This window comes from Glycine max, chromosome 11 (assembly GCF_000004515.6).
Source record: "Glycine max cultivar Williams 82 chromosome 11, Glycine_max_v4.0, whole genome shotgun sequence".
In the NCBI taxonomy this organism is placed as follows: domain Eukaryota; kingdom Viridiplantae; phylum Streptophyta; class Magnoliopsida; order Fabales; family Fabaceae; genus Glycine; species Glycine max.
The window spans coordinates 18,156,674-18,228,762 of record NC_038247.2 but is presented as its reverse complement, the minus strand read 5'-3'; the positions used below and the strand labels follow the sequence as shown (position 1 = coordinate 18,228,762).

At 33.3% G+C, this 72,089-nt stretch overlaps 3 protein-coding genes, 1 non-coding gene and 1 pseudogene across 4 annotated transcripts in view; 3 read left to right on the top strand and 2 right to left on the bottom strand.

Annotated features, from left to right (window-relative positions):
- The first annotated feature begins 20,385 nt into the window (after positions 1-20,385).
- LOC100801691 (xanthoxin dehydrogenase) lies at positions 20,386-23,898 on the top strand. Its single transcript, XM_003538180.4, has 2 exons — positions 20,386-20,538; positions 22,967-23,898. Exons 1-2 carry the CDS (start codon positions 20,495-20,497, stop codon positions 23,763-23,765), a joined length of 843 nt encoding a protein of 280 aa, XP_003538228.1. The 5' UTR covers positions 20,386-20,494; the 3' UTR covers positions 23,766-23,898.
- Positions 23,899-25,372: 1,474 nt separating this feature from the next.
- LOC100787743 (solanesyl diphosphate synthase 3, chloroplastic/mitochondrial-like) lies at positions 25,373-30,064 on the bottom strand (annotated as a pseudogene).
- A 15,574-nt stretch (positions 30,065-45,638) lies between these two features.
- Positions 45,639-45,710, top strand: TRNAW-CCA (transfer RNA tryptophan (anticodon CCA)). Its single transcript has one exon. It is a non-coding gene; the product is annotated as a tRNA-Trp (tRNA).
- A 14,403-nt stretch (positions 45,711-60,113) lies between these two features.
- LOC100786658 (xanthoxin dehydrogenase) lies at positions 60,114-63,548 on the top strand. Its single transcript, XM_006591097.3, has 2 exons — positions 60,114-60,222; positions 62,518-63,548. Exons 1-2 carry the CDS (start codon positions 60,179-60,181, stop codon positions 63,314-63,316), a joined length of 843 nt encoding a protein of 280 aa, XP_006591160.1. The 5' UTR covers positions 60,114-60,178; the 3' UTR covers positions 63,317-63,548.
- Positions 63,549-71,681: 8,133 nt separating this feature from the next.
- The window catches only part of LOC100801145 (50S ribosomal protein L27, chloroplastic), a 3,884-nt gene continuing 3,476 nt past the window's right edge, over positions 71,682-72,089 (bottom strand). The window contains exon 3 of the mRNA XM_003538179.3: positions 71,682-72,078. Within this exon, the coding sequence (XP_003538227.1) occupies positions 71,899-72,078 (180 nt within the window). The 3' untranslated portion in view covers positions 71,682-71,898. The remainder of the gene's footprint in view (positions 72,079-72,089) is intronic.

Here is a 72,089-nt window from a genome sequence, read left to right as displayed (position 1 = left end):
TAAATTAAAAAATATTCCTGAAAGTACAATCAATAACTTTAGTTCAAAATTAAAAAAATTAATCATATCACTTAAGTAATAATATTAACATACTAATTATCTCCAACAAGAAAATATATTAACATACTAAGAAACTAAAGTGAAAATAAATATTTAAGTGTAGAAATTGAAGTGACAAATAGGAATTTATTTTAAATTTTCTTACTTCTAGATTTTAGATACTAATGTGACAACGTTTTATACTTTTAAAAACTAAAATAGGGATTTACTCAAATAGTCAAATACATCTCTCTCATGCGGGTTAACAATATTCACAAAAACTCTCGCTTTATTTTACTTAAAAAAAAAAACATACACATGTAAACATCCAAGTCAATTATAGTTTATTTCATACAAGCAACTTTAGAAATTGATGCCAAGTTGCTAACTTTCTCCATGAAGCACCTTTTGCTAATTATACAACCATATGGAAATTAAAATCAAAGCAAATTGTAGATCATTTATTTATGAAACACCCTTTGCAACTTAAACCGCACACATCAGACACCACATCCAGCCCTTGCATAAATACAGGACACTTCCTGAAGGCATTCACGTAAACTTTATTCACGAACACCACACTCCAACTGAAACAAAGCATTTGGTTTGCAGTAGTTGTTACTATTGTATTTCATCCACTGCTTATTGCACTCATCGTATCCTGAAATTATTTATTTAAGAAAAAACAATTATTAGATATGATCATATAAAGGATAGAAACAATTTCAAATTGTAGAAAAATATAAATAATCTAAATCTTATTTATGCTTTTTCTCAAGAATTACTTTATGTAAAAAAGCATGTTTAAAAGAATTAAATAATTAGATAAATATTTTAAAAGAATTAAATAATTAGATAAATATTTTAAAAGAAGTGAAATAATATTTGAATGATATTCTTGAAAGTTAAAATAAAAAGTAGCTAGTGAAAAGTTTCTACAAAAAGTTATGTCCTAAGTTATCATGTACGATCATATTCATGCATCTTTGCACAAGATGGAAAAATAAATGCACACAAATGACTAAACCCACATTCAGGTTTCCTGCTCTGTTGCTGCTGGAAAATTTGCATTAGACAAGGGAATGATAACAAGCTTCTAGTTCTCCACCATATCCTGAAATAAATTATTAATAAAAGAGAGGTGATCAGAGAAGAACAAAACAATATCAGGTAGAACATATATTATTAAACTAACGTTTCCAATTTCTCATATATGAGGAGGACAGAAACAAAAAACAATTCTGAGTCTTCTGATCACTGAATTAATAGAGAAATTAACAAACTGAACAAACAAAACTAGCAGGTTTTTTCGGAAAACTTAATTTATTCTGGTGTGGACGGCAGACAGACTTATATTTCTTGGTTTCAATAGGACTTCTTTAGCATTTTTCTATCTACTATTATCTACAAATAATCAAGTTATTAATGACCGGACAAAATCAAGAAATAACCTCTTGCGTGCAAAATTATAGAAGTCGTTCGAATCTGTCATTACACTACTGGCATCATCAGATTGTTCTTTGATCACAGAATTTAAATCATGTCCTTTATCAAATCCGTCTTTTAACACCTCCAATTTCTCTGAAACGAAAACAAATGGAAATACATCTGATTCATCAAATCTCTGCAATTTGACCAAACCTAATTGGAGATCAATCTGAAGTTTTCCTTGCGTAATCATCATCGCTTCTTCCTTTCCCAGACACAAGTTCTCAAGTGGGGAGTAACCTAGTATTCAAAGTAAGTTAGAAGTATGAGTTGGCCAAAAAGGAGATTTAACTTCGAGTTTTTAAATTTTACACAACAAAATCCTTGATCAAATCCATTTTATGTTTTCACTTAATTATTAGCTCAACCTTCAGAGAATGAATAAGTATTTTGTGTATGTTGTTAAAATCCTCTTTAAAATATTTTAACTTTGCAACACTCTTTCTAGAAAATAATTGAGTGAGTATATCAGCATCTATTGTCACTAATAAACTCACTTATTCTTTAAATAAAAATATTTCACCAACTTTGAACTTATCACACAAATAGGACCCGTTTGCTTAAACTTATTTGATAAAATAAGCATTTTTTAAAGAATGAAATAAGCCACTATATTCAAATAATGAATGCATAAGCACAAAATAAAAAACTGCTGATTACCTTCCTAAGTGAGACAGATTCTTGCTGGTCAGTTGGAAAACTATTTCGATCCTCTAGATGTGAATCTGGGGAATTTTGAAATTCAGTGGCAAAAAACCTCAGCACTTCACAATGTAAAACATCTAATTTTTGTAACTTTGGCCATTTTAGAATGAGCATTCCAGGATAAATGCACCTCAATTTTGGCAAATTCCACAGCCTCAGCAAAGTCAGACTTTGGAATATAATACGCTCTGTATTTACTTCTTCTGTGGCTACTTCATCTTTTGCAACAATTTCTACTAAACTGACACAGTTTTCCACTTCAAGTATTCGTAGCTCATCATTGGCCATTGATGCTGGAAACAAACTTTCTATATTTTCACATCCATCAACTAACACTTCCTCCAGATGTGGAAGGTTGAGACTTCCTTGACTTCCTCCATTCCAAACATGCTTCAAATTTGGAAGTTGGTCCAAAATCAGTTTCCTCAGGGGGATGGAAACAAGATCAGTTGTATGATCAAGTACCGCCTGAACAGAATTACATTTCCGCACTTGCAACACTTTCAAATTATTTAGGAAACAAAGTAAATGAGAAGGTAGTACTACGCCTTTTGATAAAAATTCACATCCTTCCACGACCAAAGAATTTAAATTGCCAAAACACCGGTCTGGGACTACTGGCAAAGGAATAAAATTACTTAGTAATGTTGGGTTACAAGTGTGAGGTGAAGTCTCACATCAGGTAGAAGTGGAAAGGTTGAGCACCATATAAGTGAGGAGAAGACCCATAAACCTGATCCTTAAAGTTTTGGATTAGAGTGTGGTGGTGTCAGGTCTCTTTATGTGGTGACTCGTGGTCCACCCCTCGAATCTTAATGCATTGCATTTGGTGTCTGCATCACTTACCTCATTTCGCTTTATAGTTATTTTTTTTCCAAGGGAAGGGCAATTAATTCTAAACTAAAATATGTTTGTGGTCTCTAATAAATATTTAAATTTTGTATTTGCTTCCTAATAAAAAATTTCTTCGCTTTTGCTCCCCGATAAAACCAAAATTTTTATTTTTGATCCTTCACATTTTTTTTAGTCTATGATAAATTAGCAATTTTGTGTTTATTCATTGTTAATTTTTTTCATTTATTATTAGTCTTTTTTAAAGGAACAAATAATAAACGAAATAAATTTACTAGGGATTAAAAAAAATATCAAGGACAAAAAAAAATTATTATTTTATTGGGATTAAATGCAAAGAAATTTTTTATCAACAAACAAACACAAAATTTAAATATTTATTAAGGATCAAAAATATATTTTAGTTTTAATTCTATCACCACTGAAGATATTTTAGACCAATGCATATGTTGTGTATTTATCACAATTATTTTTGTTAAGGATATGATTTGATCTCTGAAAATAGGAAAATATGTATAGATGATAATTAGGGATCACACCTACCCACCCCATGCTTGGCACTTTTTATGTGGCTTCTCATGGCCTCTCTCCCGATTGTACTACTGTCGCGAGTTTTACTGTTAATTTTACTACTATTTTGCTGATCCCATGCGAAAATTAACCAGGAAAGCAAACTATAGAACTTGGGCTGTTGTTTAGTTGTGGTTCCAAGGCCAAGGTCGTGCTGCTCCCTTGACCACTTTGACTGACAATAATCCTACCATGGAGCAACCTCGTTGGAAGCAAATTGATACCTCATTATGCAGTGTCCTTCGGTTTTCTCTTCCCCCCAACCTTCAAGCACAATACCGGGATTTTACAAATTGCTATGATGTTTGGACCAAAGCCAAGAAAGTTTCCAATGATGTCCATCGCGTGTACTCACTGGCTTAATGAACATTAAGTTGGACAATATGGACATGTAGACATACCTTGGTAAGTTAGATCACTTGATTGAGGAATATTCAACTTTATGCTCTTTACTACTGATGTAGAGACCTTTTACAAATAATGCGAACAATTCTTCATGGTTTTTGCTCTTGCTGGACTCACATCGCAGTCTGCAATTATATTTTATTGGGTCCCACAGTTCCTACCTACGACGTAGTTCAAGAGCGGTTGTTGTGTCTCTCTACTCCGCATACTTTTGGACCCTCTTCCACGTCTACCAGGGATTCCTCTCCCCTTGTTTCGCACTCCTCTCATCCTGGTGGACATGGTGGTGGTCTTGGACATCCTCGTTGCAGCTACTACAAGAACTGGGGTCATGTTGAAGCAGAGAGTAGTCTCAGTCAACTAATGTGGCCCAAGTCACCACTCTTGCTTCAGATATTACTATCTCTGTCACCGAATATAATGAGCTTCTCTGGCTTCGAGAAGCCAACGAACCAACATCACCTTTTATAGTTATAGCTTAGTATGGTATTCCTATAGCTTTTATTTCTCTATCCTCTTCTCTTGTATCTTGGATATTTGATTCTAGTGCTTCTGATCATATAACTGGTAACTGATCTTTTTTCTCTTCCTTAGACTTTTTCGTCAACTTTCCTTACATTTTGTCATATTTGTCTGTTTAATTTAATATCTACTAGCAAACTCACCCGCACTCTTAATTTTTTTGTCTTGTATGTTAATAATTTCATTCTTGTACAGGATAGACGTACTAAATGGATGGTTGGAGCAGAACATGAGTCTAGAGGATTATATCAGTTTACACCTCTAGTTGCATGTGTATCCTCTGCCTCTCTAGGTCTCGCACATCAATGCCTTGGGCACCAAAGTCTGGAGAAATTGCACTTGTTAATTCCTAGTTTTTCTAATGTTAAATCCTTTTAATGTAAGTTGTTTGATAAACATACCAATTATGGTCCTTATGTCAATAAGTGTGTTGTGTCACCTTTTGCTTTAGTTCACTCTGATATTTGGGTCTTAGTCGAATGTGTTCAACATTAGGATGTTTTTATTGTCACATTTACTGTTGATTGTTATCGTTGTACTTGGGTTTTTCTAATGAAGAATCATTCTGATGATTTTTCTATTTTTCAAAGTTTATCTGTTGAAATTCAAAATCAGTTTGCCTCCTCAATTAAAATATTACGAACTAATAATGTAAAAGAATATTGTTGTCCCAATTTTAGTCCTTTCTAAACTTGCAGGAGATTCTTCATCAAATATCATGTGCCCACACACCACAACAAAATGGTGTTTTTGAACGTAAGAACCAATTCAAGTCTCACCTCCACAATCCCAAGGACTTGCGTCCACTCAGGTACTTCCTCGGCATCAAAGTTGTCCAATCCTCATTTGCCATTGTCATTTCCTAAAAAAATTCATCTTAGTCTCATCTTAGTCTTTTCAAAAAATCATTTCTATTCTTTCATTGCACATTTCACTCTCTATCTGCTTAGAGCCAATCCTAGGAGAATTTTTTCTATTCCAATATTTCACTCGCAAACACTCATCATCTTTGCCTCATCCTCATCCTCCCACATTCACCATGTGTTTGGCATGTCATTCTCCATTTTCTTCACTTCATTCATATTTGCATATCAAAGGCTATTTGAAAGGATGGTCATGGTACCTAAAGTTGTAGCAGAAAACAACGAAGTTGAATATGATGAATATTGAGGATTGAGCTCTTTCAAGAAAAACAATACACCTTCACAGAAAATACAATCTTGAAAGAGCGCAACATTAGTCAGAAACTATATACAAAATCTTTATTGCCATGGGGTGCGCTAATGGACATATAAGGAGAACTATGCTACATTCATGTTTGTTGTAGAAGCTTAACACTAGTGGAGGAACACTACTAGGCAATAATTGATTGTAGAGGAAAGGAAAATAAACTAGGAGGTATTTCACCAGAAGTTTTTGGAAAAGTATTTACCAAAAGATCTTAGAAGGAGAAAGGAGATTGAGTTTCTTCAGTTGAAACGAAGAACAATGTCTATAGGCAAATATGCTTCCAAGTTTAAGGAGCTATCAAAGTATTGTCCTTATTATAGGGACATGAATAAAAGATCCAAGTGCTCGAAGTTCGAGAATGGATTGAAGCCTAACATCAAGCAAGCTATGGGACACCTAGAAATTGCTCAATTTCAATATTAATGGATTGTTTCCATATTTATGAAAATGACACAAAGGCGAGACAAGCTCAATGGGAAAGGAAATCACATAAGGATAAGAAGATAAACTTATCAGAGATAGGAAGATCCTACCAAGTTCAATCTTAATCAACCAACAAACCCTTCAATCAAGGAAATGATGTTACTCTAATAGGTGGTTCCAAAGTACTGCATCTCTTAGCAAGTGTCCAAAGATTACTCTGCCAAAAAAAAGTCCAAGGAAGCCCACTAAGAAGAAGTCCACCAACCAAAAGCTGAGGGACTTAAGCAAAGTGTATGATCTTACAAAGATGGATGAAATGAACTTCAAAAATCATGTGATGCAAATCCATAAAGTGTAGAAGACTCAAAGAAAACAGTGGGAGGAAGCTTGTTGTGTTGAGATTGCTGCAAAATAAGTTGCAGAAAAATTTAAAATGGAGGCAAGGGCCACTAAACAAGCTGAGGACGATGTTGCCAAGATTACTAAGGTCTTAATTGATCTCAACATATCTAATGCATTGCAAGAGTTTGAAGAACAAGCAGTGTCCACTGCAAAGTCAAATGCTACCAAGGCTGGTGAGTTTGTTCAATCTAGTCAACCTATAACTGCTTCCAAGTAGGCTGACACCTAAAATGAAGTCACTTTAGTGCAAAAAGATGTTCCATGCAGTAGTTGTTTTCACAAGCAACTTTGATGCAAATCCAATCAACTTTGTTGCCCCTAGCTAGTGCTCTCATTGAAGACAACATCCAAGAGATGTTGAATCAAGCAATGCAAATACAAAGGGAGAAAACAAGGCAGGCACTTCAAGTTATAGTTGAACAATGGAGTTTGGAGAATGAGCAATATCGACTTTCCATGCAAAATGCCATTGCTACTCAGTTCACCAATTTGTCTTAGATGTTCATGCAAAACCTACAACAAGCCCAAATGAATATGATGGGTGTTGTTGCTAATCTTGTTGTCCAAACACAACCCACTATTCAACAACAACAAACACCAAGTATTCTTCCTGCATCTGCTAAACCAACACCACCACCATCTTCACCACTACTACCACCTAGTCAAGAGTGACAATGATGTCCAATAATCATTTCTTTCTTTGAACCTTAAGTATTTTTGTTAATGACAAAAGGGGAAGAAGGTTAAGGAATTTTGATATATGTAAATCACTTTTTCTTATATAATACAAATGTGATTTAGTGCTCATTTGTGAGTTATGATTATCCGTTGTCGTATATGTGTGTGTGTGTGTGTGTGTGTGTGTGTGTGTGTGTGTGTGTGTGTGTGCGTGTGTGCATGTGTTTGCATGTTTTTATTTTAAGTTCATTTATCTACAACATGCACAAAGGTTATTTAACTCAAGGGGAGATTTTACAAACCTTCATATATATGTTTTCTTTGATACATAACTCATAATCATGCATTATTTCTCTATCTTAACATGATTATGTTTTATCTTCATCAAAATTTATAAGGTTTGTCATCATAAAAAATGGAGAGATTGTTAATTCTGAACGGTCCATTATCACAAATGAACGATCCATTCTTGTCCATGATTTTGATGATTACAAAGATATAAATTGTTGATCAACTAATAAGTAATTCATATGTGAACAGGATTGGCTATATATCAGCACGCATGGTAATTATTTCATATACTACAACTCTAATTAGTGCGCGTCCATTCATAAGTGGAACTTGGTTTCTTAAAGAGTAATATCCAACGTCCAATGCACTATTACAAACTAGTGTCCATTCCTTGTGAAAACCAGTGTTTGTACGCTATGTTCTTTTTACTCACGTCCAATGGACTTATTCACGTACACAAGCTGTTTTATATTAAGTATAAGTGACATCCAAAATTGTACTAAATTCACGTTAGCTATCAAGGGAAGTGCACGAACTCAACTTTTGCAAATTCATTTTTGCCTCACATATTTTGAATTGCTAACATTTGAATTTCAAGTATGAAAGGAGAGAATAGAAGGGAATAGAAGAATTCACAAAGAATATTCCTCAAAGGTCATTTTCACCGAAGAAGAAGGAGCACATGTTGTATGTACTTTATTTTTTCTCTCTCCACAAGAATGTGACACATTTCACTGTCTTTAGTTGTGAGACAACATTCATATTAAGGCAAGCACAAATCCTATCACGGATCTCTTCTAAAAATTCTATAAAAGGCGACTTAAGCTCTGTTATTGAAAACAACAAAGATATGAAAAGAAAAATAAGCAAGAGCATTTGAAGTGAGAATTTGCCAAGTCATTGGACAATACATAATTGTGCTTAATTAGTTCATCCTTTGCTTAGCAAAGTTATTCATTGTATTCAAGCTTAAATGTTTATCCAGACCATTGAGTGATTTGAATTTTCGTAGTCAATCAAACATCTTTGTTTGTGAAAGCCAAAAGTGACTTAATATTAAACAATACTTAGGTGTCTTAAATTTAGGGGGAGTTGAAGGGTATGCCAGAAGTGGCCTAGAGAATATTGTGTTGCCAGGAGTGGCATGACATAATACTTGTTTGTAATCAAGCTTTGATTAGTGGAACCCTTCACATGTTTATGAAGGAGAATAAGACATAGCTTTATTTAAGTGAACCAATATTAACATTAAGTGTTTCTACTACTTTCATAAGCTATTTGACTAGTGATCGAGACTGATCATTAAGTATGAACGTAAATTAAGCACAGAGACAATTAATCAAGCACTAAGCATGCATGGATTAATAGCAACAAATACAGAGTAATTGGTGAAGAGGAAAAACTGATCATAATTCAATAGTAATAATAAAACCTCAAAGAGAGTTGTGCTTGATCCTCAAGAGAAAACAACGCTGGAGACTTAGCCTTCCATTAATCAGTAGAAAACGAAATTGCAGATTGAAGCATAAAACAAAATTGCAGATTGAAGCAGAAAACGAATTTTATTGCTACGTGAATAGTAAAAATTGGAATTGCAAAACCTAAAATTATTCTTTCTCCCCAAAACGAAAAAGCTCCCTAAACTAAAACCTTGGTGCTGTTATATAGGTTCTCAGCCCCCAAAACTTACAAATTTGTTTTAAGTCCAAGCCCATTAATAAAATAAAATCTAGACAAGATAAGATAAGATTTGATGAAATAAAATCTATATAAGATAAGATAAGATAAAATCTAGATGAAATAATATCTAGATGAGATAAAATCTGGATAAGATAAGATTTGGTAGAATAAAATTGTCTGCTCTCTTCTAGTCCAAGCCCAATTCCGAATTCAATCCCAATTGCTTACAATTCTCCTGAAATTAAATTTAAAACACAAAATTAGTCCAGTAGGCCCAAATGATAAAACTGCATAATTAATTTGACAATTAAGGGTAATTAGTAATTAAAATGGTGACAAAAAGGATTAAGAAATAGGAGAAAATGATGACACATCAACTAGTATTCTCTTAAACTTATTTTGACACACTTAGTCACACTAGATTTCTTTTGAAAACCTTTGTAGAAACTCTATTTTATCTAGCATTGGAGGATATTTTTTTGTTTGCATTAAAAATATTTTTAGCCATTGCATGATATACTCAGTATCTTGGTTTTCGTATACCCTCTTGTGAAAAACATCCCTTTGTGAAAAAGTTGCATATTTATCTAACATACTATTCAAGTCCCCCCTTCTAATGTGATATATGTTATTTCAATTTGCATCAAAGCTCGACCTCTCAAGTTGTGTATTTAATAGTATAGAGGAAAAGATATAAACAAAGAAAGAAATGCAAGAACGATATGCTACCAACAAACCACTATTGTTCAAAAGAATTAAATATGACTATTGGATGGAAATGATGATTGCACATTTCGATTCATTGCACATTGACATATGGGACATTGTGGAAAATGGAAATCATATTCCATATGATGTTTAGTTGAATGAGATCCCTAGAAGTGAATGGACAAAAGAGCAAAAGTATAGATTTATGCTTAACTTCAAGGCTCGTTATGCTTTATTGTGTGCCTTCTCTAAAGAAGAATACACAAAATTTCACTACTTTGTTAGTGTCAAATAGATGTAGGACACTTTAGCCATAACATATGAAGGGTCCACACAGGTAAAGAGAAACAAGCTAAGTCTCCTTACACATAAGTATGAGTTATTTACAATGGAGGAAGGCGAAGAGATACAATGCATGTTTGGATGTTTACAAACCATTTTAAATGAACTGAGATCTTTAGGCATAACTTTGGATAATTATGATCATATTGACAAAATTTTAGGAAGTCTATCTAAAAAGTGGAGTCCACAAGTTACACCACTGAGAGGCTAAAAACTCTTAACACCATGTCTCTTGAAGAACTTGTTGGAACATTAAATGTTCACAAACAAGAACTTCAACAAGATGGATGAGTCAAGAAAGGGAAGTATTCAGAACTCAGTGCCCAGAAGCCCAAAAAGATTCCATTATCCAATGAGTCATCTTCTAGATCAATGTCCAAATGCTCGTCCAAAGCTCTGAGCATGGAAAACTTCTCTGATGGAGAATCTGGCGAGGATGATGAGCTTGCATTCATCTTAAGGAACATCTGCAAAATGTGAAAGAACAAGAATGAGTCCAGATGGAAGAATTCATCCAAAAAGGTGTTCAAGGAGAGAGAAGATAGAGAAAAAAGCTCTATTATTTGTTATGAGTGCAAAAAGCCTAGATTTTTCAAGTTTGAATGTCCATAGTTAGAGAAGTCCTAGGACAATAAGTACTTCAAGTCGAAGAACACGAAGAGTCTCATGAGGACCTGGGAGGACTTGGATGACAACTCCTCTAATGAAGAAGGAAAAGAGGAAGCAAACTTGTGCCTGATGGATGACACAACAATAGAAGAGTGAAAATCAAAACAAGAAGAGGTAGACTTCAATGGCCTTGAATCAATTAAACATGCTTATCATGAACTACATTCAAATTCATTCATTTTTTATAAAGCTTACAGAAACTTGTGAAAAGATTTCAAGAAACTATCCAAAGATCATAAGGAACTTGAAAAAGCTCTTGATGCTAAAGCGGATAGTTCTTTGGACGAGTCCACTCAAATGTGTAATTCTTATGTAACTCTTAAAAATAAAAGAGACTAAGTTCTACCTTAAGAATGAAACATTATCCAAAGAAAAATTTTCTTTACTTGAAAAATATCATGAGTTAGACGACAAACTGGTAGCTCTTAAAAAAGAATCTAAAGAACGCAATGAGCTTCATGATCATGTGAAAGAAGAAATATATGATCTTTGGAGAAGTTGTGCACAATCAAACAAAGATTATGAGGACTTCAAAAGAGTAAACATTATCTTTGGGTTGAATGTGAATCTCACAAGGGAACTGTGTAAGTTTTAATCTTATAAAGAATGGTGCTTCAAAGGGTCAACCTCAAGATGTTGTAAAACTTCACGAGGAGATTGATACTTTAAAGTCAACCTTAGCCAAATTTGTTGGAGGCATTGAATATCTTAACAAATTGTTAAGATATAACAGATGTCCTACATACAAATTTGTTCATGGGTACGAAGGAGAAATATATATTCATGATGAGGATATTGTTGTTTGTTATTTTTGTGGCAAAGTAGGACATATGACGTCTATGTGCATGAACCTACCTAAGGATGGAGTGTCCAATGCATTCAGAACTAACAAGGAAGGACCCAAAAAGATTTGGGTACATAAGGACAAGATTATTGTTGTTGTAGATATCCTTGACAGCAGGAAGGAAACACCTATCATTGTGACACCCTCTACCCCTCACATATATACTAATAAAGAATAAAAAAAATTAAACTTAATTCAAGTTTTTAAAACATATTTAAATACAAGCCTTTCAAGAAGGTAGCATGCTCACATTCACCTTTCTAACATTATCATAAAACTTTTCTAAATAAATAATAAATTCACTTCGGCTCAAACAAGGCCGTCTATAAAACCCTATACCCCAATGCCACATCCTATCAAAGCGTTGTGTCCCGACGTCCTTCAGCACATGGTTCCTTAAAGCAATTCACCTAGTCATCTGCTCCCCCGAACACAAAGTTCAAGATCATCATAGGATCCAAACACAAACAACACATGGGAGTGAGTTATTACATTCCTAACTAATAGAGAAACAAGACAACTAGATATACATATCATATAAACCAAATAAAACTTAGTTACACGAAATTCATGTAATTCCACCACTTTGTCATTCAAAGTTCACTTTTCAATCATCAATCACATTACACAAGAATCACACGCTCTGATCAAGACATAATAACACATCAATTTCATAATAAACAATTAGCAAGCGCATGAGACAGTTATGCTAAGACTCAAGCCTATATGCAATGTGGTACCATGTCAGTGAAAAACCATCCTAGGGCGCTTAGGAGTACATAACAAGACACACCACACAATGGGTTTGTCAGGTCACTCTCACTAAGTAAGATCATAGGGAGACCAGTCAGGGTCACAATGTTTTGCAAGAATACTCCAACCATATGGGATCAACATAGGTTTAAAGGAGTACTCAAACCCGGTGACCCCCAAGGCCTACACTCCGAAGAGTCCGTCAGGGCCTCTCCCTCCTGATTCAGGTCCAACCCCTAAAACAATTTTGCATGCAAACACTGCTCATGAATTATACAATACCCACGACCTCACGCTCGTGTTTTAAACACGTTCAACACAATTGCACTACGATTTAACACTGGTTCCTAAACAGGAAACCTACACTTTCTCGTTAACACTGGTTCCTAATTAGGAACCTACACTTTCTCTTTAACACTGCGCATCAACGCTTTTCTCAAGATAACACTGGTCGGGTTATTGTACAATTCATAGCTTACAACACAAGTAATGTCACATCAAGTGTTAACTACACACTTATCCACAACCAAAACTCATTCACAATTTCACACCTCATAATGTCACAATCCACCATCACATGTTTACACGTATCTCACAAATTAACACATGTTCAACTTTACACTTATACTCAATCTCAATAATAATATTATAATCTCAAAGCAACATGTTATTTCACAATTTATCACATATTCCATTTATAAACACTGCTAGTGAATTACACAATACCACGACCTCACACTCATGTTTCAACACATTTAACATATTGCGCTACAATTTAACACTGGTTCCTAAATAGGAGACCTACACATTCTCTTTAACACTGCGCATAAACAATTTTCTCAATATCAACACTGGTCAGGTTATTGTATAATTTACAGCTCATAACTCAATACACACATCTCAATACACATGTATCTCAAATCCAAACATAGTATTCTCGAACTCCAACATTTGAATAATTTTTGGAATCACACAATAACAACACTACAGCATTATTTACATAAAATATTAATATAAATAAATATATAACTAAATCTATATATATAAATCCAGCAACGTATATCATATTTGATCATGAATTTAAAGAAAGTTTTCAATGTACCATTTTTAAATAATTATGTAAACACTTTCTCATATATATAAGTATACATGAATTCATATATATATTATCTAAGAATACAACACATAGTCTATTAGAATTCTTTTCTCAATTTCAAATATAATATCAATTTTAAACTATAAAAAAAACTAAACAGCATGAAAAGGGGAAAATACAAACTCAATATCTTCTTACTTAATTTCATCAATTCATACTACGGTTCACACTCAATACAAGAGCACATTAATTTCACAAAAAATTTTCATTGGGACATCAAATGATTCATCAAACATATATAATTTATATATAACTCATAGTTATAATTATAAGGATAAAGTAAAAATTGTAGAAACACCCCAAAACTCATTCCAATTGATACTCTAAGGATCCCTGCACATGTTTTCACTAATCCCCAATCGTGAATAACTCATCCCTTACCTCTGAGTGGACTCACGTGTCTTCAGCCAGCGATAGTAGCATCTCTAGCGGTTCCCTGAGATTCCTTCAGTTATTCCTCCGACTGTTCCGATAGAATTCCCAAACGTCAGAGAGACGGAGAAGAGATTGAAACCTCCACTTGTACTGTCTTCATGCGATTCCTTTTTCTCCCTCCACGAATATTATCTCACAAATCCCAACGGTGGAAGTGTGCGCAAATGAATTTCGAACAACATATCCAAATTTCATGAAAATCCAACGCCTAACGAAACCGGGATCGTAGTTTTACCGAGACAGTTTTGGGTTTCTGCGGGAAATTAAAATGCTACAATGCGAAGGGTTTTCCTCTAAGCTCAGATATGATTTTGAAATTCCCAACGGTGAGAATATTCGGAATTGGGTTGCGAACATGATACTCAAATTTCACGACGATCCAACGGTGAACGGGTTCGAAATCGTTGTTTTTCTGAAATAGATTTGGTGGGCTGCGGGAAAAAGAAAGGGTTTTGAGAGGAGAAGGGGAAAAACGAAAATGAGGCCAAAAGGAGGCAGCTGACTTAACATAACTATTTATACCTAGGGTACTCAGCCTATTATTTGCTCTATATTTATTTATTTATTTATTTTTACTAAAAGGCTTTTTAAATTTATTTATGAAAAAAAATGGGATGTTACAATCATGGTACCTAGACAATAGCTGCTCACTACACAGGACAAGAGAAATGTGTATGTTTAAATGCCTGACCCTAATGCATGGTGAAACTGTAACTTTTGGAAGGAATAAAAAAGGGCTAATTATAGGAGTAGGTAAGATAGGTATGCATCCTTATCCACCTATCGATAATGTTTTATTTGTTGAAAGCTTAAAACACAATATGGTGAGCATAAGTCAATTATGTGACAATGGATATAAAGTTTCTTTTAACAAAGATGAGTGCATCGTCCAAAACAGTGATGGGTCATTACTCTTTTCTACTAAGAGAAAAGGAAACCTTTATAAAATTAGACTTGGTGAGCTATCAAATCAAAATGTATCTTGCCCATGCAAGGTTGAGATTTATCTCAAAGTTGTAAAAATACAACCTTGTAAGAGGTCTATCAAGTATGTCATATAAAGATGGTTTGCTTTATGAGGCTTGTCAAAAGAGGAAACAAGTTAAAAAACACTTTTTCCACCAAAAACATCATTTCCACTCTAGTCCGTTAGAGATGTTACATCTTCATCTATTTGAACCTACTAGGACAACCTCTATAAGTAGCAAAAGGTAAGAACTTTTCACAATGGACAATTACTCTAGATGGACATGGGTCATGTTCTTAGCCCACGAGGATGAGTCCTTTAATGTCTTCTTTAAATTTTGCAAAAGAGTTCAAAATGAAAAAGAAGTATGCATTACTTCAATCAAGAGTGATCATGGAGGAGAACTTAAAAATGAAAATGGTATTCTTCTCAACTTTTCAACTCCAAGAACACCTAAGCACAATGGTGTGGTTGAAAGGAAGAACAAATCCTTACAGGATATGTCTAAGACCATGCTTAATGATAATTATACTCCTAAGCAGTTATGGGATGAAGCAGCGAATACTGCCTATTACTTACAAAACAAAATTTATATAAGACCTATGTTGAAAAAGACTTCCTATGAATTGTAGAAGAGACAAAAACCCAACATATCATACTTCCATCCTTTTAGATGTCAATGCTTCATTTTGAACATTAAGGAAAACTTGGAAAAATTTGACTTAAAGAGTGAGAATGGAATATTGCTTAGATATTATGAAACTTCAAAGGCACATAGAGTATACAACTCTAGAACCTTGGTAGTTGAAGAAGCTATTTATGTGAAGTTTAATGACACTAAGTTTGATAAAGATTTGTCAGAGAAAGATGAATCTTTTGCAAGAATGAGGCTATAAGATAGGATAAGCAACAAAGCACCAATGAAAAACAACATTGAAGTTCTTTTGTACAATCAACCATTGGATGGTCCTCAAGGAGAAGTAAAAGAACCCATTGGACGAAACATGAGAAATAACCATCCAAAAAGTCAGATTATTGGTGATCTAGCAGAAAAAGTCCAAACAAGATCCTCACTCAAACTTCAAGGTCATACTGCATTGATCTCAGAAATTGAGCCCAAACATATACATGTGATTATTGTTTGAGATAGAGTTGGTTTCCAACCGTAGTTGGTAATTACATGTGTGTTAGATGTTGTTGTGTAGTAGTTACAAGGACTCGGGTATGAGTCCTGATGTTAACTAGAACCCTGTTCTATTTGGCATTGAACATCTCAAAAAACGTGTGTTATTGTGTGATAGTTCACAAGGACTCAGGCACAAGTATTAAAGTAACAATGATTCTACTTGAGAGACCCATAAGCATACACAAATGCACAATGGAATGCTGAGATACAAGCTGAAGAGAGTTGTGTATGAATTTGTCAGAGCTTGCAAAGAGACAGTCCATTGGCAGTTTTCATAGGGGGACATGGTCCTCACTTGTGCGTGTGTGTGTGTTGTTCGAGCCAGGATTGGATCTCGGACTCGGTTCTCCATTCATTGACATTTAGTACCTGTGTAACCGAATCCCACTGCAATAAGAATATAAATCCTTGGTGAGGAATGTGTTGAGGAGTTAGTCCTTAAGGTAATGGATAACCACAATGGGTACATTAGGAGATGAAGTGTAAGGCAATTTGACCTCGGGGGTGTGGTGTTGAGTTGTGAGGGTAACTCACATGACCAACTTGGCAACCTCAACAAAAATATAGTCATCATCCATTGGTGAGAGTTTTTCATTGTACCATGGTAAAAGGTGTACTCCCAACAATAATTCAATACTAAATTTTGTAAGGCCACTAAGTTTTGGGAGTTCTAGTGGTAGCTGGCCAGTGAGAAATATTTTTTGAGATAGTAAAAAGCAATGCTTTGGGATGCAAGTGAGATCCGATAGATAACCACACTGTCGTGGTTGTTAGATTGTGTATGCATCTTGTCTAAGTCCTTTTGTGTTTGATTGATGAAGCAAGAAGACTCACCCGTCACATTTTTTCTTTTCAGGTTCAAACAAAAACACCTTTGGAGATCATGGAGATATTGACTCCTTCACCCTTGTCGTTCTCACTTTCATTACTTTGAGTTGAGATTTAGTTGATACGGTGGATTGGGATTAAAGATGACTGCTCTAAGTCTAGGATCGATTAATTCTTATTTATTTTGATGAAAACAAACCTAGGCTTTAGAACTCTTAACCTATATAAATTTAGTCATCTCATTCTATCACAAAAATATATATTTCTATTACACTTTGGAAATGTACTCATTACCCTGCTCAAGGAAACAACTATGTTACAACCCTATTTAATATGTGTGTGTGTGTCCATGGGTATTGTTATGCAAACCGGATGTATCTCTCTTGTTGTTTGGTTTATTCGCTTTTGAATGTAATGTTTTAAGTAAGACAACGTTACACATTTCTTTTCAAAAATTTAAAATGTTACATTTTATTTACTACGTGGTATCGACTTACAAATCAACTAATAAGCTTTAAAATTTTCTGTAAAAGTCCAATCTACATTTTCTTAATTTAAATCTAGTACTTTAACCAAGTTTTAACAACACTAATTTTAGCCATTTGGCTATTAACTAGCCATGGCTGTGGCTAGTTTTAACATGAGAGGTTGACATGTCCTTGTTAAATTAATTAAGATGAAACATTAATTTATTTCAATCCTTAACTCTGTAAACATACTATAAAAAAAGCTACATAACTAATGAGAAGGATGATAGATATATAAATTATATTGTTTTTAAGAAAGAGAATTTTAATTTGCAGTTCCGATATTTTTTAACTGAACTTTCATCGCTAGACTTCTTTTTTCATAATTGTCATTATGAAAATTAACCACAAATACATAACTAGAGGTGCATACAATAGAATGTTGCTTCTGGAGTTGTTGTAAGTACAACTGAGTCAATTGTGAGAGTTTTCTAGAGAGTTTCAATCTTCTGCATAGCCATTTTATGAGAGCTTGTGAAAGAATACTTTGGTTGAATTGACCTAGCAAGGTTGAAATTCTACAAAAATCTCTCACAATTTACTCAATTATACTTAGAATTACAACACACTTTTGAAGCATCAATCCACTTTCTGCACCTCTAATTAGGTGTCTACAATTTATTTTTCATAACAACAATTAGATGGGAGGAGCCAATTAAAAAAATTAGAGACTCAATTAAAAGAAAAAAAATAGGAACTTAATTGAAAATTTGGTAAAAGTATAAAGATTTGTAGAATAATTAAACCTTTAATTTATGAAATTAATGCTCATACACTATCAAAGTAAAAATGTTTTTAAAAAACAACCAATCAAATTCTTCTATTTTGCCACCTCATATGATAGCATTTTAATACACTTGGTTGTTCTGTTTAGGGTTTTGGATTTTATTTTTTTATTTAATTAAAGCATTATCACATGAGGTGGCAAAATAAAGGGGGATTGGTTAGCTGTGTAAAACATTTTTACTTTGATAGTGTATGAGCATTAATCTCATTAATTATATATTATATCAGAAAAAAAGTTATGCACTAATATTCTAAATTTTTTTACACAATTGTCTAATTATAAATCATAATGTATAGTAAATATGTTGACTTTTAAAATAATTATCTTAAAGTAATTTAAATAGTAATTTATAATTGAATGATAGTGTAAAATCAATGCATAGACATTAAATTATATTATATTTAATAATTATAATAAATAATTTTTTAATAATTAAATAAAAATGCATACGTGTGTATAATTTTGTAATAATTATATTTTTTAATAATACTTTTTTATATGAAAAGTGATATGTTTAATTAGCATTTATTATTTTTTTAAAATATATTATATTCATAAATATTATATTTAATGATTTTCTTAATTTTAATTATACTATATTTAAATAAATACAATAAATAATATTATTTATTATTTACATAAATATTACATGAATAACATTAAATTCAGCAAAAAAAAACATGAATAACATTAAATGCTTTTATATTCTAAATTAAGAGTTCAATATTAATCTACTGACAAGATAAAATAGTTGTACATTGTTATTCAATCACAAATCATCATTTGAATTATTTTAAGAGAATTATTTTAAAAGTTAATAAATTTATCGTACATAATAAGTTAGGATTAAATAATTACGTAAAAAATTTTATGTCGTCACTTTCAGTGCATAATCATTTTTTTTAACTAATGTTATACACATGCATATTTTTAATCGACATAGAGACATATATATTTAATGTATTAAATGTATTTAATATTTAATGTTGAGTTTGTGCCCATCAAACATTTTCACCTTAATTATGAATCATTTTTCATAAGTTCAATATATAGCGAGTGAAATACATTAATTTCTTATGTTCTTTGAGAGTTTTTTTTTTCTTTTTCTTTATGTGCAAAGCATTTTGGAGATTTTTTTAAGTAAGCATGACATATATGCATAGTATCCACTAGTCAGCTCGGATGGGATGATATGCATAGTATCTTTGTCGAGAAACCTAATTAATCATGTTTAATGAAGTCTTCTTCTCAATATATTTTTTTCTTAATTATTAAGACTCAAATTTAATATTTTACTTAAGTGAACCGAACCTAATTTTGCTCTTATCAATGATATTTTGTTTTGGATAACTTATTTTGCTTCTATATATTTATGGCCCATAAAATTAAATTAATAAATATATTAATGACGAGAGATTAAAATAATTATAGTCAATACAATTATCTTAAAAAAAGAGTATAATGGGAGTAATTTTGAAATATATATATATATGTATTTAAAAATATTAAATAAATTAACTAATTTCTTTTAAACTTGTGTATTAACTAATTGAGTCTGATAAAAAAGATCATAATATACAATTTTATAATAATTGTATATATTCAGTAAAAAAAATCTATATATAACAATAAATGAAATTTATATCCTATATTCAATGCATATATATTAGTATGATACATATGACATTCTTAATGAATATAGAAAGAAGAAATATTATGAATATAATTATTTCATGAATGTCTATTATTTATTGGATTTAATTTATATCCCCTAATAAGGATACAATGTGATTACTTTCCTCAATTTTTATTCTTTCTTTTTTATTTTTACTTTATTTTTCCTATACCAAACGCAGTGCATCAGCTTTTAGCATCACTTCAGTTTTTTAAAGGGTGTAATTTCTGTCTTGCTGAGTATATGTATGTCCTTACTTTGTGCTTAGCATCGTATCGTAATTAATCTTTTCTTTGTTTTTCCTTACTTTCAGATAGAAAGTACACTCGGCCATGTCTACTACCGGTAATGTTCTGGCTTCCACTCCAACGCCAAGGTATTATATTCTTTCAGACATTCGAACACACCCTTTGTTTAGAATATATTGAAGCATATTCAGTTTGTTGAGCAGAGTCTTTGTGAGTGTTGAAAATTCTCAACCGTGTTCAATTCCTATGGATAAAAGAAAATTGTTAGTTTTTGTTAGCAGAAGGATCAAATCCGTGACCTTTATCTCCTTTCCTTCCTTCTTAACCATCCAATCAATCTTATATCTCCAATTTCTCAATCATGGTGTAACCTTGCATTCTCAGTCTTGAACTGATTTGTGATGACCAACATCTGTTTTTGGCTTTGATCAAGTCTATGCAACTTGTCATTTTTTTTATGTTTTTGCCATGTCATCGGATTTTTCGTCACATATTAGAAATAAGTTTGACTGTTGGAGCATCATACCCTGTTCTTGCAACAAGCTTTACTTATCTCTCTTGTTTATGCAAAATTACTAGGGGAAGTTTTGTGATTTTAACACTAGGTTAAATATGATTTTAGTTCCTCAATTTTAGGGTCTGTCCTTTTTAGTTTCCTAAATTAAAATTTATATTTTTAGTTCCTCAAATTTGCAAAATGTGTTTTTTTAATTCCTCGTGACTAATTTTGGGCAGTTTTGATGCATAATTTGTGTCGGTTTTTTACTCCCAAAATTTGGGAGACTAAAACATATTATATCTGCTCAGGTTATTTGAAAATTTCAAGTTGTTAACTTCACGGTTAAAGCTGTTTGTTTACAAATTGAATGGTTCTAAATCGTGGTCGTGGTTGCAGTTCCTGTTTTGTTACAATCCTTTACATTGCGGTTGTGATGCACTTGTGGTGACTGTAAAAACCTTTATGTTACCACCACAATTGTGATTGTGAAAAACCATGCTTCAAATTGTATCGATCTTATTTTCACCTATTTGGCTTATTTTCTGTAATGATCTGCTTTCATTACTGTTTTTATTATTCACCTAATTGAGTTTGGGATTCCAATCTTTCAGAGAGTTTTTCAGATATTTACTCTTTCTTCTATGCTAGTTAACTATCTAATCTCAATCAATTTATCAAATTTCGATCCGTATTTGGTTCAAATGGATTTAGGCTTATTTCATTTATGCTCTTGGTTCTCCCATTTTTGTAAGTGTTTGACTCCGCTAATGCCCATATCTACTATTTCTGAGCCAATGTTCAAAGTCATACCTAATTGAGTTTGGATTATGTCTAATTATTGGAGGATTTTTTTCTAATTTCTGGTAACTTTGCTTATGTGACCTTGTTGTGCAGGGTTAATAAGGATGGAAAGTGATAGTACCTAACGTATGGGGGTAAAAGTAAATAGATAATAATAACTTGTGTTAAACTTTCATAATAGGATGGGTAAGAATGGAGAAGATTTTCCTGATTCATTTTTCAACCAAGAGTTGGCAGCTCACTTCAAATTATTTGTTATGTGCTTCTATATTGGTTGGTTAAATCTTAATAACTAATTAACCATGATATAGTCCCTTTCTCTGCTTTTAAGATAACTACGACAAACCCCTCAATTTAAAGACAACCATTATGATGTTAAATCTATTTTCTTTTACAGTAAAATGAAACTTTCTGTAGACATTTTTTTGGTTCGGTCTAGTTTAATGACGTTGCATTTCCTGTAAAAAAAATGAAATTGAATTTAACATCTTTTTAACATTTTTTTGGTCAACTCTGGCTAAAACATTCCTTTTAGAGTATTACAAATTGGCCCAGGGGAAAAATAGTGAAATAAATTGGTATCCTTGTTTATATTTTTCTAATAATCATATATAGTAAATTGTTACCTGCCATGGTACAAAAACTGTCATGCTTGTGATTGGAACATTTTCTGCCTTTCCTGCATATGATGCAGTATTTTGAATTGTCTGTGATATTGGAATTTGGAAGCAAAAAGAGATTAAACAATCTAATGATGGAGATAATTTAATTTTTTTAATTTGGGAGCCCTGGTGCAGCGGTAAAGTTGTGCCTTGGTGACTTGTTGATCATGGGTTCGAATCCGGAAACAGCCTCTTTGCATATGCAAGGGTAAGGCTGAGTACAACATCCCTCCCCCATACCTTCGCATAGCAAAGAGCCTCCGGACAATGGGGTATGAAGTTTTTAATTTGGGCAATGGAGTTATTTATTTCCAAGCAATGCTACTCTAATAATGCTTTAGAATTGCATTTAGGCAGCTACCATTAATGGTAATATCCGAGGTTTCAAATGGTTCAGTGATTTCAAAGTTACATTCAGCACAGTTTTGTGGGGCACTAGTACCATCTTTTCATACACTGTTTTAAGCACTTCTCAATTTTTCTGCTTTTCATAGTCTTGGAACTAGTGCATGCATGATTCACACCCTTTCTCCTGTGCTCCCAAGTTCCAATTATGTGACTTCCAAGTTCTCTATTGCCTCTTTTTCTTCTCAGGCTATTAGGCAAAGTGGCATTGGTCACAGGTGGAGCATCTGGAATTGGAGAAAGCATTGTGCGTCTCTTCCATATCCATGGTGCTAAAATTTGTATAGCTGATGTGCAAGACAATCTTGGAAAGCAGATCTGTGAATCCCTTGGCGACGAAGCAAATGTTGTTTTTGTCCATTGTGATGTTACAGTAGAGGATGATGTTTCCCATGCAGTGAACTTCACTGTGGGTAAATTTGGCACCCTTGACATCATAGTCAACAATGCTGGAATCTCCGGATCGCCTTGTCCTGATATCCGCGATGCAGACTTATCAGAATTCGATAAGGTGTTTAGTATAAACGCAAAGGGAGTGTTTCATGGGATGAAGCACAGCGCTCGAGTTATGATCCCAAACAAGAAGGGCTCAATCATTTCTTTAAGCAGTGTAGCAAGTGCCTTAGGTGGCATAGGAATACATGCATACACAGGATCCAAACATGCTGTTTTAGGGCTCACAAAGAGTGTTGCAGCTGAATTGGGGAAGCACAGTATAAGAGTGAATTGTGTGTCACCTTATGCTGTTGCAACAGGTTTGGCTTTAGCCCATTTGCCTGAGGATCAGAGAACTGAGGATGCTTTGGCCGGTTTTCGCGATTTTACCGGGAGAATGGCCAACTTGCAGGGGGTAGAGTTAACTACTCATGATATAGCTAATGCTGTGCTCTTCCTTGCTAGTGATGAAGCAAGATATATAAGTGGAGAGAATCTCATGGTTGATGGTGGCTTCACGAGTGTAAATCACTCACTCCAAGTTTTTAAATGATTAATGGTATTTCAAAGTTTGTTTGCAGTTTGAGACATTACAATCAACAAGTCTACTACAAGGATTTTCTGTAGACATACAAATAATATGAATTCACAAAAAAACACTAATAATATGAAAATTATCGTCCAAAGTATGCTTTTTTATCCTTAAATTCTAGTATGTTAAGATCACATAACACTTCAAACTAAATTCATGTGAAATTTAATTCCATGAAACCTAGAAAGGACATGTTCATTGTCTTGTGTGATTTAACTATTTTGATGTGAAAGGGAATATTCATCAAATATTCCAAATTCAGTGTTCTCATATTCTTTACCAACATTTGCGGATAAAAAAAGGGTTAAAATATAATTTTTGTATTCTTATTTTCTTAAATATGTAATTTTAGTTTTTTTATTTTTTTAACTGCGATATTTCATCACTGACTTTTAAAAAATTGTGATTTTAGTCTTATTTTTAATCAAGACATTTCATCCCACGCTTTTAAGAAAATTTACAATTTTAGTCTTTGTTGTCAATTAGAAATGTTGACCGGCACATGTATATTTATTATTCACATGACAAATATATTTGTTTAAAATTATTTAATTGCTAATAAATTTAATTTATTAAAATAAAAAATTTAAAAAGTACATAGTCAACTCTAAAATTGAAAAATAAGACTAAAATTGTATATTTCTTAAAAAGTGAGACACAAGATGTCTAAATTAAAAAATAAAAAGACTAAAATTATGATTTTTTTAAAAATGGGAGACAAAATGTATCAATTTAAAAATAGAGAGATTAAAATAACATATTTTAAAAAAATAGGAGATAAAAATTACATTTTAGTCTAAAAAAACATGATTTGATTCTTTATACTGTTTGCTTGTAATCCAAAGAGCATGGCATGCATAAGAAATACTGAAGATACTAAAGAAACAACAAACAATAACTATTAATTGGTTAGTTAATGTTTTTCTGAAACTAAGCAATAAGGTTTTGTAAAATTTTCTAAGAAAAAAAATTAGACTTAGAGATATTCATTAAATAAGATATAAGACCTCCAATAAATTTCGACGGACAAGAAAAAAAACATTGTTATTTCCATGTTATATATTTGTACGTTAGAGAAAATGATTTAATATGACAAAATGAATTAAATTATTTTTCTTTTCTTCCATTTATTTATAGATAATATCTTCCATTTATTTTCTACAATTAAATTGAGAAATCTTTTAACTTTCATTGTTTAATTGATAAAAACGAGAAAACCATACAATTTACAGGATGATTTTAATAAATTTATTACACTTGTTAATTGCTCTGAATACAAGCTGCAAGGTAAAGTGGTAAGAAAATCAAGGAGACACACAGACAGAGGGAAAGAGAATTAATCTAAATAATTAAGAAAAACGAATAAAGACATTAATCCTAGAAACAGCTTGGAACAACTATAGAAAAATTGATGGCAACAAAACAATTGTTAATCTTGATGTTACTAAGATCCTTTCCTTTAGCTACCTCACAAAAACAAAAAAGAAAAGGGAGGGGAGAACCTTCATTTTACTTTGTTCGTGTAATGATTCTGTGAGTTAGATCTATTAGGGCTTTCCTTGATTTTCTTATTCGTCGTTGCTCTCGGGTAAGGAATCGATTGCTGCTACCTGCTCTTTCCTAGATATACTCCAGAGCCTACACAAGCAAAATTACAAATAAAAAAATATATGTGATCTGTGTAATAAGCTAGTCTGGTGTGGCTTTTCTGCATCAGATGTTTAATTCGATGGACAGATCAAAAGGGTTTAATTCAATCATAGTAGTGTAGGTCCTCGTGAAAGATTATTTGCATTCCTAAACTTAGAACTGATTATGGTACGAACTAAAACTATATATATGACTTCAAAATATGAATGAAATAAATATAAGTCTCTTTACGTGCCAACACATAAAATCAACTGCAGCATTCACGTTATGCAGCTTAATTGCCAAATTAGAAGTTGAGCTGCTCAAGCAAGCAACATATTTGTGGAGTAAAACATGAAGAGCAGCATTCATGTGAAATAAACCTTAAAATCTATTATCAAAGATGAACCTTCAAAAAAGCAGAGGGAAAAATTAACCTCACTTTATGTCCTCCTACTGAAATATAGAAGTAGGAGACATCAGGGATGGTCTTCTGAAATCTAATTAAACTGAAATCTCAAGTTGAAATTGTACCAAACCAAAACCAATTGCAACTTCTTAAATGACAGATTCACCAAAGGCAGAGATCTAAGCGTAGTTCACGCTTTTCAAAGCCCTCATCGACAATTCCCTGCAATAATTTTTTGGACCAAAACCAAATCAGACAGTAGATAAAACAAAACACAACAGATCTGATGAATAATAAAAGGGAAAGCAAATCATAAAATAATAGTAAAAAAAAAAGAATTACCTATCCAAAAAAGGGTTGTTAGCATAGAAATTTATAACAGCGTAAAAATAAATTTCTAAATGATGTCAAAAACAGGATCAAGAAAGAAGCACAATATATAACACATTTATTTAAAGACATTAAATGATACGTTTCATGCCATAGGACTGGCTGTATTATACTGGTCTTTTATAACTTTTTCAATCTTCTCTCATTTGGTAGGATTTTTTGGAGGATTCTCATTTGTAATAGAATTTAACTAATTTCTAGGTTGATAAATATTTTTTTATAACTGAATTACAAACTTATAAATTACAAGAAAGATTGTTATTTCATTCAACCCCTAGCCATGGACAATGTCCATATAAGATCATATATGCATCATGTAAATGTGGACAAAACCTAAAGTAGATGAAAAAAATGAGGGATTATGGTTCTATACATACCCAGTGTATAATTTTTTTACAAATTTCACCATCTCATGTTTCATAGGCTTTCATCAAAATATTTTAAATCGTCACTCAAAATCACAATCAAGAGTGGATAAAATTTAAAGTAATAATGAATTGTGAAATTACATGACGAATGTCTGACAATGAACCCTTTCCAAGGGAAGCTGATGTCCTATGAAATCAAGCACATCATCTATGAACTGAGATGCCAAACCCTGCAAAACAGAGAATATAATATGTACAGACAGGGAGATAGATATCAACTAAATGTTGCCAAATGAAATGGTGGATACATCCTTAACAGTAATACTAGGTTCCATTAATTCTCTTTATGCAAAGCATTAAACTGTTAATCATTAAACACACTGTTTACAATAGAAAACATCATACTTAAAACTTAATAGTGTAAATCCATGACTAATTGAATAATACAAACCAGATTTTTTCCATACTCAAAAGCAAGCATTGCAACTTCTGTTGTTTGGCCTGCAAGGATGGCTATTGCCTTGCAACTATTTGACATTAAAGACGCAGCCTAGTTGTAGTCTTTTGCATATAATATTCCATGCTGAAAATATAAACAATTATGAGAAGTCAATCTATCCATAGATAGGATATATCTCCACATTCTTAAGAATTAAGAGTGGTCTATAATTATGTGTTTGTGCAAGGGAAAATAAATGAATTTTTATAAAGAAAACATGAATTACTGATAGGATACACATTTTATAAAACAAAAGTTAACTTCCTAGCAACGAAAACACATGTACATAAATGACAGAAACAGACCCATGCATACCTACACTGTTGATAAGATGTTGTAGTCATCTGCATGGTCTCCCCAGTTACAAGATGCTCGACAACTTAAGCAAGCTACACCCACCATGTGACAGTATGTATGTAGAAAATATAACCTTAAAAATAATGAACAAATGGCATGTAGTATGCAGGCAAAAGGATTCACAACTTTATATATACCTTATTGCCCATTACAAAATTCAACGAACCAATACCACGTCTGGTATCTGCATCATCCAATACATCATCGTGAAGAAGGCTTGCCACCTGTGACAACATTATGTGAACATTATTTTGTACTAGTGATAATGAAAAAATATTCTTACAAGTGTATAAAGTGGCATTTTGACCATATACCTACCCCCAATTAGGATACTAATACACGCAACTCATGCCTGGGACTAAAAATTTGAGGTGTGAAGTTTTCAGGATTGAATAATTGCAGGTGACCCAAAATAAGGACGGAGATAGGCTCTATCACAATATTGGAATTGAGAATAAACTTGACCTAACTCAACTCCAAAAACTAACTCAAGAGAGGAAGATATTATAACAGGTATTTTTCCCATATGCTAAATTGATTTGGGGTCTTAAAAATAATAACAATAATTATAATCTTAATTGACAGAACAAATGGAACAGTAAATTTAAGATCACACCAGCACGATTCTCATTTATCATATACAGTATATTTCAGTTTGTTAATATGACCAAACAAAAATAATAAAAAACTGTCTCTTCAGTGATCAACTACAAATTTATACATAAATGTAAGTTAGAAGATATTAATATCACTAAACTCAAGTGGTAAGAGTAAGATATCTATAGATCAGTCTCTGATTCAGAAGGATCTTTCTCATAGGCAGCAGAAGCAGAGAAACACAAATCTGGTCATAAAACCATTTTCCAAAAATCTGAAAGATCAGATACAGTGACTACAAGGGTTTATCAAAATGATATTTTTTAAATGAATAAAAGGAAAATAAAACTAGGAGACACATGATATTTGACCAAACAGAAAAAAGGAAACAGAGACAAAGGCTAATATTTGCAACAAATTTGTTTAGTTGTTTTGCATGTCTGAAATGAATATTACCTTTCTAGAGAAACAACAACAACTAAGCCTTATCCCACAAGGTGAGTAAGCTACATTGATCAAAGTCAAACAATGCCACTAGATTTTGTTGGTCTTCTCATTGGAGCCCCTGATTGTCTTCTCCTCACATGGCCAAGCCACTCTAAGCTAATAGATAGAGACAACAAACTCAATGCAGAGCTTTCTTCAGATTTATGACAAGCTGAAGTCCTTTCTTCAGTGTTAAAAAAAAGAATTCTTTCTTCAAACTTTTACTACCAGTTAATAAACAGTTCAGGTTTATTTTAACCCCCCTTGTGAATTGTCATCATACAAGAGCCAAAGAATCACATAAAAAATTAACAGCAAGTCTACCAGTAAATAACGATGGTTGTAATCCAACTGTATTGGTATAACGAGAGATAGAAAGAAACCAATACAATCAATTGCAATATTCTATAGCGAAAAGTAAACAAAAAACCGTAGTTATAAGATCGAGCTAGCTGGTCTGACTGGAAATCAATCTGATGACTGATATGCTGACTCCAAAAAATCGACTCATCTTAGAACCGATACAGAACCGGTAAAAACAGTGCAAAACCAATTTGAATTGGTATTTTACAAAAAAAATCATTTTTTTAATTTAATCTAAAACACATATTTAAGGATTACTCATAGGTATACATTATTTTGCCAATTATTATTAGTTTTGTATCTTACATATAATTATATCATTTATATTAATTTATTATTTTTTATATATTTATTTCTTATAATTTATTAATTTATATACCAATTCGATCACAGTTAAACCAATATACTATCAACTAGGGCTTTCACCGGTTCAACTACGAATCTGATTTTTAAAAAAATTATGAAAAACAGCACATCTTTTAGCTATTTTCAATATTGCTTGAAAAGAATAAACAAAATTAAACTAATAGACAGCAGAATAGGCAGCGAACGAAAAATAAGTAAAATGTAAAGCAATATTGCAACAATCTCTTTACACATCCATATATGAACTTTATTGTGTGAAGTTAATGGCAGTCATATTATGAAACAAAGTATAAACATTAGATATCACCTAAATGAGGGCCATATTTACATGTATTCTAAAGCTAATATTATAAGCGGAATCATGAAAACATTATTTAATAAATGAAAAATTCTCGAGGACTTACATGAATCATCTCTGTTATTTCAGCTATGCGTTGTTGTCTTGAACGTACATCAACTGTCAAAGCACCTCCTAGCTCGATAGGAGGAGGTGCTTCGTGTATTGATAGATTTAATGCTGTTGACATTAAGAATAAAACCTGCAGAAACATCCGGTCATTAACATGAATCCTGTAAGCGAAAGAATCAAACAAGATTAACAATGAATTTTGCAGGAAAACAAAGACATAGAATAATAAATTATGAAGTACATTTTATCACCTTATACGCTCACATAGAAAGAAACATGGAGAAATAGTCAAACCTATCAGAGTTAATTAGCACCATGAAAGAATTAAGAATACTAGGAAGGCCTCCTGATCCCAGAAATATCAGAACAAGTAAAAAATAAGTTTGAATAGTAGCTATTGTTAAAAATATCCTTGTCCCTGACATAGAACAAACAATTATGGATGCCTTGTATTTGAGTGTTGCTAGGTGCACCTAGCATTATTGCTGGTGCACTCAACATTCTAAAAAAATGACAAAATTGTCCTTGTTTGGTTTTCTTCCTACGGATCAAGTTGATCCGTTAGAGACTTCCGGATCAACTTGATCAGTAAGAGACTTCCGGATCAACTTGATCCGGAAGTTACGGATCAACTTGATCCATAAGAGGAAAAATAATTATAATATAATTTAAAGATATTTAAACATACAATATATTTAAAAGATATTTATTTTATAATATAATTTATAAAGATATTTATTTCATTAATTATAATATAATTAAATATATTTATTTATTTTATTAATTATAATATATTTATAAATATTGATTTATTATAAATAATTAATTTTTTAATATATTTTTTTAGAATAAATTTATTTAGAAGATGATATTAAAATACTTACTTAGTCCCATTATAATTATTGTTTAAGGTTATTTTATACATATTAATAAAAATCAATAAATACATAAAAGATGATAATAATTTTATAAAATTAATATTATCATCATTAATTTATTTTTTATTTTTATAATTAATCATATCATTAATATTATAAAAAATATAAAAAATAATTAGTATTATATTAAAAATTAAAATACTAACTACTTTATAATACATTTTTTTACATGATCATTAGTATAAGCGGGAAAATAGTAATTATAAGAGAATTTAAAAATATTAGTACATTATATAAAATAAGGATCTTAGATAACAAATGATGTCCATTTTTTGTTTAATTTTTTTTTCTACGAAAATATTAATTTATTTTTTTGTATGACCTCTACTCATGATGTCCATTTTTTGTTTAATTTATTTTTTTCTACACCCTTTTCAACTTCTTTATTTCAATTATATTTAAAGTTATATTTCAAATTATTTTTTATTAGTTGGTAAACTAAGTTAACTAGATCATTTTAATAACACGCGTGTATATAGATACAAATGGAATACACAATCAATGGAAATAAATAAAACTAACATTACTAATGAAAATAAATAAAACCAACAATACTCATTAAATGGGTTCATGTACAATATCTGTATATACATGGAATATCAATATAAAATATGTACATAAACTACGCCTGATCTGTGCGCCGCCTGCGTCTAGACCTAACATATACTAGATGGTCCTGTGTCACACTCCTGGCCAACCTGAGGCATTCTTCGATCGCCTCATGTGTCGATGAGCTAGGCGTGACCACCCATAGACTTAGATGGCGCTCCAACCTCTCAGCAATGTCGTCACAAACTTTCTGTTACATACAAAACAAACTGATTACACAAATTATTATGCAAATATTGAGGTAAATGACGTAAATTATTAGTATTACTTACCACTGCATGTCTAGGCTCCTCCGCAGATGTCAACGATGCTCTTGGCTCCGGCACGTGAGGGATATCCATCTGCGGGGCCTGAGGGACGACTCGGGGCTGCGGGCCGTGACCATGTGAATGTATGTATACATGATTTTGATGATGTCAAAAGAAGAATTAAACAAGGCTCATTTTGCTTCAAGATTAATACAAGATTGTTTCAACAAACAAAGCCTTGATTCAAGATTTCTTCAAGATCAAGCCTTGCCTCACAATGAAAGGTTTCAAGTCATTCAAGGCACATGTAATCGATTACCAATACATGTAATCGATTACCAATGGTTTGAAAGTGTGTAATCGATTACACATCATATGTAATCGATTACCAGAGACTTTGAACGTTGGGAATTCAAATTTTAAATGAAGGGTCACAACTGTTCAAGAAAAACAACTGTGTAATCGATTACACTAATTTTGTAATCGATTACCAGAGAGGATTTTCAAGGAATATCGCCAACAGTCACATCTTTTCATTAGATTTGTGAATGGCCATCAAAGGCCTATAAATAGGTGACTTGGGCACGAATTTTATGCAGAGAGTTTTGCTTGGCAAAAATGTCTTATCCTCTCAAAAGACAATGAGAGAGATTCCAAAAGAACTTCATTGTCAAATGCTCTCTCAAGAAATCCTTGATCAAACACTTGCAAAATCTATAAGGATTCTTACATGATCTTCATTGTAATATTCTTCTCTTGAAGAGAGAATTCTTCTTCCATTCTTCTTATTCAATGAGATTGGTTAAGAGACTGTGAGTCTCTTGTTGTAAAGGATTCCTGAACACAAGGGATGGGTTGTCCCTGTGTGGTTCAGACTTTGTAATGGATTTTACAAAGATAGTGGAAATCTCAAGTGGGTTGCTTGAGTACTGGACGTAGGCACGGGTTGTGGCCGAACCAGTATAAAACTGTGTTTGCATTCTCTCTTCCCTTATCTCATTTATGTTAATGCAATCAATTTTGCCTTGCATGTTTAAAGAACATTATTAAATTGATTGTTGCTGCTTCTTCTGCATTCTAAGCCTATCCCTCTTAAGATAACTGAGGCCACAAGGTTTAACAGACCATGAGGTAGAGGATCTAATGCATGACCTGGTGTCATGAAAGGATGGGAGATGTGAAAGAACCAGTCCATGTAGTCACTGGAACACTGGCTTGGCACAACGCACACCTCACCTGCTGGAACGATATGATCCTCGTAGTGCATCCACTTGTCATGTATATCATCATACGAGACCCATGAATCGATAGGAGGAGTAGGAATGGTTTGCGTGTAGCCAAACTGCCGCACGACCCTCTTCGGTCGGTAATAAACAGCAACAGGCCCCCAGTGCAAGAGACCGGAATAGCACGATCTGACGTGGAAGTCCCGAACCTCTCGGTGCTCCCCATAAGGGATCCAACAGACATCCGGAATCCGGATTCAGTCCAGGAGCTCCCTGTACGCCGGCGTACGAATGCTCTTCACGGTCTTCTTGGTCGCAATCAACCTACACGCACACAAAGAATCCTCGTTGTACTCCTGATCAGCAGTGGAGTCCTCGACTGACGGAAAGTGCTCGTAAATCCAGCACTACATATGTAACATCAAAATTATAAACATTAATAATGAAAGTGTAACAAAATTTAAAGTTGAACATTGTTGAGGCTGAACGAATGAAAAACATATTTGTTACCTGCAGCAGTGTGATGTAACTGCCAAGCTGTCGGCTGTGGCTCATAGATGCATTGTTCAGCTGGTCATACATATGCACCAAAGCAGCCACTCCCCAGGCGTACCTCTCTGTCATACTGAGGTCACGAAGGGCCTCCAAGTAGACAACATGGACATTGGTTGCACTCTTGTTAGCAAGCAGAGTGCAACCCAGAAGATGAAGTAGATATACACGAGCCGTAACTGTCCAATGACCTGCCTGGCATTGGCGCTCATGTATATCACGTACCCATTGCAGGTGTACGTACGGTCCACGACATTGGGCTGTCTCAGCCCTAGCAGACTCTGCAGAGACCATCAATAAGTCCACCAACATCTGAACTGCATCATCCACGTGCAAGGGCTCAAAAGCGTGTAAGTCGCCAATCACGGGAAGATGAAGAAGCGAGGAGACGTCATCCAGCGTAATGGTGAGCTCTCCCACCGGGAGATGGAAACTAAACGTCTCCCGATGCCACCGCTCGACAGACGCGGACAAAAGTCCTCAATCGCCGGTATCTACCAAACATGCGATCAGAGGACTTAGTCCTGTACCAGCAACAAGTCCCTCAATGGCAGGGACAAACTTGCCTAAACTGTGAACCTTCCTCCTATGAGAGGATAGCTTCAATTTAGGACACTCCTGAATTGAAGTATAAAGGAACGCAAAATTCGTTAAAATCATCATTTAAAGGAAAACTAATTTCAATTATAAAGTATAATTTACAAGTAACTAAAAATAAATAGTATAAATACCTCTCCCGTCCATACGCTGCAAGCAACGTGCTCCACATACTGGGTCAACACGGATGGGTCGCTCGGACCACCCAGAAATCTCTCATGCTCATCCTCAGCAGCCTCTGCGCCTGTGTCCGCAGGAATTTCTGCCACAATGTCCTCTATAGCAGCTGGTGCCTCCATCGGGTCATCCTGAACATCTGGCTCATCGTGCACCGTAGTCACAGCGACTCGCTGCCTCCGTGCGGATGTAGTAGGCCGTCGACGCTGCGGAGCATCATCGGAATCATCACGATCTCCTCTGCCCATACCTCTGCCAGTAACCTGACCTAAGGCACGACCTAATCCTGTAGTCCTAACCATGATCTGCAAATGAGTACCGCAAATTCAATCACCGATTTCATTCACTCAAAGTAACGCAAATTTCACGTGGTTGATCTGAACTACAATAAACTTGACCCTAATGATGATAGGCCTTCTCATCAACAAGTTTCGTATAATCTAGCCTTCATGTACACTTGTGGTTCATGACAAGTTTCGTATAAGCTAGCAAGTACCAAAGAATTGTTCATGAGAAGCCTTCATGAATAAGCAAGTACCAAAGAATTGTTCTAGACATGGGAGTGATAAATATGTAAAGTTTAATGTTCATATTAATGATGATGAAGATAATTTGAGTGAACCAGATCAGACAGAGTTTGTGGGAACTTTTGTTAATTTGTTCCATGGACAAGGCCATAATATCAAAGTAACTAGTTTTAAGGTAGGGATATCAAAAGTGCTCGATTCTTTAGAAGCTGAAGAAGACGATGTTGTGCTAGTTACTTTGGTGCCTAAGGTTGAAAAAGGAGATGTCATCATAGGAGGCATCAAAGTTGAGTTTATTCCAAAGTACAAGGATTAGTTTTGTTGTTGTGTGTGCATCCCGAGCTCATACACTTTCTTGGCTTGCCAAATTAACAACAAAGACTTGAAAGAAAATGTTAGCAAGATGGGTCAACAAAGCTGAGTCATTTTCAATCCATGAACTAAAACTAAAGACAGAGCCACATCATGATAGACACCAAATCTTTGTGAACTCTCACATCATGATAAACAAAATCATTCTCAATTATGATTCCTTGTCCTATGCTGAAATTTAGTTATTTGAGAATTAGTACTGGTCTCTAGTGTAAAATATTCAGACTTTAGGTCCATTCTTACTAATCCATTCTGGGAAAGAACTTGAACAAGTGCAGAAAAAGACAAAAACAACTACGAATCCGAGAGAATTAGAGGATTGAGTGAAGGAATAAAATAGCTAACTTGAACAAGTGCAGAAAAAGACTTAAATTCTTAGTAAAATGTACAAATTTGGATGACTCTAGTAGAAGTAACCCACTGCAACCTCATCACTAAAGACGTAGAGAGGGGGATACTACTTTAAACTAATTCAATTGCCATAACATGTTCACTTCATTATGATATCAATGTCAATTCCCTCCCTTGTTGGCTACCACAACTAGGATCATTCCTTGTTATACTGCTTCTGACAATTCCATCTAAGAACAATATATATTAATATATAGAAAAATATTGATGTTCAGTCTGAAATAGAAATAAGAACAACTAGTAAAAGTTGCAATCATTATAGGATTTGGATTAATTGTTCTCCTAACCCTCATAAAACTTTCTCTCTAAATGTTTTCTATATACACTAATTGATTGTCCTTATAGCATTCTATCTAGAAATAATCCGCATTGACCAATATGTTTTTGTTGACCAGTTCTATAAAAAGCTAATAATGCTAGTCCTAAATATGTTGTGAACGTTGAAATTGAAGTTAGTAGTGTGACCACCAGATAATGAATGTTTTCTCCTTTTAAGACATGAATAAAATTCAATGTCTTTGTTCAAAGCAAAGGAGGTTGGGCTGCTTTTTGAAGAATGAAATGATTGCAGGCCTTTGAGCTTTAGAGGGAGCAAAAGAAATTCATAGGCATTAGGCAGGTGAGTTAGGTGAAGCAATGATTTCCCATTTTCCTTTTTCTCTCAAGGATCAACATTTAATCAAGTTTTAGGGATTTGTCCTAATCATGTTACTTTTGAACTTAATTTGCTGAGGTTGTCTAGGCGTTTGAATCAGTTTTCCGATACCACATTCAGTTCTAAGTGGCAATTACATCAAAGGCAATTACATATTCGCATTAAATCAAATTGAAACAATAGATATTCTCCAAAATGACACTATTTATCAAATATTTAGCATACATTCAGAGGTGATCCTAATAACCAAAATTCCTAATTTCAAAAAAAGCTCACAATGCATCAAATATTTGGCAATTTTTCAAATAAAATGAAGATGTGAGTAGTTTACAGATCAAGTGATCTGTAAGCATTTTCCGGATCAAGTTGATCCGCAAAATGCTTATGGATCACTTGATCTGTAAACTACTAACAAATAGTTTACAGATCACTTGATCCGTAAGCATCTTCCGGATCAACTTGATCCAGAAAATGCTTACGGATCAAGTGATCCGTAAACAACCCAGCAACTTCCCGATAGCGATTTCCGCCATCGCCGGCAACAATGGTGGAAGAAGCAGAAACGCGAAGGAGAAACTTACCTCAAAGAAGAAGAAGAAACGCGAAGAAGAAGCAGACCCCCACCTTCCTCCTAATCACGACAACAATGGCGGCAACGGCTTGGGAGCTTCACTTGGGAGGCGAAGAAGAAGAAGAAGAACGAAGAAGATGCAAAATCTCGAAGAAGAAGCAGAAGAATGAAGCAGCAGAAGAAGAAGCAGAAGTAGAACGGTTTGAGGAAGGAAGAAGAAGCAGAATCGCGGCGCGGGAGAGAGAGAGAGAGAGGCGAGAGCTATTTTTTTAAAAAAAATACTGAGGGGCTAAAAGGTCTTTTCACACAAATTGCTGGGTGCACCAGCAAAACCGCTGGGTGCACCTAGCAGCACTCCTTGTATTTTCCAATGTGTCCACTAAGGGTGCAAGCACTTGTGTAAATGTTTGAGAGAACCTGATGAGCCCAAGTTCAGTGATCAGGTGAGTACAAGGCCCAAAAGAGTAATCACCACCCCAAGGCACTAAAGAGATTACATTTGATTAGCAGGGCAGTATTTTGGCTTGTTTGTCAACAAAAGGGTATTCTGTTAGTGTTTTGCTGTAGTGGGGTAATATAAGTTTGTTATTGTGTTAGTTGTGGGGCATCTTTGAATTGGTTGAGTTTGTTACAATTGCACTATATATGTACCCCTTAGTGAAAGGAATAAAGCAAGTAGATATTTGGCAATTTCTCCTTTACCTTGGTTCTGGTATTGCTTTTTATCATTTCTGTCTCAAACACATCATCTTGGTGTTTTCATTAAGATGGCTGACTCCACCCGATCTAAAACCAACATCGACCGCATCGAGGATGCCATTGCCCATTTGTCCACCAAATTGGAAGACCTTTGTCAGAAAGTCTCTCACCTTGAAACTGGCTCTCATTCGCCGACGTCGTCCATGGCCAGCCCTTCCACCCTTCACCCCCTCTCTTCATTGCACCGCATGAAACTAGACATTCCCCGCTTTGATGGTTCAGACCCCTTTGGTTGGATCTTCCAGATCAACCAATTTTTTGCTTATCATGAGACACTAGAAGCAGACAAACTTACCATCACTTCTTTTTATATGGAAAGGCCAGCGTTGGCGTGGTTCTAGTGGATGTCCCGGAACGGACAACTCTCCTCTTGGCCAGGCCTTTTGCATGCGTTAGAAGCCCGTTTTGCCCTGTCTCAATATGACGACCCTTTCGACACACTTTTTAAGCTTACACAGCGTGGAACAGTCAGCGAGTACCTTGCTGAATTTGAATCACTAGCCAATCACATTATTGGCCTTCCTCCTACTTTCTTGATCAATTGCTTCGTCTCCGGCTTGACTTCGAAAATCTGTCGAGAAGTCCAGGCTTCACAGCCTTTGACCATGGTTCAAGTCGCGACCCTAGCGCGTCTCCATGAGGAGAAATTAGAAGACTCTCGACACCTTTTTCGTAGACGTCCTCCTGGCCCAACCCTTTCCCCAGGACCTCTTTCCTCTCGCACTACCCCTTTGTTACCGGCACCTGCTCTGTTGCCCACACCTCCAAAGTCCCCAGCCATCCCTTTCAAGCGATTGTCACCAGAAGAGCTTGCCTCGCGCCGAGAGAAGGGTTTGTGTTTCAATTGTGACGAAAAATTTAGTCAAGGTCATATGTGTGCTCCCAAATTGTTCCTTCTGATTGCAGACAAAGAGGATAACCTTTCGAGTGATTTTTCCTTTGATCTGAGTGACGATAACGACGAGGCTAATGGGCCATCACCAGCCCAAATCAGCTTACATGCACTTTCGGGCCACATGGCCCCAGAAACATTACGTCTATTGGGCCGTATTAACAGGCACAAGGTGTGGATATTAATTGATGTGGGTAGTACCCACAATTTTATCCAGGAATGTTTAGTGTCTATCTTGGGCTTAAACGCACAGTTCACGCAACCTCTAATGGTCATGGTGGGGAATAGCCATGAGCTCAAATGCAGTAAGTGGTGCAGAGACATTTCCCTTCAAGTGCAAGACCAAAGCTTCATCATCAATTTCCATGTACTTTCATTGTGTGGCGCTGACCTCATCCTCAACGTTGAATGGCTGAAGTTATTAGGTCCAATCCTCACGGACTACAATGACCTCACCATGAAGTTTCTGCATGATGGAAGAGTTGTTGAGCTGAGAGGGGAACAGGAAGGTGTAGTCCATTCCATTACAGCGCACCAGTTACAACGTCTCATAAGAACTGATGGGGCGAGTCAATTTTTTCATTTGCATATTGAGCCTCCTTCAACCCAAATGTCTTACACACCACACCAAAACCCAGAAATTTAGATCTTCATTCAGAAATTTAACCATTTATTCCAAACCCCAACATCCTTGCCTCCCTCGTGCACCACAAATCATGCCATTAACCTTCATCCCAATGCTGAACCAGTTAACGTGATGCCCTATCGCTATCCTTACTTCCAGAAACAAGAGATTGAGTCACAGGTGGAATTAATGTTGAAGAACGGAGTGATCCGTCCAAGTATGAACCCCTTCTCCTCTCCGGTGTTGCTTGTGAAGAAACGCGACAGGTCCTGGCGTTTTTGTGTAGACTATCGTGCATTAAATGCCATCACCATCAGGGACATGTTTCCGATTCCAAAAGTGGATGAGTTGTTGGACGAATTGGGTGGGGCTCAATGGTTCTCGAAGCTCGACTTGCTTCAGGACTATCACCAAATTTTGATGAACGAAGCTGACATCAGTAAAACGACATTCCACACTCATCATGGGCATTATGAATTTCGCGTAATGCCCTTTGGACTGTGCAATGCTCTGTCCTCCTTCCAAGCAATGATGAATGAAACCTTACGGCCTTTCCTCTGGAGGAGGGTCAATTTTTCCTCAAAAGGTCCAAGTGTTCGTTTTCCCAATCCTAGATTGAGTACCTGGGTCATTTGGTCTCGAATCGAGGAGTGGAACCTGTACCCGACAAGGTCAGAGCAATCCACCAATGGCCAACACCTCGAAGCTTTAGAACTCTTCACGGGTTCCTTGGTCTCGTTGGATTTTATTGCCACTTTATCAAAGGTTATGCCACTCTAGCGGCTCCCCTGACTAATGCTTTGACACAACCTCACTTGGTTTGGTTCCCAGAAGCAGAAACCGCCTTTCAAAAGCTCAAATGTGTCGTGAGTACAACGCTAGTATTGCAACTTCTTAATTTTCTTATTCCATTCACGATGGAAACTAATGCGTCAGGCGTTGGAATGGGCGCGGTGCTATCTCAGTCGGGTCACCCTCTCGCATTTTTTAGCAAACAATTTTGCCCTAAGCCTCATCTAGCTTCAGCTTATGTCCGTCAGTTAGCTGCCATCACGACTGCCATCAAGAAATGGAGGCAGTATTTGTTGGGCCACGCTTTCGTAATCCTCACGGACCACTGTAGTTTGAAGGAACTAATGAGCCAAACCATTTAGACTCCAGAGCAGCAGACATACCTCACTCGACTTATGGGGTATGATTATACTATACACTACCGAACATGCAAGACTAGTACAGTCGCCGATGCGCTATCACGAATTCCAAAGGAGACACACGCTTCCTTATTGGTCCATCCTGAGTTCATTGCTCTCAAACAGGCCTTGCAAGATAATCCGACAAGTAAGCCTGATTATGTTGTCGTTAGAATTTAATTTTGTACAACAATCGTATCTGGCTTCCCTCTAGACTCGACTTTATCCATACTCTATTATTGGAATTTCACACCACACCCATGGGAGGACACATGGGTATCATAAAGACACTAGCGTTTTGGGGAAGAATTTTACTTGGTCGAGTATGCGTGAAGATGTTCAAAAATTCGTTGAGTCATGTCATGACTGTCAACATACAAAGTATGAAGTAAGGAAGCCGGTGTGCCTACTTTGCCCATTGCCAGTGCCCTTACGACAGTGGGAAGACCTATCATTAGATTCATTGTGGGTCTCCCACCTTATCGGGGGCACACTACCATTCTCATGGTCGTTGACAAATTTTCAAAGGGGGTTCACCTGGGTATGTTACCTCCCAATTATACAACGCACATTGTTGCCTTGTTGTTTCTGGAAATGGTGGGGAAACTCCACGGCATGCCTCGCAGTTTGGTGTCCGATAGAGACCCACTGTTCGTCAATTGCTTCTGGCAGGAGCTCTTTCATCTGAGTGGTACGTGACTGTGCATGAGTTCAGCTTACCATCCTCAAATGGATGTCCAGATGGAGGTCATCAAGAGAGTAGTGGAGCAGTACTTACGCGCTTTTGTTCATTCGAGACCAACCACTTGGGGAAAATTCCTGATGTGGGCCGAATGGTCCTACAACACTTCAATTCACTCCGCAACTGGTGTCTCTCCATTCGAAATAACATTTGGCCGAAAACCACCCAACATTCCTCAATACATCACAGGATCGGCTCAGGTAATTGCGGTGGATGAGTTATTGATTAATAGAGAGATAGTCTTCGCTAGTTTGCAGAAGAAGCTTTTGAAATCTCAAGCACGCATGAAGAGTCTAGCAGATACCCACAGAAGGGAGGTCCACTTTGAAGTTGGACAATGGGTCATGGTCCAACTTCAACCCCACCGTCAACTTTCTACGACGCAAGCTTCGTACTCCAAATTGGCCAAAAGATTTTATGGCCCATTTCAAATCCTTTCTCATATTGGCAAAGTGGCTTACAAATTACAACTTCCTAAAGGCTCTCGCATCCACCCAGTTTTTCATTGCTCAGTACTTAAACCATTTCACCAATCTCCCTCAGCCACCAACATACATTACCTTCTCAGACCAGAGACCAGCAACCTGTCATTTCACCTTTTGCAATTCTGAGTACTCGCTAGGATGTTATCAGGGATGAAACTCGTTTAATGGTCATTGTCCAATAGGAGGGTCTTCATCCATATGAAACTTCTTGGGAAGACTAGGCCAATTTAAAGGAAGCTTACCACCTTGAGGACAAGGTGTTGCTTGATGGGGTAGGAAATGATGGGCCCAAGTTCAATGATCAGGTGAGTACAAGGCCCAAAAGAGTAATCACCACCCTAAGGCACTTAAGAGATTATGTTTGATTAGCAGGGCAATATGTTGGCTTGTCTGTCAGTAATAGAGTATTATGTTAGTGCTTGCTGTAGTGGGGTAATACAAGTTTGTTATTCTGTTTGTGGGATATCTTCGAATTGGTTGAGTTTGTTACAATTGCACTATATATGTACCCCTTAGTGAAAGGAATAAAGTAAGCAGATATTTGGCAATTTCTCCTTTACCTTGGTTCTAGTATTGCTTTTTATCATTTCTGTCTCAAACGCATAAGAACCTATGAGAATTTCTAATGATATGCCCATAAGCTATTTTGAGCTTATTTCAACAACTCTCTAATAAAATAACTTAATAAAACAACTTACAACTTAAATGAAAACAGCCTAACCCTATTTTATCTTTGATTATAAAAACAACTTATACATAATCTTTTATAACATAAGCAATTATTCAATAAGCACTTAATTAAGCGATTTACCCAAACACATCCTTAAAGCATGTGTCAATTGCAAATGATCATATAAGATGTGCAAATATCAATCCAAAGAAAAGCATTGCTACAGGAGCATGAAAGATCTGCAGCAAACATTGCTGCAAAAGCATACAAGAACATCTGCATGCATGGCATTGAGAATATACTTACTATAGGGCGAAATATTTTTCCTTCCACCCCCATTTTGAAGAAGTATTCTGCAGCTGAGGCAAGCTTAGGAACCTGTTACATAATATCCTATTCTCACCATGAATTAGAACTGATTTTTAAGCAGCAAATGACTCAGGACTGAGCGATTCAATGCATAGAATAGAAAGTAAATGAAGAACAATCTGATACCTCAACAGCTACCATTGCTCACAGCTTGTTACTAAGAAGTTATGAAGTACCGACACTGACACTGACACGGACACCGGACACGACACGGAACGGAGACACCTCACCTCTTGAAAAAGTTAATGGGATGCTGATTTACTTGTCAATGTCGGTGTCATGTCGGACACGGACACGGACACATGTTGGACATCCGAACACGACAAGGGGATGGGATATCTGTGCTTCATAGCTAAGAAGTGACAGTTCATCAGCAACCGGTGAAAATGGATCATGTTCATCCTGAGAACAATACATACAGCATAATGGAGAATTAGGCATAGATAAATAACTGAAAAATGCATACAAGAGTCTTCAATGAAATCTTTTACTTTATTATGGATGTGTTTGATTGTGTTTATCTTTTTCAGTTTTTAAAAGTTATTTCATAAAACAGTTTTCAAAAACTAATTTGTAGAGAATAGGAATAGAGGAAGACGTGAAAGTAGGTAAAAATAATAACATGTCTGGATACACGCCCAAACAAAATAATCCATGTCTAAACTGATGCTTCCCTTCGTAGCTTCTGCATTTTTAATCGTATTTGCACGAAAATTTGATAGGGTGTGCCTCCCTATTAAGGAAGTCTACGTGAGAAGGAAGGCAAACAAGAGTTAGACAATCATTATCTTTATCTTATTAGGAGATTATTATCTTTACCTTTTTAGGAGATCATTATCTTTTCTGTTACTAGGCCATTCTTAAATTTATCTTTTCTATTATTGTTTCTCTTATTTCTTTACTCGAATTACCTGGGTTGTATTGTTTCACTTATTTCTTTATCATCTATGATAAATCAGTTGAGCTCTTTCTTCTTTGTTTCTTGTTCGGGTTCTATAAAAAATATTTGATTATGTGCACTTTTTATGGGAAAACAAACTGTTAGGAATCAAGAATTGAAATGAGAAAGAAAAAAATGATTTTATTGACTAGTGAAAAAAGAACAAAAAATAGAATAGAAAAACTCTCGTCCTAGAATTTCTCCTTCACAAAAACTAATGCTCAATTTACGAATGATAAGATCTCCCTTTCTTCTATCCTTCTTCCCCTATTTATATCTAGTAAATCTCTCTAACTAAGTAACCTCTTAACTAACTAATCAATATCCTAACTAGAGTAACTAACTTATCAATAGTCTAACTATGTTAACTAATTTTTTCTTATCCTTATATCCTAACACAAACATACATTAAGAGTAATAGAAAACTAAAAATAGAGAACCAAAACAACTAAAACATGTTTTGGTTTTTTTAATTTTAAAAAGTAAATAAGAGATAATACTTTTGAAAACAGTTTTAAAAAACTACCGTTACCAAACAAGTTTTAATGTTTTTAAGAATAGGAAACGAATAGCCCTAAATCTATCCGTACTAGTCAAAAACAAAAAGGTTCAAGTTGTTCCTGAAAATAGTTCAGAAATAACTAGATGGATAAATAATGAAATTTGTATTCATTATAATCATAGTTGTTAATCACACACTACAACGCTGCTATTGCATAGCAGCCCTAGCTAGGCCGTAACCAATTTCATATTGTGTCACATTTTCATGTTGTGACTATCATGACCTCTACTATAGCACTGTAAATTGTGTGATTTCAGAGAACTAGTGGGTGCAACTTTGATCAATGGTTGAAAACCTCTTGTTTACCCCCACAATACTGTATCGCTTAAGGTTTATTTTGTTTACCCATTATTCTCTAGTACCATCTCCAGCCATTTCTGATATTTCCCAGCACCTTCCTGATGTTTCCAGCCATGCTATGTTCTCTGGCACTGTGTCCCTTGTTCTGTGCTGCTGTTTCTGGCCAGTTCACTCTCTCTCTGTTCTTTGCTCTCTCTCGGAGACTGTTCTGCCTTGTATTTTGTTGCAGTAATCTTCTCTTACACAGCTCTATGATTTCATCTCTATTAGAGAGGAATCAAATCACACCACTATAAGTTAAACAAACTATTACACCATTAAATAATTTTTTATTAGATAGTTTTATCAGAAAATCTATCATTAGATTGAAATCTTATCATATAGATCATACCTACAAATTTTATTTTGTTACAGTGTAACATAATGTATTAGAATGTGTGTTGTTCATGTATAGTTAGGTGTCTCTTTGAGTTAGTTAGTATGCCGGTTATATCTGTCTTTTCCATTGTACATTTGGTTAGACTTAACCATCTCTTGCACCCTATACAAAGGGACTTTTTTGTATCTCTAATTCAGAATTCAATACTAAAAGCTTTTCTCATTTCTCAATTATCTCTTCTCTCTCAACTTCTAATAATCTAAAACTTTTTAATATTCCATTGATATGCATCAAAATTGACATTATATACACTATTAAAATATATAAAAGCAGGAACTCTTTAATGACATACTTATAGCTGTTCAATTTTAATAAAATAATTTATACAAACAATCAAGGTATTTTATAGTTATAATTCAACAGTTAAATTGATCAAAATCACATTTATATAAAGTTATGACGGTGTAATAGTTGATGCAACTTATAGCACTATATCTAAATTTTCAAAATAGCAGTCATTTTGTTGGAGTAATCGAGTTTTTCAGGAACCATGATTTCAGGTATGTAAAAAATTTCCAGCTATCAAACATTTTGTTGGAGTAATCACATTAAGAATAACACAAGCTAAATAAACCCTTTAATTTTGTCATGTATGTTTATGCATAAATTAAATATTATACTTGTTGTATTAATTCTTTTGTATATTTCAAATATTTTGTTAATAAATATTATTCAATTATTCAATTCCATTAAATAAAAGTAAATATATTTAAGATAAAATTATGACATCAGTTACATAAAAAAAATCAAATAAAAATTATCATATTTTTTTAGAAACATCTAAGCCCATTTTTACATTTAAATAAAAAAATATAATCTAAATAAAAAAATGCTCAAACTCTTTCTTTATCTCGTGATTCTTACAGTAAAAAATATACTATATCATATAAGAATTAAGTTTTTCACCAAAAAAAATATAAGAATTAAATTCAGTGTCTTAATGTTTCTTTCTTTTGCCTACGCAATGGGAGGAACCGAGGAAGCGAAAGGATCTGATCATGTTACGAAATTTACGAAAATTATATAAACTATTTTGTGTGATTTTTGCCAATTTTTATTTATTAATTTATAACTAATCAAAAACTAAAATAGAATTAACAAAATTGGATCTGTGGCGCAATGGTAGCGCGTCTGACTCCAGATCAGAAGGTTGCGTGTTCGATTCACGTCAGGTTCAATGTCCAACTTAACTTTTTTTAAAATTTGCTCTAGAAATTAAATTGTCATTATCTAACATTTTCGTTGTCAATAATTAGGAGGAATTCTAAATAACACAAACCGAATTTAACGAAAATTATATATCAACTATTTGGTGAGATTTTTATATAAAATTTATATATTTTTTAATTTATTATGTAATCAATTATATATAGTCACGTTTATTTACATTAGTAAACTATAATTATAATTTTCTTAAAATACATATAGGTATAATTTATTAATGTACCTAATATTAATTGTTAATTTGTTAATGAAAGGGATTCAAAATCCACACACTTATTTCTTATTTTTTTTCTAATATAAAATAATTTAAAATACTTCTATCCTATTATAACTTGTCATGTATGATAAATTTATTAATTTTTATAATAATTATTATAAAATTCATATAATCAAGGATTTGTAATTAGAGGAGAGTGTAAAATTATTTTACATTATGAATACATAATCATTAAACTCTTAGTAAAATTTAATGTTTTTTCCTTTTTTTATCTTTACTATTTATTTTTTATATTGTTTTTCGTTTTATATTTAATTTTTATTTGTTAATTTTTTTTTATCAAAATGTTGTAGCTACAAATTTAGTTGATTTTATATTATTTATGTTTTTTTAAATATTTCTCTCTCTCTCTCTCTCTCTCTCTCTCTTTTATTTTTTTTTCTGTTTTTTGTTGATATTTTATTAGGAATATATTTCTTTGTTTTTTTATTTCAGATTCTTTTTTAATTTATTAGGAGATTTGTTCTTTTTTTAGTTCTTAGGTATGTTTTAGAAATAAAAAATTATATATAGAAAGATTTGGGGAACTTTTTTTTTTTTTGTTTTAAAACAATGAACTAGTAGCAAAAATAGTTGATTTTACATTTCAGTATTTTTTTTCAATGTTTTTTCTTTTATGTTATGCTAGACCCTTTTTTTATTTTTTCTGTTACATTTTAGTTCTGAAGTACGTTTTAGAAATAAATAAAAAATAGTATGATGTAGTGATTTTTTTTAGTTATTTGTACCTTTATTGTTAATTTTTTTTTATTGTTATTGTGTTTTATGTTTAGTTTTTATTTGTTAATTTTTATGGAATGTTGTAGCTACAAATTTAGTTGATTTTTTATGTTTTTTTATGGAATCTCTTTTTTCATTTTTTTCTGTCTTTTACATTTCATTAGAAAAATGTAGTAGGAAAATATTTCTTTGTTTTTTATTTCTGATTTTTTTAATTTATTAGGACATTTGCTCTTTTTTATGTTTTAATAAAAAAATTATTTCTTAGTTATGTTTTAGAGCTATTTTTTTTTGTTTTAAAACCATTTACCAGTAGCAAAAAATATAGTTGATATTATATTTCAGTATTTTTTTCAATTTGTTTTCTTTTTATGTTTTGCTAGCGCCTTTTTTTATTTTTTTCTGTTACATTTTATTTCTTAAGTATGTTCTAGAAATTAAAAAATTATAGTAGAATGCAAGGAATTATTATTTTTAGTTTTTTGCACCTTTACGATTTATATTTTTGAATTTATCTATGTTTAAATGTAGGATTTGTTATATTTGGGAATTATGGCAGAAGTTCCAATAATGCATCCTGGTCCACGAGATGAGTCGCTATTACGTTTCCAATAGATGCATGTGTCGAAGGCTGTCTAGAATGAGAAAGAAGATTGAGTCTTCTGATCTAAGCGAGCCCAATGCCAATAGGGTCAAGGTCGTCAAGGGCAGCAGGTTGAACAACAATTTGAAGATGTAGTGGTTTTATTAGTTCAAATAAGGGATTTGTTGTCACAAGCTAGATTAATTTCTGTTGCACAAATCCCTTTTTCTTTATGATAACCACTTCATGTCGGCATTGGTTGAGCATTGGCGACCAGAGACACACTTTTCACATGCCAATTGGTGAGTGCTCCATCACATTGCAGGATGAGAGAATTTTGTTAAGGTTACCTGTAGACGGTGAAGCTGTTATTTGCCGTGGTTGTCCTAACTGGGGGCAATTATGCGAACAGTTCTTGGGAGTTAGACCAACTTATCCTGACATAAAGGGGAGTAGGGTGAAGTTGAGTTGGCTCAAAAAACATTTTAACAACGTCAAGGAACATGCCCACAGCCAATTGCAATTGGAGCACTTTACACGTGCTTACATATTACATTTGTTTGGAGGATGGCTTTTTTCTGACCATTCAGGGATATACGCATCGCTAAGGTATCTCCCATTGCTTGAAGATTTTCAACGTTGTGGGGGTATAGTTGGGGATTTGTTGTGCTAAGTTATCTTTATCACGAGTTGTGTAAGGCGACTCATTATGAAGTTATGGAGATGGGTGAGGCGTGTTTGTTGGTGCAACTTTGGGCTTGAGAAAGATTTCCTTTTATGGCACTTTTGTGGAGTGCATGGCATCAATCAAACCGTGTCCTTTGCCAATTTAAAATGCAACAACATATTCTGGCTCCACCACTTCACCAGGAGAACCTTCATGGTGTCACTCCAAAAGGAAAGAACACAAAAGATTGGGCGCATGTCCACTGAGTCTGGCTAGATATTTGGAATGCAAGACACCAAACAAGTGTATTCTGCTGATGAGGTTGATGGTGTTACACTACACTTGTCAAGTAATGCAGAATACATGGTATGGCACCAGACCAGAACTCGACAAATTAGAAAGGAATGAGCAAGATCAGGTTTTGCAGTAAGTAACATACTAATTAGTTAATTATTTCTATTATTTTTTGAACTATTTTGACTAGTTATTTTCTTAAAGTTTAAGCCTTCCATTTTTTGGGTTTTTTTAGGCTGATGCGGCAAAGAGAGTGTATCATATGGCGACACTACAACACTGGCAACCAAAAGCAACTTATGAAGTAAGAAGTGGTGCTGCAAGTGTCTTCGAGGGCCTAAATGAAATGGATCACATAACTATGCCAACACAACAAGCTCCTCCATCTACCCAACATTTTCCATAAATCGGTCATAAGGAAGTGTCGGTAGTTAATTAGATGATAGTTGATAGTTTTAGAGAATTGTTTTAGAAAGAAGGTTATGTCATTGATTTCTTGGATGATTAATTACAACATACCAATTGCCTATTTATAGGCTCAAGTCACCAACCTCTCAATGGTGGTGAATGTTTCTACATTACTTTAGGTCTTTCTAGAGTTTTCATGATAGATTAGTATCATGATAGTTCTAGATTCTTCTATCTTATACATATACTTATAGTTCTAGATTGTTCTACCATATTCATACACATTATAATTCTAGATTGTTCTACCATATTCATACACACTATAGTTCTAGGATATTCTACCATTTTCATATATATTATATTTAAGAATATTCTAGAAATTTGTAGCAATTTCAACACTCCTCATTGATGCAAATTTCTGTGACTCCGAGCATAGCTCGTAATTCTTCAAATCTTGGTCTCGGCAACGCCTTCGTGAATATGTCTGCAATTTGATCTTTTGTTCTGCAGTAGTCGAGTTTGATCTCTTTAGTTGCTTCAGCTTCTCTGATAAAGTGATACTTGATTGCTATGTGTTTTGTTCTGTTGTGCTGAATTGGATTCTTCGCCATTGTAATTGCTGATTTGTTGTCGCAGTTGATTTTAGTTGGCTCATCTTGTTTTTCTCCCATGTCTTCAAGTATCCTACGAAACCATATAGCTTGACTCGTTGCTTCAGCGGCTGCCACATACTCTGCTTCTGTTGTTGATTGTGCTACTGTAGATTGCTTCTTCAATGCCCAAGAGAACATTCCCGATCCTAGTGAGAAAGCATAGCCAAAGGTACTCTTCATGTCATCTGCCGAACCTGCCCAATCATTGTCGGTGTAGCCAAGTAATTCTGAGTTGGTTTCGGTAGTATACCATATACCGAACTCTTTTGTTCCTTGTAGATACCTCAAAATTCTTTTTCCGGCTCCAAAGTGTATTTGACTTGGGCTTTGCATGAATCTTGATAGAAGACTTGTAGCATACATTATGTCAGGTCGTGTAGCTTGAGATTTGATGCAAAGTGTAGGCTCACTCTTGCTCCTCTTGAATCCTTGATCCATGAAATACTGATCGATTATGCTATACCATGCTCGAGGTGTTTGCTTCAAACCGTAGAGTGCTTTTCTTAGTCTTAACACTTTGCTTTCTTTGCCTTCAGACACGAATCCTTGTGGTTGCTCCACATAGATTTCTTCTTCAAGTATGCCATTAAGGAAGGCAGATTTGACATCTAGTTAATGGATACTCCATCCTTTTTGTGACGCAAAAGCTATTAGAGCTCTTATGGTATCAAGACGAGCTACTGGTGCAAATGTCTCATTGTAGTCAATTCTGGGTTGCTGTGAGTAACCCTTAGCTACTAGCCTCGCCTTGTGTTTCTGTATGGTGCCATCAGGGTTGAGGTTTGTCTTATAGATCCACTTAACCCCAATGATATCTTTTCCATGGGGACGATTTACTAACTCCTATGTGTTGTTTTTCTTGATCATTTGTATCTCTTCTTCCATTGCATTGACCCATACTTCCTGCTTTGACGCTTCTTCAATGCTTCCAGGTTCAAGTATGGCCAAGTTACAGGTTTCATATATGTCCACCAAAGATCTTACTCGTCTTGGAGTAGACTCTGGTGATGATAGTTCTTGATCTTATTGTTGTGGTGGAGGTGAAGGTGGTTCACCTGGGTCTTCTTCCTCAGCTTCTTGAGGTAGTTGAGCGGGTATAAGAACATTCTTCTCCACTTTTTCTTCATCCCAATTCCTAGAAGCGTACTCACAACTTCAACATCTCGACTGATGATGATTTTCTTAGTTTGCAAGTTGCAGACACGGTAGCCCTTAGAGATATTGCTATGCCCAAGGAAGATATCTCGTATAGTCTTGTCTTCAAGCTTGTGCCTCTTCACGTCTGGAATATGAATGTAGCATATAGATCCAAAAACCCTTAGGTGCCTTACTGATGGCTTGTTCCCGTTCCAAGCTTCAATTGGAGTCTTGTCTTTTACAGACTTAGTTGGACATCTGTCGAGTATGTAAACAACAGTGTAGACTGCTTCAGTCCAGAATGTGTTAGGTAGTCCCTTCTCCTTGAGCATCGATCTAGCCATTTCCATAATTGTGCGATTCTTTCTCTCGGACACTTCATTTTGTTGAGGAAAATATGTGACTGTAAGTTGTCGCTCAATGCCTTCATCCTCATAAAATCTTTCAAACTCGCGAGAGGTGTACTCTTTGCCGCGATCACTTCTTAGTACTTTTATCCATTTTCCACTTTGATTTTCAGCAAGGGCCTTGAACTTTTTGAATGCTCCAAAGACTTATGATTTTTCTTTTAGAAAATATACCCATGTCATTCTAGAGAAGTCATCAATGAAGAGTATGAAGTACATATTGTTCTCATGTGATGGCATCCTCATTGGTCCACAGACGTCCGTATGTATCAGCTCCAATAGATCTTTCGCTCTCCATGCTTCGCTTATTGAGAAAGGAAATCGGTGTTGCTTACCAAGGAGACATCCTTCACACACTTCATTGTTCTCCTTTATGCTTGGAAGATCTCTTATCATGTTCTTCTTATGTAACAACTTCAAGGCATGTGTGTTGAAGTGACCAAATCTTTGATGCCATAACCATGAATCATCAACTTGTACCCTCATGGCAATGTTTGTTGCATATTTTAAATTTAGAGGGAAGCTTCTATTGCTCTTATTCATCTTTACTTGGGCTATCTCAGACATTTTATTTTTGTTGTCTAAAATTTTGCATACACCTCTTTCAAAGTGAAGTGTGTAGCCTCTCTCCATCATTTGGCCAATGCTTAGAAGATTTTCTTTTAGGCTGGGAACTAGTAAGACAACATGGATGAGTCGCGTACCTTTATCTGTCTCCACCATGACAGTGCCTTTGCCTTTTGATTCAACCACACTTCTATTTCCCAGTCGAACTTTGACTTTGACAGACTCGTCAATGCTTTTGAAAATAGTCTCATCCTTGGCCATGTGATTGCTACATCCACTATCCAAGTACCAGCTTCCTCCTTTATTTTTTATTGAGTCTTGAGTGGCATAGAACATACATTGTTCTTGATCATGCTCCTCTGCGATATTAGCTTGATGCCTATTTTTGTTGCGACAATTTTTCTCTACGTGCCTGAACTTCTTGCAATGGTTGCATTGTGGCATATTACGGAACCAACAATTTTTCTCTGCGTGGCCTTGCCTTTTGCATATATTGCATGGAGGATTTTTATGTGTTTTGTTCTTAAGGAAATTCCTAAAACCTTCTCTTCTTCTGGAAGTTTCTCCATAATTTTTCTTTCCTCCATTTTCTTTGTTTTGGGGCTGAAATTTAAACTTTGACTGGAAAGAATTTTCAAGTGTATCTTCTTTATGCCTATACAGTCTTTGCTCATATGGTTCAAGAGAGCCCACAAGTTCTGTCTCTGATAGAGTGGATAGATCTTTGGTTTCCTCAATCATTGTCACGATTGGGTCAAAATTTTGGGGCATAGTAATTAGAATTTTCTCAACAATTTTCTTGTCAAGAATATCTTCCCCAAAAGCTCTCATTTGATTAACTATTTCTTTAACTTTAGAATAGTAATCTTTAACTGTCTCAGACTCCTTCATCTTCAATAGTTCAAAATCTCTTCTTAGAGATTGAATTTTAACGGCACGTACCTTAACACTTCCTTGAAACTCCTCCTGCAATGTGTTCCACGCTTCTTTGGCAGTCTTAGCTCTCATAATTCTTGGGAAAATTGGATCAGTCACCGCTTGTTGCAAGGTGAACAACGCCTTTGAATTTTTCTGTTTATTTTTCTTCAACTCTTTTTCTTGAGATGCATTAAGAGCTGAAGTATCCGCGGGAACGGTGAAGCCTTCTTCAACTATGTCCCATAAATCTTGAGATGGAAAATATGTTTCCATTTTAACACGCTAGAAATCATAATTTTCACCATTAAAGATAGGGACAGAAATAGTTGACGATTGAGTAGTGTTATCCATAGCTTAGAAAAAAATATTATTGGAGTAGGTTAATAGTACAAAGGAAATTTTTGAAGTAGTTAGGAGGATTTTGGAATGGTAGATAGGTAATATAACTACGCCCAATGTATGACCAAACGTAGCTCTGATACCACTGTTGGTAGTTAATTAGATGATAGTTGATAGTTTTAGAGAATTATTTTAGAAAGAAGGTTATGTCATTGATTTCTTGGATGATTAACTACAACATACCAATTACCTATTTATAGGCTCAAGTCACCAACCTCTCAATGGTGGTGAATGTTTCTACATTACTTTAGGTCTTTCTAGAGTTTTCATGATAGATTAGTATCATGATAGTTCTAGATTCTTCTATCTTATACATACACTTATAGTTCTAGATTGTTCTACCATATTCATACACACTATAGTTCTAGGATATTCTACCATTTTCATACATATTATATTTAAGAATATTCTAGAAATTTGTAGCAATTTCAACAGGAAGGATGTAGACTACATTGTCCGGGAAGAGTCGTTGAGCACCACACTTAGGAGTTCCCTCCGCCACTGGCTCAACCCATTGATGGGACTTTATTGTGACTCCATCTCAGCCCTTCTGAAATTTCACTCATTTCACGTACAACTTCCAGCATCAGTTGTCAAGTTCGTAATCACATGATGAATTTTATGTTTCACAACCATTTGTTCCTTAAGCTTCTATGACATATCCCTTCTTGGATTTCACCTTCTAGCTTATGATCTTAACATGATGACTCCTAATGCCCCACCACCCTTCCATACAAACTAGGATCAGTCACCCAACATTTTCTCCCCAATCTTGATGTTTCCCACAGTTGGTCCCTCACAACCATATCAAGAAAGGGCACAAGATTTGGCTATGCTATTGACTTGAACCGTGTGTATTCTGTTGATGATGAATAGTCATTTTTATTTCTGTCTTTGTTTATCAAACAATGTTTATTTGTGTTTGTCAACTATGATTATTTGCACATGTAATTATGATGAACGAACTTTGTTTCTATCAGCTAACTCATATTACGTATTTATAATAATTGCTTAAACAATTTTTTTGGGCTCATTTTATATTGATTTTGAGACCGTTTCTAGCACGGATGGTACCATTGGATAGACCAATGTAAAAACGAAGGGAATCATCATCATTTTATGGAAAAACAACGCATTTTAACATAAATAAATTACCCACAACACACCTACTTGAAACTATTTTTTTCTAAAGTAAGAATTTTTTTGGGCTCATTTTATACTGATTTTGACGATCACTTGATACAATAGATTTGATTTTCTTCTAAATGCACTTATTTCAACTTTGTCCCCTCCATTGATATAACACAACAACCTTTTGGAGACATTGACATAAATACAATTTCCACAATTCCATGGTACACCCCTCCTTGGGATCAATTTTTACATCTTGTTGAAAAAACCTTTCGTTGTTATTGTTTTCAATGTATAATGTGTACAAAGAAAGAACCATCAATTTAGAGGTGAGTGGGAGGAGAATTAGTTAAATCATACTTAAATTTAATTGTTCTATGTAACCTAACATAGTACAATTATATTCAAACTTAACCTGAGATAATACAATTAAATACATACTAATTATAATCATAAATTGTAAGGGATCCGACTGTATATAGGAACCCCAAAAATTTGTAACATTTGATCATAGCAATGAATACAACTAACCATTTTGAAATTTTTGTCTTCTTCATTTACGTTATTCACCTATTTATAAATGATAAACGCTGAAAAAGATAACACAAGTGACACCACTCAGAGATATACTACCCAGGTGGTGCCACCCAAAGATTTGTTACCCCTTAAAATATTATTTTAAGGGGTCTCATAAGAAGTAAGCCTACATACTTGTATTGGTGGCACCAACCAGCTAGTTGCTACCATGGTGGCGCCACCCAATCCCTTGTTACCCCCTGAAAATATTCTTAAGGGCTCATGGGAAGCATAGCTTATGAACAACCTTTTATTTTCTTGCTTACTCGTATAATAACCTTTTATTTTCTTGGGTTGTGAAATAGAAAAGAACCTAAACTTTAATAATAAGAAAATAAACCTTTAAAATAAGTAATTTTAAACTTATAATAAGTAATTTCTAGCCTTTTTTTAACTTATAATAAGTAATTTAAAAATAAACCTTTTTTCAATTATTTTTTTAACAAATAAGTTTAAAAAAATTGACTCATAAGCTAATAGCTTTTTATTTTCAATTTTATCTTTACTATTTTATTTGAAATTTTGCATAACCCATTTATTTAATTTAAAAACCCTTTTGTCTTGTTTTTTTTTTGTCTAGAAAAATCATCTTATCTAATTTAACATTATTACACCCACATGACAGTAAATTGTCATCACTGCATCATTATTTAAGGTTATGAACTCTTTGAATCATAACAACTTTACAATTATTTATTGAATCATATAATTTATAAAGTATTTAAATGCTAAATATGATTTTAAACAATATAATTCTAGTAAACTTTATTTAATTCAATTCTAAGAAATGAAATTAAAAAATTGTTAATTTCATGATATTGTGTCATTTTCAATTAAAAAAACAAACACTTTTCTTAAACTTTCCTACATTTGAAGTTGATATGAAACATATGACACCTTTTTAATACTAAAAATTATAAAAACATTTGAAATAAACTGGAGTTACGCAAATAGAATAAAAACTAATTTTGGTATTTCTATGTCAACCTCCAAGAACTAACCAATGATTGTCTTGTCATATATAATGCCTTGGTGGTGGACTCGAGCTACACAAATCTTTTATTAATTCTTTAATGGTCTTTGGAGGGCGTGACAATTTAGCATATAACTCTCTATTGGTCCCTTGCTTTGATACTGGTTGTATTTTGATAACATGTATTCCACATAGTTGGCATATTTTAACTCATGTGAATCATAATGAACAACAACATGTTGAAATTCAAAAGGACATTAATAGACCACCTCAGTCACGTTTTTGTCATTTGTTAGCATTAATACCTCTTTAATCTTTGTCTTCAATTGAACATAATTTGAATTTTGAAGAACACTAAAAGGGGTGGGCTGGATATAGGTGGAGTAAGTGGTTAGTTCCCATTTCATCATCGTGGTAAACAAATGTAGGTGACAAATTTCTTATGTTTTCATAGGAGGTTTTGCCTACAAAAGCCATTTATGATGGTAACTTATGAATGACTTTTGTTTTCTTTGCATGTGACTCAAATTCATTGACATATAGAAGGGTATTTATAACAAACATGGATACAACAAATTCTTTATAAGATTAATAATTTATCAATAAAATATTAATAATAATAATACAAAAAATAAGAGTATACCATTGTTATGGCCATCACAAGAGTTCACGCGTGTTGCATTTTTTTAAAATAATGTTAACAAGAACAATAAGCTATGAAAAAAAGGTTGGAGAGACATGAACAAATACCTTTTCAGGAGTAGTCTGTATTCTACTGATATGACCGAACTAGAGAAATTGCAAATGTTGAGGGACGTGAACACAATATGAGGTCATATATATAAATAATAAGTCACCCTTATGGGAAAACCTTCAAATTACCCCAAGCATCACGCATAGTATTGTTTGACGACATTAGAATTCACAGGCGAAGGTAACTCTTCACCATCCATGTTTGTGAGTATTGGTATTCCACCCGAGAAAGTCTTCTTCACCACAAAAGGTCCTTTGTAGTTCGAGGCCCATTTCCCTCGAAGATCTTTCTGAACATGTGAAACCTTCTTCAAAACAAGGTCTCCCTCATTGAATTTACGCAGCCATACCCTTTTGTCGAAAGCATTCTTCATCCTTCTCTGATACAACTGTCCGACTCATAGTAGCCAATTTCTTCCCCTCAATAAGATTCAACTAGTCAAAACGTGCCTGGACACATTCCGATTCCTCTAACTATACTTCTGACAGAACCCTCAAAGAAGGAATATCTACTTCAAAAGGGAGGATAACTTCCATCCCATATACCAACGAAAATAGGGTTGCCCCAGTGGAAATGCACATAGAAGTTCGATAACCATGCAATGCGAACAACAACATCTAGTGCCAGTCTTTGTATGTCACTGTCATCTTTTGAATTATCTTCTTGATATTCTTATTGGCGGCCTCAACTACACTGTTCATCTTGGGTAGATAAGGTGTCGAATTATGGTGTTGGATCTTGAAATCCTCACACAACTCCTTCATCATCTTGATATTCAGGTTGGTGGCATTGTCAGTAATGATTTTGTTGGGCAACCTATATCTACAAATTATCTCATTTTTTATGAATCTAACCACCACATTCCTAGTCACATTAGCATATGAAGCAGCTTCAACCCATTTGGTGAAGTAATTAATGGTGACTAGGATGAAACGATGCCCATTCAGAGCTTTGGGCTTAATAGCCCCAATCACATCTATGTCCCACATTGAAAACAACCATGGTGCCGACAACATATTCAACAACACTGGCAGAGCGTTAACATTATCCGCAAAAGCTTGGCACTTATAACATTTCCTTACATGAATACAACAATCATTCTCCATCGTGAGACAATAATATCCAGCCCTTAGAATCTTTCGGGCCATGGCTTGCCCATTGGCATGGGTGCCAAAGGAGCCTTCATGCACCTCCTCCCTTAGTATCTGCTTAGTTTCGCTTGCATCCACGCACCAAAGCAACACTATATCATGGTTTCTTTTGTATAGTACATCCCCATTCAAAAGGAAGCTAGCTGTCAATCTCTGTAGTGTCCTCATACCATTCTTAGAGACCCCGGGTGGGTACTCCCTGTCTTTGATATATCTCTTGAAATCAAAATAACAAGCTTTGACATCCTTTTTTTCCTCTATCAGATAACAATGTGCAAGCTCACTGTGACATTTAATTTCTATGCGCGGCTGTTGGATCAAGTGGCCTCGAAATAATTAAGAAGGGGGGTTGAATTAATTATTACTAGACCTTTACTAATTAAAAATTACCCTTCTTAGGCTTTTACTATAATGCTAAGAAAATAAAGAACAGAGATAGAAACTTAACCAAAAGTAAAAGCGATAATTAAAGTGTACAACAGAAATTAAAGAGTGTAAGGAAGAAGAAGACAAACACAAGAGTTTTATACTGGTTCGGCAACAACCCGTGCCTACATCCAGTCCTCAAGCGACCTGCGGTCCTTGAGATTTCTTTTCAACCTTGTAAATTCCTTTACAAGCAAAGATCCACAAGGGATGTACCCTCCCTTGTTCTCTTTGAACAACCTAGTGGATGTACCCTCCACTAGAATTGATCCACAAGAGATGTACCCTCTCTTGTTCTCAATTACAACAACCCAAGTAAATGTACCCTCTACTTGTACTACAGAGGATGTACCCTCCAATGTGTTAAGACAAAGTTCTCAGGCGATTAGTCCTTTGAAACTTTGTGAATGGGGAAACAAAAGAATTCTCAGGCGGTTATTCCTTTGAAATCTTTTGTTTATGCGAAATGGAAGAATCAAAAGAATTCTCAGACTGTGTCGTTTTGAATTCTTTGACAAGGGAGGAGGGAGACAAAAGAATTTAGGCGGTTAGTCCTTCGTTCTTTTGGAAAAGGGAGAAGAGAGACACAAAAAGAATTCAGGCGGTTAGTCCTTGGCAAATTCTTTTTGGCAAAGGGAGAAGGGAATGAAAAAGATGAATAGCACACTTTTGTTTTCAAGGTTTAGAAAACCAGAAAACTTTAGAAAGCTTTTGGCAAAGGAAGAAGAAGAAGAAGAAGATGTTCAAAGAGATTCAAAGATTGTAAAGAATTGTAATAATTGTTATGAATGAATTCTTAAAATGCAAGTCAAGGTCTTGCTTTTATAGACTTTTCATGCCTGGTCAAGAAAACCATTAGAAGAGTTATAACCTTTAGAAAAACTTGAAAACCATTGGAAGAGTTACATCTTTTGATTTTTATTCAAAACTTATCACTGGTAATCAATTACCAAATCATTGTAATCGATTGCACAAAGCATTTTTGTGAAAGGATGTGACTCTTCACAATTGAATTTGAATTTCAACGTTCAAACACACTGGTAATCGATTACCAATATCTTGTAATCGATTACACCATTTTGAAATTGATTGGAACGTTGTAAATTCAGTTGAAAGCTTTTTTTTATAAAAAAATTGCCACTGGTAATCGATTACCAGAGAGTAAAAACTCTTTGGTAAAATATTTTGTGAAAACTTCATGTGCTACTCAATGTTTTTGAAAAACTTTTTAGTACTTATCTTTAATGAGTCTTTTCTTGATTCTTGAATCTTGATCTTGATTATTCTTGATTCTTGATTCTTGACTTGAAACTTGATTCTTGAATCTTTCTCTTGATTTTTGAATTGTTCTTGACTCAATCTTAAAATCATTCTCTTGGGCTTTTTGTCATCATCTTTGTTATCATCAAAACACCTTGAATCAATCTTGATTCATCATCATGAAGCAATGAAGCTTGCTTCTACATCGGCAAGTGATGTGATCCTTACAAATTTTTGGATGATGCCACTTCCAGAGAGGGAAGATAAGTCAGGGTAGACGCCACAAGGATTACCTTGATAAGTCTAAGATTGGTTCAACAAGGAACCCAGAGAGAAGCTCTCACAAAATTTTATCAAATGCCAAAAGTCCTTTTATTGAAAACGAAAACCAGTACATATAGTGTATTTGAACAAAAAGATAGAAATAGACATGGGTCTTCAAATTAGTTTGGGCCAAAACTACAATGAAAAAATTATAAATAAAAAAATATAACATATTTGGCATGGACCTTCAAATTAGTCTGAGCCTTCAGCAACAATTTAATATTCTTGGTAGTGCCTTTGCCTCTGGGCCTTCATCCTTCTCCACTTGGACCTTGTTAAGTATGTCTACTATCATTTGTTGGAGGATATCCACTGACTGTTTGGTCCTACTCCTGATCATAGGTCCCTGTATTTGGACAGTTTTAGGATTCTCATCAGCAAGTCCCTGTATTTGCCCGCAAAAATTAAAATAAAAAACTTAAATATATTTTTTTCATTTTTTCTATATTTTTATTTTATTTTATTTTTTGACTTTAAGATGTTTTAAATAATGTTTTAATAGTAAAAAAATACTTAAAACAATAATAAAAATCAACTAACACACTTTATAAAATAAAAATATTTATTTTTATATTTTTCACGAGATTAAAATAAAATATATATTGAGACGAAAAATATAAAATACTCAACTATAGAAGTCAAAATGTATTTAAACAATATATATATATATATATATATATATATATATATATATATATATATATATATATATATATATATATATATATATATAGTGTGTGTGTTTCTTTCCTTATCTTCGAAGTTCAAAGTGTAGGACGAGAAAGTAGACACAGCCATGTCCACTACTGGTACTGTTCTGGCTTCCACTCCAACACAAAGGTAGTAGAATCTTTCTGTCAGCTCCAACACCCTTTTGGAATCTATTGAAGCATATTCGGTTTCTCATGGTGTAACTTTGCATGCTCAGTCTTGAACTGATTTGTGATGACCAACTTCTGTTTTTAGTTTTGGATCTAGTAGTTCATGCAACTTGTCCTTTTTTTTTTTCATTTTTCTTTTGCTATGTCATCAGATTTTGTGTCACATAGTGGCTTGGAAATAAGTTTGATTATTGGAGCATCATACCCTTATGTTGCAGCAAGCTTTACTTCTCTCTCTCTCTCTCTCTCTCTCTCTCTCTTGTTTTAGTAAAATTACTAGGGAGAGTCTTGTGATTTTAACAAATGAAATAAGATATGTGCTCAGGTTTTTTCAAATTTTCAAGTTGTTGACTTCCTGGTTATTGCTGTCTGTTTACAAATTTAATTGATATTGTTTTCACCTATTTGGCTTATTTTCTGCAGTTATCTGCTTTTATTACTCTTACAATTATTCAAATGATTGAATTTGGGATTATTTCCAATCTTTGAGAGATTTTCTTTGTAAGAAATTTCCTCTTTCTTCACTGCTAGTTAACTATCAGATCCATATCAAATATCAATCTGTATTTGGTTCAAAATGGATTTAGGTTTGTTTTCATGTATGCTGTTAGTTCTCCCATTTTTCTTAAAGTGTTGTTTGACACCTCTGATGCTCAGATCTACTGTTTCTGAGCCAATCTTCAAACTCATTTCTAATTGAGTTTGGATTTTGTTTTCTATTACTGGAGGACTTTTTTTTTACTAATTTCTGGTTACTTTGCTTATGTGGCCATGTAGTGCAGGGTTAATTAGGACGAAAAATGATAGCACCTAAAATATGAGGTTAATAAGGATGAAAAACTACAGTACCTTATGTATGAGGGTAAAAGTAAATCGATAGTAATAAGCATAAGTTGAGCTTTCATAATAGGATGGATAAGAGTGAAGAAGATTACCTAATGCATTTTTCAAACAAGAAGAGTTGGAAGCTCTAAATGATTTGTTATGTTATGTGCTTCTATGCGAGTTGGTTAAATCCTTGTAACTAATTAACCATGATTTAGTTTCCTTGTCTGCTTTTCAGATGATTATGATATACAAACCCCTCAATTTAGAGACAAGCATTACGATGTTAAATGTAATTTATTTTAAAGCCAAATGAAACTTTCATCAGACACTTTTTGGTCTGGGTCAGTCTAATGAAGTTTCATTTTCCTGTAAAAAACTAAAAATAAATAAATAAATTGCATTCAACATCTTTTTGGTCAACAAAGGATAAAACATTTCTTGTAGAATATTGCAAGTTTCCCCAGGGGATTCTTCAAGTCAAATCTGGTTTGGGCTTGTCAAGGCTAATCTTGCAAACTGATTTTCAGTATAGTGAGGCAGCTTGCTATTTATACACAGCTAGTCTCCAAAATTATTTAGACTAAACACAACTAGAAGCCAATTTCAGCCTCATGATTTGTACAGGGGAACAACTTGATTAAATAATCTTCCATAGATATAGTATATTAAGTTATTAACACGTGTTTTACCATTCTTCCACTAATTCTGAGCCTAAGTATATTATGACAGGTTAACAAAAGTGAATAGTAAAATAAATTGATGGTATCCTTGTTTATATTTTTCTAATAATCTTATATGGTACAATGTTATTGTTATGTTTAGGATCTATATGTCATTGTCACTCTATACACCATGGTATAAAAACTGTTATGTTTGTAAATTGATCCTTCTCTTTTCTGCATATGATATGTAGTATTTCAATGGTCAATGATATTGGAATCATAAAGAGATTAATCATTCTTTTATTCTTTTATGCCCTGTTCATTTTTATCCACCTAGTGGGGTGAGATTTTGTCGTTGTTGTTGTATGCCAAGTTCATTTTTTATGGGAAGTTTAAGCTAGTTCCATTAAACGAGTTGTATGCATCATTTTATTACTTGCCCTATAACTTACAATTTTTTAATTTGGGCAATGGAGTTATCCATTTTCGAGCAATGTTGCTTTAATAATGGTTTAGAAATCTACATTTAGACTACTACCATTAATGGTATCATGAGTTTTCTAATGGTCCAGTGATTTCAATGTTACATATAGCACAATTTTGTGGGGGAAAGAACTATCTTTTTTACAAGAGAAAGTATCCAAGAAATATTGTCTGCTTCTGTTTTAAGTACTTTTCAGTGTTAGGAGTGATTCGCACCCTATCTTCGGTGCTCCCAAGTTCCAATTATGTGACTTCCAAGTTCTCTATTGTCTTTCTTTCAGGCTATTAGGCAAAGTGGCATTGGTTACTGGTGGAGCGTCTGGAATTGGAGAAAGCATTGTGCGCCTCTTCCATATCCATGGTGCTAAAATATGTATAGCTGATGTGCAAGACAACCTTGGAAAGCAGGTCTGTCAGTCTCTTGGTGATGAAGCAAATGTTGTTTTTGTCCATTGTGATGTTACAGTAGAGGATGATGTTTCCCATGCAGTGGACTTCACTGTGGGTAAATTTGGCACCCTTCACATCATAGTCAACAATGCCGGAATTTCTGGATCACCTTGTTCCGATATCCGCAATGCAGACTTATCAGAATTCGATAAGGTGTTTAGTGTAAATACGAAGGGAGTGTTCCACGGGATGAAACACGCTGCTCGAATTATGATCCCGAAGAAGAAGGGCTCAATCATTTCTTTATGCAGTGTAGCAAGTGCCATAGGTGGCTTAGGACCGCATGCATACACAGGGTCCAAGTATGCTGTATTGGGGCTCACAAAGAATGTTGCAGCTGAATTGGGGAAACATGCTATAAGAGTGAACTGTGTGTCACCTTATGGTGTTGCAACAGGTTTGGCCTTGGCTCATTTGCCTGAGGATGAGAGAACTGATGATGCCTTGGTCAGTTTTCGTGATTTTACTGGGAGAATGGCCAACTTGCAGGGGGTAGAATTAACTACTCACGATGTGGCTAATGCTGTGCTCTTCCTTGCAAGTGATGATGCTAAATATATAAGTGGAGAGAATCTCATGGTTGATGGAGGCTTCACAAGTGCAAATCACTCACTCCAAGTTTTTAGATGATTAATGGTATTTCATTGTTTGTTAGTTTACATAATTTGAGGCATTGCAATCCTGATGTCTAGTACAAGGGTTTTCAGTTAACATACAAAACAAAATGAAAATGCTCCTCTAAAGTAGTCTTTTTTAATTTATCCTTAAATTTTAGATGGTTAGATCATATTACACTTTAAATTAAATTCGTGTGAAACTTATCTCCTTTCAACGAAGGGAACAAACTGTCTTATTCTTCTCACCCGGTCAACTCTCAGCTTGGCTAATGCAAATTTATAGTTGTCTTGTCCAAACTTGTGTGAATTAACTGTTTTGATGTGAAAGAGCTTGTGCATGGGATATTCCAAATTGATTTGAAGAGCATATGTTGGGTTGAATTGATTTGAAGAGCCAACATTTCATCCTTCAGCCTAGGGCTTAACATGGTTCAGGTCGGGGCAAGTTATAGGAAATGTAAGAGATTGATTTCAAGAGCATGTGTTGGGTTGAATTGATTATTACCAAGTTTTGGTTAGTAACCCAATTTAATCCAAACTAACTCAACAATTTTATTGAATATTGAAGGGTTGTATGGATAAACTTTTTATAAGTATTTTTAACAATTTTTTATAAGTTAAAATTAAATTATGCATATTAGCTTTTCGATGGGCTAATATGAGAAGGCTGCAAATTAACTTATATATAAACTAATTTTAGCTTAGGTAAAAAGTTTATTTCTTTTTTTTTTCTTATTTTCTTTTTCTATAAGTGTTTATGGAGAAATTTAATCCAACAAGGTCTAAGTGAGTTTACCTCTTATGTGAAAATAATTATACTATCAGTTAATAAAAAATTAATAAATTGTTGATATAACTTTTAAAATAATCATTATAAAAAAAAAATTTAAGGTAATTATTATTAAAAAAGTAAATAAATTTTAAATGATATAATAAAAATCCTTCCCAGTATCATTGCTTACACTATTTATTCATATTAAATTTCATAGTACATATTTGTTTGTCTCTTGGGCTAGTAGCACTATCAAATACAAATCATCGCAAGCAAAATATAACCTTATTTAATTTTCTATAAACAAAATAGTGTTTGTAAAATCGATTGGTGAGGCAAGGTCGAATGTCAAAAATGACTTCATTGCGTTCCTCAATTGATCTAGTGGATTTACTCAACTTTAACATGTGATTACCCTACTTCAACCTTACAAACAAGTATATTAAATATGAATAATTAAGCATTTTTAGCTACATCTAGGCCCATTTCACATTTTTCTGTTCCAACCAATCAATTTCTTCTTCTCACATACTAATATTGTTGACCCTTAAATTTTAAAAGTAGTTAATCAAAATTTTCTTAAAAAATAAGAATTTAAAAAATTACTTTATAAAGGATTAGAACCATAGTCCTTGAAATAAAGAAAACAATCTTTTATCACTATATCCAAATGTTTATTTAAATATTTAGTGCAAAATATAGTAAAAATATAAATTTTATGTAAAAATAATTTAAAATTCAAAATTTATTATTTTTTAATTTATTATATTTTTTAATCTTATATATTATCTCTTAAAATATAACATATATGATTAAATCCTATTTTTAATAAATTAGAATATATATATATATATATATATATATATATATATATATATATATATATATATATATATTTATATAAGTTTTTTTTGTTTTATATATTATATTTATCTTTTCAAATAATACTTTTGATTTAGTGATAATATTTTTTATTTATATTAAAATATTCATGTTATTTATTTTAATATAGATAAAAAAAAATAATGTCAATAAAATACGTACATAAATATTTAAAAAATAGAAAATACTGTCATTTTATTTTAATATAAGATATTATTAAATTTTATTTTCACATAAATTAAAATATATATATATATATATATAAGTTTTTTATTTTATATATTATATTTATCTTTTCTAAATAATACTTGTGATTTAGGGATAATATTTTTTTACATATATTAAGATATTCATGTTATTTATTTTAATATAGATAAAAAATAATGTCAATAAAATACATACATAAATATTTTAAAAAATAGAAAATGCTGTCATTTTATTTAATAATGTATCTTTTCTATATAATTTAATTCTTTAAAAAAATCCATACCTGATTAAATAAATTTAAAGATAAATAAAAATATTATTATAATAAATAACAATAATATCATAATATAGGTAAAAAAATATTATCATTAAATCATATATATAAATATTAAAAAGATAATAAAATATTTTCATTTTATGAAATTATAATTCATGTCAAAAAATATATATTAAAGATAAAATTTATATTATATATTTACTTTATAAAATAAGTTTTAAATAGTGTGATAAAAATACATAAGATTATAAAAATATAATATATAAAAGAAAAATAAAGCTTATATAAGTATACATATTTTAATTTATGTGAAAATAGAATTTAATCTTATATATTATATTTTAAAATATAATATATAAGGTTATCAAAATATAATAAATTAAAAAAATTTGAATTTTAAACTATTTTCACATAAAACATATATTAATACTATATTTTTCACTAAATATTCAAATGAGCATTTGGGTATAGTGATAAAAGAGTGTATTTTTTTATTTTAAGTATCATGGTTTGAGTCCCTCCTAGAATATTTTTTAGTTTTTATTTTAAAAAAAATTACCAATCTCATATCTACCAACAGAGTTGTAATTAATATTAGATATTATATTCATATGACTTACATATTAATTTGAAAGACCGTCTATACTATTATAATAAACAAATAATATGTATTAAGGTTATCCTTTTTTTATTAGCGGAAAGGCGGGACAACTATCGTGCTTGTATGCATGTATTTCTATTGCGTTAAAATTGATATATCACATGATTTATTTTATTATGCAGTCACATCTATCTTAATTTTAGTTTAGTATGCTTTCTTAATGCATGTTATATATTTAGATTTTTGTACTTGTTATGCCTTTTTTCGTAATTCAATTTTTTTTTTTTTTACATTGTATGCAATCCTACCGTAGTAGTACAAAGAAATAAACAATATGATTGATATATTACACTAATTATTTTCAGCACAATAAAAATGCGCTTACACACTAAACACCAATAATATTTTGACACAAACACAACAGTGATATTATTATCCGTTGATGTGTATATTTAATTTAGTTTACTATTGTACATGTGTGTCTTATTTTCTATTGCATTAACTTATTTTTATGATGATAAATTTTTTAACATTTTTTATGAGATAAGACATAAGTCATACTTTTTTTTAAAGGACATAAGTCATATACATAAAACTTATAAATCTTACACAAAACCCCATAAATCTTTTTTTTGTTGTGTACTTGTTGGATTTAATGTTGTACATAAAAACTTAAACAAATAGGGTAAAACTTATAAAAGAATGATTGATTTATAGTAAAATATTAGTCTTTCTACTTAAAACCCAATTAACATATCAATTTATTATATTCATAGATGGAAAATTAAATTAAATTCTATTTTGTTCTTGTATGCAATGATGAGATCTGGGTCGTCTAATTTGGAACATTTGCTTGCAGAAATCTTTTTAAAACTCAATTAGCTATAACAATTGCGTTGCCATAGGTTGTTTAAAATATTCGATATTATCATCACCTTTTATCATTAAAAACTGAAAATTAAAATAATTGGATTATATATAATTTGAATTTATTGGATGGAAAATATTTTTGGGTAAGTTAACTTAAAAAGGAACAAATGTTTTGAAAAAAAAAAAACACTCCTCTTTATTTATAATAATGAGAAAATACAACATAAAATAAAGAGGAGCAACACCACAAATAAAGAAACTTCCAAATTTTTGTTGGAACAAACTAGACAAATTTATAATTTTTTCTTCCACATGACTCCCTCTCTCACTTAGGTGATGATCCCCTTTTACATAATTCTTTTCATCTTCAAAACTTGACCCAACATTTCTACTTTACAAATCAAATAATATCTTTAAAATCTAATCAAATCACAAAGATAAAATAATATTTATAAATCTAAATAGTATTGAATGGTGATCCTTCCGGATAATTTTTAGGCTGGATAATTTTTTCTCATCTTAGACCTCCTGCGTATAGACCTAACATCCTAATTGTAGATAAGAAAATAAATTCATGCTTTATAAATCAAATGATATCTTTAAAATTTAAACAAATCCTAAAGATAAAATAATATCTTCTAAATCTAAATCTAAAGAGTATGATAAATGTAGAAGCAAAGCTTCAAAGATGAATCAAAAGATTCAAAGATATTTTGATGATAACAATGATGACAACAAAAGATGATGACAAAGGTGATGACAAAAAGCTCAAAGGTCAATCAAAGGATAAGTTCAAGATGTTCAAGAAGGAATCAAGAACAATTCAAGACTCAAGAGGAAAAGTTGAAGAACACTTCAAGATTCAAGAAGAAGGTTAAATTCAAGAATCAAGATTTAAGGATCAAGCTTCAAGAATCAAGATCAAGATTCAAGAATCAAGAGAAGACTTAATCAAGATAAGTATGAAAAGGATTTTTTACAAAACATGTTTACCAAAGAGTTTTTACTCTCTGGTAATCGATTACCAGATTGTTGTAATCGATTACCAATAGCAAAATGAATTTGAAAAAGTTTTCAAATTGAATTTACAGCGTTCCAATTAATTTCAAAAAGCTGCAATCGATTACAATGTTTTGGTAATCGATTACCAGTGCCTTGAACGTTGAAATTCAAATTCAAAAGTGAAGAGTCGCATCCTTTCACATAAAAGCTTTGTGTAATCGATTACATTGATTCGGTAATCGATTACCAGTGATTGTTTCTGAATCAATCAAAAAGATGTAACTCTTCAAATAGTTTTTGACATTTTCAAATTGGTTTTTAAGTTTTTCTAAAAGTCATAACTCTTCTAATGGTTGTCTTGACCAGACATGAAGAGTCTATAAAAGCAAAGTTTTGTTTTGCATTTCAATCATCTTGATTACTTATTCAATCAATCTTTTACAAGCCCTAAATCTTTTTGAACTTCTTCTTTTCCTTCGTGTCAAAAGCTTTCCAAAGTTTTCTGATTTTCTAAACCTTGAAAACTTGTGTTATTCATCTAACCGCCTGAGAATTCTTTTGTATCCCCATTCACAAAGTATCAAAGGTTTAACCGCCTAAGATCTTTGTCTTAACACATTGGAGGATACATCCTTTGTGGTACAAGTAGAGGGTACATCTACTTGGGTTGTTGACTGAGAACAAGAGATGATACATTTCTTGTGGATTAGTGTGGAGGGTACATCCACTAGGTTCAAAGAGAACAAGGGAGGGTACATCCCTTGTGGATCTTTGCTTGTAAAGGAATTTTACAAGGTTGAAAGAAATATCAAGGAGCGCAAGTCATTTGGGGACTGGATGTAGGCACGAGTTGTTGTCGAACCAGTATAAAAACTCTTGTGTGTTTGTCTCATTCTTCCTTACTCTTTTACTTTTCGCTGTGCATTTAATTTCTGCTGTTACTTTATGTTAAGTTCCTCTTCTACTCCTCATTCTCTTAACAATTTGATAAAAGTCTTAGAAGAGTAATTTTTTAATTAGTAAAGAATTATGAATAATTAATTCAACCCCCTTCTTAATTATTCTGAGACCACTTATCCAACATAAAGATTTGAAATTATAAGTTAAAATTGTTCCTAACAATGAGATAAGAACCTGTTAAAAAAATGAAATGATACAAGAATATGGAGTTAGATAGAATAGAAAAAGGGGTAGTTTGGTTGTTAGGAAAGATAGGAGCCTAATTAAAAAATTCAGATTTTTAATATTTTTTAAAAATGGTCATGAGTTTCAACAAATGTTTTTTTTAAATAGTCTATTGTTAATTGGTACATTTTAAAAGTTAAAAAAATGGGAAGTTTAAGAAAAAATGATTACCTGGCTAGGAAAATATTAAACATGAATTTCAGTTAGATTAAAAAAAGATTTGTTAGTAAAATACTAAATGAGACAAAATAATTATGTACACCACTGAAAAATAGCCATTTATATATTGTTATAGATAGGTTATGAATATACATTGTAGTTTAAATCTATATTTCGTTTTAAATATTTTTCTGGTCTAGTAACTAATATTTTGTTTTTATAGAATATTTTTTTACATAAAAAAAACTACCCATTTTTTGAATTTTAAAATATTGTTTTAGTTAAAATTATGAGCTTCAAGAACAATAACCGAGCTGAAATAAAGTAGATATACAACACTAATTAAAAGAAAAACTAACACATAAAGGAAACTATTTGATAACACGTGATTAAGCATTGACATGAAAGAAAATTGCATTATTCCTTCTTATTCATTGATTAATAGGAGAAAGAAAAACAAAGAGATATTGAAGAATAAGTAACCAAAAATTGATAGATAAAAGCCTTATTGCTTCTTTGGTCAGGAACCGTTGTTCAAGTGCTGAAAAACAACCGGGTACAACATCTCCTTTCAAGTGCTGAAATAAAAACAGAAAAATTGGATTTTGTGAGCCATAGATTATCAAGTTCAAATAATTTTGAAACTGGGCTTAATAAACGTTGAAGATGAAAAATTGAAGCCAAATAACCCAAAAAAAAAAAGATTTTGCTTGAGGAGACAATGAAACTAAAAAAACAACTTAAAAATAGAAAGAGAGGAATTGAAGAAGGCAAAGAAGAATCAAATAGACAAACAGAAAAAGAAAAAAAAAAGAAAGAAAAAGGAGATGCTAAAACTTAAGAAATAACTGGTATCAGATGATAACAATAAATAAACAAATATCAAATTTTGCTTTGAAATATGCATCAATCGAGACTTAAAACGTTGATCCACATAATGGCTTTCTACTCTCCAGTTTAAAGATAAACAAACATGACTTCCACTCATTAGTAAATAATGTAACGAAAATAGTGCAATTCCTATTAATAGAAAGCTTTGGAAACAAGGTTCTCATACTCACGATTCTACGCAAACAAATAGAGATCCTGTAAATTCGACTCCTAGAATCGACTCGTAAACTCATAAGAGTTTACTCAATATAAAAAGAATATAGTAATATTCTTATATATAAAATCATAACTAAATATTTCAACCCTAAAATAAATTAAAATAATAAATTTTAACAATAATTCAATAAACTAATATAGTCCACACTCAATCAAGTATAAATTCATACAATACAAAACATAAATTCTTAAAATAAAAGAATTTAAAAAACATAGAAATAGTTTAAATGTCCATCAATCCTCTAATTAAATCATCTTTAATATCACCACCACCATCATCATCTTCAAACTCTTCCTCAGTGTTGAGAAGTGATCTTTAACATTGTCATTTAAAATCAAATTGTGAATATCAAATACATCCAAAGTTGGATCACTTAAACTTCCTCCAGCCAAGTCAATATTGTTTCCACGGCCACTTTCACCTAAAGGTTGCTCAACTTGGACATTGTCTTTATCAAAAATATTATCTACCTCTTTTGTAATCCACTCATCATCAGATTTCATATCTTCAAAAGGAAGATCGAACAACATTTTTTCTTATTTGTCCACTTTTCAGCTTCAAATTATACATCACATAAACTAAGTCATTTGTCTTTTTTATGCAAGCGGTAACTTCTCTTTGTATGAACCTATAAATAACATAAAAAATTGAAGTTCATAACTTAACTCCGAGTTTGGTCCAATTCTACCGAGTTTACTATCAATTCTATTCGATTTGCAATTCTACTCAGGATTTAACTTGTGAAGACACTGTGAAATTGTAAACCCGTACGATTTTACGAGTTAAATCACGATTTTGATAACCATGTTTGGAAATTATAGCATACTCAATAGAAATATGCCTACCTATATAACCAAATAAACAAAAGATAGAACTGAACTAATTAGGTTGAAAAGTGAAGTGGATTATAGGAAGACGGGCATGAAATGGATGAAAGTAGTGAAACATGATACAAGTTGAGTTTTCATAGTGAAATTAGAAGAAAAAATACATAACATATAAATAAGTTGATTGGTGACTTAATGGTCTTATCCATTATATCTATATGAGCAAGAGTAGATGATGCCCATGATGAACATTATGATCCGAATAACACTTCATGATCATAGAGATCATTATGATCATTTTCAATAGTTTCTTTTTGTTCTATAGCATCCAGATTCTTTGTTCTATAGCCATTTCCAATCATGTGCCTTTATTTCTTACATCATATTTACTGTTTTCTGTTGTTTAGAAATGGCTAATTACCATTGTTGTTATACAGGGCATGTAATTGTAAAAATATACTTGTACATGCATGCAAAGTAGAATGATCTCGACCAAAAATTCAATAGATGTTATTCCAAATACTACAAAACAAATTCTCATACTGTAGAATTCATCAAGCAATGTTTTGATTCAGATGGCGCATGATGACTGATTGTGCATTGCTACTTCAACAAAACTCAATACAATGCTAAAGGTTTTACGGATAAACAAGAGTAAAAAATGGGGACCAGGGTATTTTACACATTTAGACGATTGAATCAGAATCAACACACTGGATTAGTGATTGCTGCATCATCTGCAGAAGCCAGCACCAGTTGAGATTTAAGTATTGCTCCTTCTTGTCTAGCTTTTTTGCGTTCACGCCTCACTCGGAAGTACTCTCTCTTCCTTGCTCTATAGCTGTTGGGGTTCTCAGGCTGTACTTCTTGAGGGTAAACACTCACCTGTAATAAAT

Bases quoted from the DNA above. Each gene is read 5' to 3' on its own strand.
- LOC100801691 (XM_003538180.4), top strand. From the start codon at position 20,495: ATGTCTACTACCGGTAATGTTCTGGCTTCCACTCCAACGCCAAG. The intron at 20,539-22,966 runs GTATTATATTCT...TTTTCTTCTCAG, and splicing joins GCTTCCACTCCAACGCCAAG to GCTATTAGGCAAAGTGGCAT.
- LOC100786658 (XM_006591097.3), top strand. From the start codon at position 60,179: ATGTCCACTACTGGTACTGTTCTGGCTTCCACTCCAACACAAAG. The intron at 60,223-62,517 runs GTAGTAGAATCT...TCTTTCTTTCAG, and splicing joins GCTTCCACTCCAACACAAAG to GCTATTAGGCAAAGTGGCAT.